This window comes from Populus trichocarpa, chromosome 6 (genome assembly GCF_000002775.5).
Source record: "Populus trichocarpa isolate Nisqually-1 chromosome 6, P.trichocarpa_v4.1, whole genome shotgun sequence".
Lineage (NCBI taxonomy): Eukaryota > Viridiplantae > Streptophyta > Magnoliopsida > Malpighiales > Salicaceae > Populus > Populus trichocarpa.
The window spans coordinates 9,189,184-9,261,034 of NC_037290.2; the positions used below are offsets into that span (position 1 = coordinate 9,189,184).

Consider the following 71,851-nt stretch of genomic DNA (forward strand, 5'->3'; position numbering starts at 1 on the left):
GTAAAGAGAAAAAAAAGTGAAAATATCTTAAAAGAAAAAAAAAATTAAAGGAAAAGAAATTAGTTGTCTGTGTATTGGGTACTGCTCTGTTATGCGCTATTCATGATACAATTATAGAAAATATTTTATTTGAAAATGATAATAGTGCTAACGATAAACATCAAGAGATAAATGAGTCGACTTGATATTTTGGCAAATATATTCCGTGCTTTTAACTCACCTTAAGGAATTTTACATTTGAATTTTTTTATATTATTGACCCACTGTGGAGCACGTGCCAATATACTAGCTATGTTATTATTATGTAATGATTATTTTGTAAAATATATTTTTAAAAAAATATATTGAGATAATATTTTTTTATTTTTTAAAATTAATTTTTTATATCATCACATAAAAATAATACCAAAACATCAAAAAATATTAATTTGAATTAAAGTGGGTCTGGCACATTGTTTTGAAACCCGGCTCGGCGGGTCAACCTGGGACCCGGGGTTGGAACCGAGCCGAGTTGAAGAAAAAATAAGGTAAGGAAAAACTCGGTGTGACCCGGCGGGGTGACCCGGCAAGACCCGATCAAAAAACCGGTTGTAACCCGTTGACTTTTGTTTTTTTTTTTACTAAAACGACGTCGTTTTGATTTAAAAAAAATTGACCCGATGACCCGGTCAAAATCCAAAACCCGGGCCTTGAACCGGGCCGAGTCTAAAAATTATGGTCTGGCTGCTGAGTCAGATCCAATTTCTCTAGGTCTGGTTGCCCAGCGAAACCTATTAACTTTTTTTTAATTAAAACACAAAAAAGACAATGATGCTACAGTATAGTCCATAATAAAAACACTCTATATTTATAATGTAATTCATAGTATAATAAATTTATATTTATAGTACATATATAATATTTTTCTCATGTGAAAGTATAGTATAATAAAATTCTCAATGAATATTGACTTCAAAATCAGAAAATCCAATAAGAGAATAAATATCTTTGACTATAAAAAACAACTTTTTAATTCTATGTAAATTCTTTCACAACATGCAAGGGGCAGTTTTGCTTTGTGTGCCCCCTGTATGGGAAATGGATATGCACCGTACAATTCTTATGTTTTGACCAATTCTATCTCCTTTGTCGAGTCTTGCATTTCAAAGTATAATTCTTATAGTCTAAAGTGCACTTGTCCTCGACGGGACAGCAGTTGAAAATAGATTTATGTTTTTTAAAAATTATTTTTTTATTTTTTTAATATATTAATGTTAAAAATAAAAAAATATTATTTTAATATATATTATTTTAAAAAAAAACACTTGAAAAAAAGAGAGCAAGTAACGCGCACTTCCGAGCGCTCAACAATAAGGCCGTATTTTTCTTATAAAAAGGACAGCCCGTGGATTTGACTCAAACTCAAGCGCACGCTTTTGCTCCTTTCATCGAGTGGTTAGGTACCCTTTCTCTTGCTTGCATTCCAACGTGCGCAACTCCCTTAAACCACGTGTAAACTACTTTTAAATACCACCAAAAACACACCATCACATGCTCTACTAAACACGCGCACTCTACCCACCAATCAAAGCCAGTGTGCATAACACGCGCTATTCACTTATGTAGGCATCCGTTTCCCCTCCTCCACGAAAGAAGTTGGTATTCCACGCACCGTCGCCCCGTCAAACTTCATGTATGCCCGCAGGGAAACAATGCCATGGGCGATCTAACCGTACATTTTCTGCACGTGTAATTCTATAAACCAATCAGTTTTTGTGCGATGGGAACCGGGTTTTTCCATCTCTCACAACTCACAAGCAGGATATAATAAAAAAGAAATAAGGGAAAATATCAGAGCACTCACCCAATAATATACAGGCTATCAATACAGTCCTCGAACAACCAACTCTATCATTTGGATCCCCCATCTATATACATTTCCACTATCAGTCTCAGATCTTAGTTCTAAAAAATTCGAGAAAATGATAAATATTCTTTTTTCCCCAAGTTTAAGGAGTAGAAATACTCATTTATTACTTTAAATTTGAAACAATCAGGGACAAACCAAAGCTTAAATGAAACAATTCTACTCTAGCCTCACCCGTGTTGTTGCACGTGTTAAGTGGCAGGAAAAATTAGGTATTTTAAAAAATAAAGATTAGGAAAGTAAATATATATGACCAGCTCATGCAATGTCTAAACACTGTTTCCAAGATTTATAAATAGAAGGATTTGATCGAGAAAAGTTATAAAGATATGTAACCTACTTAACAAAATCGAAAGTTGGGGGACTAATTTATGTTGGTGGTGAAATAAATAAACAGCAGAACAAACGCGGCGTCGTCTATTAGTACTGCTTGCTAGAGCGGAAGAGGCATAATAATCAGAGCAATAATATTCTTAGAGCATATATATAGAGCAAGGGTCACCCCTTTTTTATTATAAAAAGTAAAACCACACAGTTCCTACCTTAGGTCGTCGATTCACTTCAAAAATCTCAAGGAACTCTTCTTTCTCTAGAGGTCTCTGAGTTTTGGTTTAAGGAGAATAGTGATTAGTAATAATTTGGAAAGAAGAAAGATGCATTCAAATCACTTGCTTTTGGAGGAGCCTATAAGGATGGCTTCAATTCTGGAGCCTTCAAAATCTGTAAGCATCCCTTCATCCTCTTATTATTATTATTATTATTATTAGTTGAATGAATCATGGCATGATCTGTAGTTTCATTATTGATTTATATTGATTTTGAATTTTTTTTTTTTGCAGAGTTTCTTTCCAGCAATGACGAAGATTGTAGGCACACTAGGTCCAAAATCTCGATCTGTTGAGGTTATTTCTGGTTGCCTCAAGGCTGGGATGTCCGGTAATACCTAGCCTTATTTATTTATTTTTTATAAATTATTATTATTATTTAGTTTTTTTTTGTTAAAATGGATCTGATGGATTTGGGATTATTGGGGGCAGTGGCTAGGTTTGATTTTTCATGGGGTAACCCTGAGTATCACCAGGGGACTTTGGAGAATTTGAAGGCTGCTGTCAAGACCACCAAGAAGCTCTGTGCTGTACGTTTTTTTTTTTTTTTTTTTTTTATATATGTAAAAAACATATTTATTACGCTTATTGTAATAGTAATGTTGAAACATTTTGTGTTGTTCAGGTCATGCTCGACACGGTGGGACCTGAGTTGCAGGTTGTTAATAAAAGTGGCAACCCCATTTCTCTTCTGGCAGATGGTTTTGTTATTCTGACACCAGATCAAGAACAGGAAGCTTCATCTAAAGTTCTCCCCATCAATTTTGATGGACTATCTAAGGTTTGCTTTATATTCGTTTTCACCTTTTCTTTTTTGGCTATGATACTGCTGGAATAATAATTGTTCTGTTCTTATAGTTGATGGAACTGTGATTGGGTCAGGATACTAATGCAAATGGCCGTTTTAAAAAACCAGATGAAACTTAGTCCTCTTTGATGCTTTAGTGAGTTTGAAAGGTTTAATTCTGTCGAAATCTGGGTGGCCATGGGGCCAAACAAGAAGCTGGAACTTTGAATATATAAAAATGTTTTTCTACTATTTACAATTGAAATTGAATTTTTTTTTTGTCATCTGTTTATCTTATTTAAAATTAAGTGTGCGGGGTTTTCTTTTTTGATCAAAGGAATTGCGTGTTTATGTTATATATTTATTTTTTCCATACAATTTTTGTAACTATCAAATTGGTCTTGCAGGCAGTGAAGCATGGAGACACCATTTTTGTCGGCCAATACCTCTTCACTGGAAGTGAAACTACTTCTGTATGGCTGGAGGTAAGAGAAGTACATCTGTTGGTGGTCATTGATTATAGTCATCTGTCTAGTTCTTTCCTAGTGTAAATGTTATTTAATCCATTGTCTGAAGGGAAGTGGGATTCTTGCTTGCTTATTTATTGAATATTTCACAATGGTCTTAGCTTGTTTGGGTGATTTTATGAAGAATATGCCATCTCACACACAAGCATGTCTGGTTACAAAACTATGCTTGTACATGACTAGATGAGATTTTCCTGGAATTGAATTGAGCAGGTTTCTGAGGTGAAGGGCAATGATGTGGTCTGTGTTATAAAGAACTCAGCAACTTTGGCTGGATCTTTATTCACTTTGCATGCCTCCCAAATTCGTATTGAACTTCCTACTCTTTCAGATAAAGATAAGGAGGTCAGTCCTGGACCTAACTTCTTCAATTTAACAGTGGATGTCATGTAATATTTATCCCTTTTCTTTTATGAGTTTATTTGGTCTGCCTCATGTCTTTCTATCAAGTTTCATACCTGGTTTTTTTCCTGTTTTGATTCCAGGTTATAAGTACTTGGGGAGTTCAAAACAAAATTGACTTCCTCTCATTGTCGTATACCCGGCATGCAGAAGATGTACGCAATGTAAGTATTTTCATGATTCAATGCCCTTTTGTTGCATCCTGGCTTGTATAATCAGTCATCTTGCTGTATTTTGTAATGGAACTATTTTTTATAACTTCAGTAAGAGTCTTATTTGCACTGTAATGCAGGCCCGTGAGTACCTATCTAAGCTGGGTGATCTATATCAGACTCAAATTTTTGCCAAGATTGAGAATATAGAGGTTTTTAGCATATACCTTTATCTCATAACTCAACTGATTTTGTATTGGCCCAAACCAAACGTAATGCTAGTTTTGTGTACTTATTTAAATCTTTCTTTCTTTCAGGGTTTAACTCATTTTGATGAGATATTACAAGAAGCTGATGGTATTATCCTTTCCAGAGGAAATTTGGGCATAGATCTCCCACCAGAGAAGGTCAGTTCTAAGTTTAATGAAGCAGTCTTTCTACATATAGCATAAAGTTCTTGTGCTTTGGATTCATTGGCTATTTAAGGTCTAATATGTCTAGATCTGCATATGCTTGCCTTTTCTTGCAACTACTGTGTTTTATTATGATATATCTCAGGCACTCCATCTGAGAAGGTCAGTTTGGATAGCCTATACTTGTCTCTGTTGATGTCTTCTGCTATGTTTTACTTAACTCAGGCATTTTAATGATGTTATAGAAGATTGGTAAAGCTACAACATCTTCAATGCAGACAACGTATAATGAATAATCTGTTCCACATATCTAAAGTAGTATCATGTGTGTTTTCCAGATGAATAGAATGCCGATTATAGGTTATTAGATTTTGGAATTTTTTAGCTCACTAACAAATTCTTAGTTTGTTCTTCAAATTTGAAATCTTGTAATCATCTTCCATTTGTTAAAGCCAAGCTTTAAAAGCCATTCTTTAGCTTGGGAACAACTTGATGACCAAAGCTTTAGTTTTCCCCGTTCAATGGAAAGGACAACTGATTTAAAAGAAAAGGAGAACTTTGCAAGATGTCCAAAAAGTCTTTCTTTGACTGCCAATGAACGTGATTCAAAGAGGTTTCAAATTGTATCTCAGGGATGGCATGTCGTGCATCCTATGATATGCTACTTATAATAGTTACTTGTATGCTCCTTGCTATATATGCCAATTTGTTACACTGGCCTTCGTCGGGAATAAATGCCTTATACTTGGTTAGAGGGTAGTGCCAAGAAAATGGTGTTGGTAGAGACCCCCAACTAATTTACCTCTTTGCATTTGCAGGTGTTCTTATTTCAGAAGGCTGCCCTTTACAAGTGCAACATGGCTGGCAAGCCTGCAGTGGTCACTCGTGTTGTGGATAGTATGACTGACAACTTAAGACCAACTCGTGCAGAAGCAACTGATGTTGCTAATGCTGTGTTGGATGGTGGGTTATTATCTTGAAATGTTTCTTGCGTCTAAGACTGTTGGCTGATACCCAATCTTATGTTTCCATATTACATAATTTCCATGATATAAGTTAGTGGACCGAGTCTTTGTATTGATAACTATATTTTGTTATATTCACTGTATAGTTTTTATAGGATTGGCTATAACATGGAAAATTTGTGCCTTAGTTTTTTCTTTTTTAATTCCTTTTATATCTGTTGCAGGAAGTGATGCGATTCTTCTTGGTGCTGAGACTCTTCGTGGGCTGTACCCTATAGAAACCATTTCCACTGTTGGTAAAATCTGTGCTGAGGTAATTTTTTTTAAGACAGCTATCATATCTTGGTTAAATTCTGGATGCAAGTTGCAATTTAAGAAGTGAGAGGTTTTGAATGAGTGCCTCTCGTGGACAAAGTTCTATAATAGCTAGTATGCCTTGAGGCCAAAATCCAATTTCATCTTTTTTTAAGATATAATCTCTTTAGATGTATTTATTCTTTTGAATGGTATTTTATTGCTTTAAATTTCTGAACTATATGGTCTCTTTCCCTTATACTTCTTTGTTAATGGACTTTATAAAACATTATGGTGTTTGCACTTGCTGCTTAGAAGATGAGTTGATCCTGCTATGATTATTTAGTCTTTTTGCACAACAACTTGAATTATTTGCTTTGTTCCTCATGGAGTTCATTACTTTTCTAGACTTTCGTTCTGTGTTTGTTTGTGTGTTTGATTATTTTTTATGAACTCTTGTTGTGTGTATTTGATGCCTTGAATATATATTTTATCGGCTTAGATATTGTGAGGGCTTTAACTTCAAGACCTATTTTATTTGGAGTTCACATTTGTGATTTCTTGAAACTTGACATGCCCACCAGTGTTGTCAAAGGCTAAAGGCGCCAAGCTTGTAAAATGCCCGAGGCGCCAAGTGCTCGCATGAATGAACCAAGGCAATATGCTATAGATTAAAAAAAAACATGTATAATATTATATTATTTAAATCTAAAATATATATATCTTCTCAATTAAGATTAGATCATTAGAAAATCAAAAGAAAATATAAAATACCATAACATAGTTGTATCTGTGTTTCTCTTCAAGTGTTGTTCCTTGACTGTATGTCTCCTATTTTAATGGTTTTTTATTCTTTTTTGCCCTAATCTTTGTTTTTTACAAAAATACTCCTAAATTGTTTCTTGTAGTAAATTAAAAAATGGACAGATAGGTCTAAACATAAATCAGTTAAAAAGAAGAAAAATCCAACAAAAAAGAAGTATCTCAAGCAGGTGCTAGCTTCAACACTTGATGCCTGCTCATGAGGCGCTCACCTAGGCAGCGCTTCATTGAAATTCATTGCCTGAGGCTAATAAAGGAAGGTGTGCACCTCAGTGCCTCTTGACATCACTGATACCCACATAGCCTTGATCTGGTTTTATAGTAATGATGTTCTGCTCTATATATCAACACAAAATATTGAATAAGAGTATGCTTGCAACTCTTATCCTGTAATCTAATTATTTCTTTCAGTGCTTGAATCTTGATACTTGACCAAAGCAGAAAAAAATTATTCAGTTATTGTTCGATTTCTTACTTTGTTCCTTTTAGCTTTTTTTCATCCTCTGTAATGTCCAATCCAGGCAGAGAAGGTTTTCAATCAAGACTTGTATTTCAAGAAAACTGTCAAATATGTTGGAGAGCCAATGACCCACCTTGAATCCATTGCTTCATCTGCGGTATTGCTGCTTTCATAACCTTTTTTCTTTAATGACTTCATCGTGAGAACAGTCTGTAGGTTTTGTTGAAGCATTTCCATGTTTCCGATTGCATTTCTTATCGGTATTTTCCAATTAACTAGGTACGAGCAGCCATCAAGGTGAAGTCATCCGTCATTATATGCTTCACTTCTTCAGGAAGGGCTGCAAGGTATCTTTCTATTTATGCATCTTTGTTTTCTAGTGTGCTAATTGATTTAGCAAAGCATCAGTTTAGAATTTATATCAGATATAGAATTTCATATCATCTATTGAGTGTGAAATGCTTAATACATTACAATTGCAGATTGATTGCCAAGTATAGGCCAACAATGCCAGTTCTGTCTGTTGTCATCCCTCGACTTAAGACAAATCAATTGAAATGGAGCTTTAGTGGGGCCTTTGAGGTATGTTCTTGATTCAAATTTACTTTTTTCGCTTAACGAAGTTTGTTGGGGTTATATTTCTATGAAATGCTTTTCAACCCTCAATAATTTCCCCAAGTTCATTTCTGGACATGACAAGAAATCCCTGCAAATATGGCCACTCAATTCATGACTTGTAAAAAATTTGAAAGGGATGGTGGCTGCCTGATATCCTACTAAACATATGGATTGATTTCCTGAAACAACCTGTCAATAATTATAGCAATAGCCTGTCAGCTTCTTTCCCCCCCTCTCTGGCATGTTAAATGAAAAGTTGAATTTCACATTGCTTATGACATCTTGTACCAATTAAGCCTTGTGCACTTTGGTTTCTCTTATTAGCTTCAACTCATTTAGATGGATTTAAAGCACAGGATTGTTTTCCTTCTTTTGTCAGGACCAACTACAATCCTTCCTTATTTTAATTATATGGAGGAGATAGTATTCCCTTGATGTGATTCACTGTAGTAGCCATTTTGGAATATGAAATCAAGGATTTTTGTTTAACCACTTTGTGTTTTGTTCCATTGAGAAATGTCAATTGTGCTTTGCCTGTTTCGAACTGATTTGGAAAATCTAGAGTTTTATTATACTCTGCAATTTATTTATGTATTTTTCACTTGCATGCTCTTGACATTAAAGTTAACGAAACTTTGTTATCTTCGTATCAATGTCCAGGCAAGGCAATCGCTCATTGTCAGAGGTCTCTTTCCTATGCTTGCTGATCCGAGACATCCTGTAAGTACCTTTTTTCATTAATTCTGACTTGGTCACTTTGGTTTGCTTGAGGAGGAGAGGATATATTTGTCTTCATGTTCAGGTTTTGCTCCACGTGCATGATAAACATTTAATGTGTCTTTTGTAGATTGTAACTATAGTGGCTAGCATAGGTTGACTACTTATGGCGTGGCTAGGACTGATCATGTTATTGTGTTTGATCATCTATGTCACAATATAAGAGCTAGGATAATCTAATACGTTGTGAAACCACTCCTGGGGCCAGGGTGGGATTTCCATTCCCAGTCCTTGGTGTGAATAAATGAAACCAGATTAGGGTTTTACTTGTGGCATGTGCTGTTCCTGGCATAATCTTGTTATAACTTGGTATTGGCTCTGGATTGAGAGTACTACCACAGTATGTTGAACAGATAGATTCTAATGTGACCCCTGTCTAGGTTCAAACCTTGCAGACCCTAGTCCTTCATGTCATGTCATTAGAACAATGCAGTTCACAAACAGATTTGTCTTTTTGGGGGGGTAGCGTTCATTGAATAATGGTTTCCTACATGACTCCTGCAGGCGGAATCTACAAGTGCTACGAATGAGTCCATTCTAAAGGTTGCTCTTGATCACGGAAAAGCTTCCGGAGTAATAAAGTCGCATGACAGGGTAGTTATTTGCCAAAAAGTTGGGGATGCATCTGTGGTCAAGATTATTGAGCTTGAGGATTAAAATGTGTTAAGCCCCAAAAATTTTTGTGCTTTTTTTTCCTACTCTTAATTATGAAAGCAGGTGGTGAATTCAGCTCCTGGCACCTGTGAGCGGTATCCATCCCTCCAGGTTTTATGACCAGCAGCTTGTTTTGGTGTTTGAACGGTGACAATAACTTTTGTTCACACCTGAAATGAATGTCGTGGAAACTTATATCCATCTTTCCTACTTTTACTTTATTATCAAAGGCCATTTGCTTCCCGCATGAACAGCTGATTCTAGAAATTTATGTCCAAAATGAAATGCTATGCGTTTTGAGCTTGGCCTTTTGCTTTTCACTCCAGCGGATCTACGAATTATAGTTGTCCAAATATATATATATATATATATATATATATATAGCCATCGAATTCAACTTCATCCTGGATGCCACTGCGTCGAGTATTCGTGATGCTGCCGATGCCTTTGGGAGTCGTGTCCCAAAAATTTAGAAAGTAACCGTTCTGTTATCTCCCCTTCAATTACTGTGGCAAAGTTTAAGACCCGACAGCCAGAATGGAATCGATCCTTGTGCCCTCCTCCCTCTGTTCATGGAGGTGAACCAGCTTCTTCTGTAAAGAAATAACAATAACATATAAATTTTCATGGACGTCTGCGCCTGTCCCCTAAATAATGGATCTGACTTCTAATCAGGCGAATGTGGGTTTGAGTCTTCACCAGGCGTAACATTTACTTGCACCTTTAGATTAGATTAGCTTTCATAAACTCCCTTCCAAGGATGCAATGCAGGAAACCACTTCTCCTCGTATCCTTCATCAAAGCCTAAGCCTCAGGCAGGGTCTCAAGACCTCTTTCAAAATTAAACATTAATCTTGTAGGCTTTGCTAATAGGGACTGTAATTGCACAAGATTTTACCCATGGACCAGAAGTTGGAACTTTAGCTAATGTGGGACTCTTTCTTGCCCAGCAACTGGTCTATAATGCATGAAGCACGGCAGAGGGAATGGCCATGGGACCGCTCCTGCTAAGGAAGCTTTTCAAGTCTCTGGCCGCTCTCACTCCAGTGAAGCCAGAATTTTTTAAATGAGAAAATAAATTATTAACAAATATTTAATATTATATATTATGTATTATATAGAAAAATTAATTTAAAATATATATATTAACTCATATCAAACAAAATTAATTTAAAATAAAAAAACTTAAGTTATAATTATTATTTTTTTAATTTTTATATTTTAAAACCGTTTCATAATAATTTTATTATCAATCTCATTCATTCATTTATTTTTAGTTAAATGCTTTTCTTGGGAACGAACAATTTTACGCTAACATATTTGTCTATCCAATATTTTCTCATCAATAACACCGATCTGTAGCTTTATCCCCTAGCACTTTCAGAGTTTTAATTAGTAGGAATTGAACATGTAGCGAGAGTGGCACTCTCAAGTGATTAAGACATTATCTTGAGAGAAAAAAAGCATTCAAGAGAAAAACTCTCCGAGTTCCTGGTCTTATTCATATATTATTAATTTGTACAGAAATGGTAGCAAATTATATAGAATAAACCTAAAAGAACAACAAAAAAATGCCATTCCTATCTATCAAAACTATCTAGAATTAGTCTGTTATAGTACATTTCATCCAGCAATGGAAGAAGGATCACTCCGCTTGTTTGAAGGCAGTTGTTGCTGTTGATGTGTAGTATCAAGCAACTCAAGCTCTTTCTTCCTTACAGTCAGTACCATTCTCTCATTTTCAAGCCTTTTTCTCTCATTCTCTAGCTTAGCCCTCTCCATTTCCCTCTCTTTCTTGCTACTGAATCTCACCCACTTCAACCTTTGCTTTTCAAGCTCAAATGCCTGGCATTGGTAGTTCACTTGCTGCTCCTCTAATTGCATCAACTTCAGCTTCATCCACTGATTCTTCTCCCATGAACTCTTTGCTCCATCTCGGAGCACGTTCATTATTTCCCCATTCAATTGCTGCATCAGAGATGATGTTGCTGAAAACACTTCCTTTCTTGGCCTCTTCCGTGATGATTTCTCGTCATGGTCATCTTCATCTCCATGCCCATGCCCGTTTTGATGCCTTGAATTGCCTTCTACTGCCTCATCCTCATTCTCTTCATAATCCTCTTCATCATCGTCTCTTTCATCATCATCATCCTCCTCCTCCTCATCCTCCACGTAATCATCTTCATCTTCCTCGCTTTCGTCGTGGTCATCCTCTTCATTTCTTGCCAATTTTGCCATTTTTGACCCTTCTGTTTCGGTCCTCGAATTGGTTACAACTTGAGCGTTTTCAGTTGAATGAGAACACCTTTGGTATTGCTGTTGCTGTTGTGTTGCTTGTTGGTGCTGAGCATGAGATGGGTCTGTAGCCATCTCTGGTGAGTTATTAATACCAGAGGCAACCCCAGCATGGCCACAGCTATTATGATAAGCACACATTTCTCTGAAAAACAAGTGCTTGGAATTGAGCAATTTTCTCACTTCATCCTTCATTTTCGGTGACAAATCCATAGTATCAAGCAAGCTTTGATTCTCCACAACCCTGCAGGCAGTCCCCTTTCCAAGGATATCATTAACCCTCTTATACCTCTTGTTCAAGTCATTGAATTTATCCTCACATTGTTGTGGAGACACATAAAACCCTTTCTCCATCATTGCCCGAGAAACTGATTTCCATTTCCCTTTCTTCTGTGCCAGGCCACCGGGCTTTTTCTTGCCTATAGGATCACTCACTTCAGACCCAACCTCATCACCAATGTAAAAAACTGCCATTATAAGTAGCCTAACCATATTATCAGTCCACTTCATTCTTTGCCATGGAGAAATTTTCCTGTTTCCATCAGTGGTGCTGTCATCTCCAGTGAAAGAAGGCTCATCTTCATTACTCAATGGTGATAATTGTTTAGGCTTTGTGGAGGCAAAAGGATAGGCATGTTTGGCAGATTGCTGGGAGTGTTGATGGTGATCAGATTCATGGTGGGCATAAGCTACAATCTGGGGATGCTGCAAGTGGTGAGGGTTTTGTGGGTTTTGTTGTTGGTGTAGTGGCAATTCTAGTCCTAGTATTCCTGATCCCATGCCTGGAAATATCCCACCACCTAAATCATTGTGTTCCATCAACCTAACAAAAAATACTTAATTCCTAAAACTTACTTAATCACCTTATCCACTACCAATGAGAGAATTTTGTCATCAGCTACTTTTCTAAAACTCTCTATTGGGTTCAAGATTTTAGGAATAAACCCAGTTGAGATTCTAATGCGTCAGATACCCAACGTTGGGACGTTATAAGATACCAGAGCATCCAATTCTAAAGCATAATTGGATGGCAGAAATGAAGATGTTAAAAAAAGAAGAAAAGAAACAAAAGCATACCCAGTGGCAGCAGGAGAACTGAAGCTTGGAACAAAAACCACTAAAGATGATTGCTCAAAGCACCAGGGGCAGAAAGATTGAAGCTGAAACGTAATATCAGGTTCTGCAAAGCAACTTCTTTAATGCCCAGAAAAATTTGAGTGCCCATTCAGCCTTTGCAGGGAAATCATAATGGAAAGACAGGGAGAAGCTGAGAGAGAGAGAGGTGAGAAGACGGAAATGGCAAGAGAATAGAGAGTGAAAGTGAAGGATAAAAAGAGGGTGGAGACAGAATAAAATAAAGCAGAATACAGAGAGCGTAGCAGCCGGTTTTACTGCAACAGGTTTTGTTGTTGTGTTTGACAGAAAACTGCCCATGGTTTTGGCTGTAACACCGCCTTTTCTAAGGAAAAGATCCACAGGTATTTTTTTTTAATTATTATTATTTATTGAAAACTGGTTGGAAGTTAAAAACCCACCTGCAGCATGACATTATTAATCAAAATATGAAATACAAATACAAAGCATAAGAAAAGAAAAAGGTGGTGCAAGTACAGGCCTAGAGGGCCCTGTGGCCATTCAGCCTCAAATTCCATGTTGTAAATTTTTCAGATTATTTTTTAAAATATTTTTTATTTTAAAATATATATTTTTTTTATTTTTTAAAATTTATTTATTGATATTAATATAGAAGTTGCACATTAATCAAAATTAAATTTTATTTATTGAAAAAAATCAAAATTTTTAGAAAGCACCAGCGTCCTTTCTGAAAATTTATGGCAAAAAATTCATTTATAGTCTCCCAATTAGTAACACCATTCATTTGTGACTAGATAAATGATTTGTTGTTCTAGTTCTAGTTTCAATTTAATTTTTAATTTTAATCGGCCGTGAGAAAATGTAAATAATTGTAATCAATAATTAGTTTTAAGTTAGGGTTTTTCTAACATGTTCTCTAAGGACACATGCTGGTTGATTTGAAAATATTTCACTTTCATAATTGGGTGAATTCAGAAAAATTCTAATTCATGATATAATATTGTTTATTATGAAAATTAAAATATTTCATTTGCATCAGTTAACTTGTGCTATTAGGAAACTTTATAAAAACCCTACATATTATTCCAACTTTATTCATTCGTTACTAAATGAATACTTTGTTCATATATGATAACTAATACTTTGTTTTTTCTTATTTTCTTCAAAACTAAATTATCAGTTCAGTTACCAAAATAATTATTTTCAATGAGATGAAATTACTCTTCTCATTTTCTTATCCAAATAATAAAAGAGATACAATAATATATATATATATATATATATATATATATATATATATATATCCTAACTAACTTAAGACGTTAATTATATAGGAAAACCAATGACCAAATAATCATAAAATTAACTTTAAAATCCTATTCAGAAAATTAGAAAATCTCAACACTCTATTTTGAGTTGGTGCATGAATATCATATGACTAACTTGTCTAAAAACATTAAAAACACTTGACTAAAATTGTTTTTGTGAGAATATCAACCAGTTGATTTTTATGAGAATATCAACTAGTTGATCTTTAAATTTAATTTAAGAAACTCCATAATTTTTTTTTCAACTTCTCTTTAATGAAAAATCTATTTATCTCTACATGTTTTGAACGACCATGTACACCTGAATTATAAGAAATATTACATGCTATTTTATTGTCATAGTATTGTTGAATTGGTTGCCATGATGAAAAACCCAAATCCAATAATATAAGTTTTAACCATAATGCTTCACAAAGTCCAAGTGCCATGCCTCGGAACTCAACTTTTACACTTGAGGTAGCAACAACACCTTGTTTTTAGCTTCTCCATGTAACGAGATTGTCATATATAAAGGTGAAGTGACTAGAAGTATATAGTTTGTCATCTACCACTCTAGCCTAGTCAGCATTGGTATATGCATCTATGCTTTGACAATATGTATTTTTAGTGAATAAAATTCTATTGGAAAATCATTTCGCTAGCTTGCATAAGCTCTTGTTGTTGATACAGCTAGCGCTTTCTTTGCGCATTCATAACATTTGATTATTGTCTTGGAATATAAGAAACATATATAGTGGGAACAAAAAGAATATGTTTCCATATTTTTTTCTTCTAAGAATATAGTAAGTCACTTTAAAATTATCACATGGATAAATTTGTTTTATGTCTTTTTCTTTGTCTCTTCAATTAAATATATTTCTATATTTTTTGTATTTATCCCTTCTATCCTTGGACATTAGCAAAACACAACCTCTATCTTGTTTATTTCCCATCATTTGCATAAACACACACATACACACGTATCCTTACACGCTATGTTATTTCAAATTTGAGCTTGGAAATTGTTTTTTTGTTAGATTGCTATAAGGTTCTTGAGGTGTTAAAAGATCATCTCGACATTTTATTAATGCTTAGTTTTGCATTAAAAATCATTTTTACTAGTTGAAAAAATAAAAAAATATAAGGACCTAATATGATATTATAAATAAAATCAAGGGTTTTTATTTTTATTTGTACTCTTCAAATCTCGTCTTATGAAAAAATTTATATTCATAATTGTTTCAATTTTCAATTCAGTCTTTTGGTTTTTGCAATTTTTGTTTTTATATAAAATTTTATTTTATTTATTTTTTAGTTGTTGGTTTAAGAGGGGAAAGAAAGTCACTAAAAAATAAGAAAGGAAAGAGAAAGTTGATGATTGATGAAATTTCAATGTCGAAACAAGCCATTTTTAGTGGTAACATATTCCATTTAATGAAATGAGTTCCATTGAAGTTTTTTTTATCCTTTTCCTTGCCAACCAAAAAAGATTGGGATTGAGAAAGAATTTTGTTTTCATTTTGTTTTAGTATTTTTGGATAATTTTAGGGTATTCTAGGTTAGCAGATTGGTTTGTTAAGGTTATAAGGGTGTTTCTTAGATTTTTTTTTGTGAAAATAGATTGAAAAATATTTTTTTATTCAAAAAACCCGAGCTCAATTTTTCAACCACCATTATAGTGGTCAAAAAATGTATAAGCAGATGACGCGTTATCTAATTTATTTTAAAAAAATAATAATAATAAAAACAATTAAAACCCAGCATGCAGGCTGGCCTTGCAAAACCACACATGCTAGCTTTTTTTTTACTCTTTTGCTACGTGCACGGGGCTGAGATCCTTGGTCCATTTTTCTAGCCTTTTTTATGTTTTTTTTAAATATATTTTTTTTATTGAAATACACTGTGAAAAAAAAAACTCTTGTTGAATTTTTCCATGATTCTTAAATAATATTAAAATAAAAATTTTAAATTGTCATAAAATTACAATGATTGTTTAAAAGTTTGAAAATATTACTAATACTCCCTTTAGTATCTAAAATGCCTTTAGTGCTAGGGGGGTGGTTTTAAAAGTACTCTGGATATAAAAAGAGGGCTTTTGTAATATTTAATTAAACACGAGAGAGGATTTATATCAAGTTTTTTAAAAATTTAGATGATCCATGTAATTTTTTTAATATTTCATAGATATTTTTATAAATTATTCATTTTAACGATGACAAGTGATATTCATTTTAACGATGACAAGTGATCAAAAGCTTTACATGAATATTTGTATGGAATAATTATTTATTTTAATTATTTCATTACCTATATGGTAGTTTATATATATATCCTTTTCACTTTGTTCCTAAATTTTTGATGGATTTAAAAAAAAAACTTATATTTTTTAAAAATAATTATTTTTTAATATTGGGTTTACTAGGTATTATATTTTATAATTTGTTTCGATTTGCTTTATATAGAATTATCTTGGTCTCATGAATTTTACGGGTTAGCCATGTTAACTCAGGTAATTGTTTTTAATTAATTTTTTTTCTCAACTTCATACTTCAATATTGAATTGATTGTAAATTGAGCTTTATATTTTTTTTATGTGTTTTCTATGAGGTTATCACAGACTCATGAATTAAATCGCAAGTTTTGTTTGTTAGCTAGGTTGACTCGGTTTTTTTGTCTTTTTTATTTATTTTTTAATTTTATCCTTAAACATTGGATTGATTGAGAATTAAATTTTATAATTTTTTTCAATTTTATTTTATAGAATTATCTCAGTCACCTTACTCGAATTTGATAGGTTAACCTGAGTTTAATTTAGTATAAGTTGATTGAGAATTAGACTTCATAATCTTTTTTATTTTTTTTATATGGGGTTATTATGGTCTTATTACCAAGGTCGCAGGTTAGGTTGGTTGACTTGGAATTTTTTTAGTCCTTTTTTATTGAATTTTTTTCAATTGTATCCTTCAATACGGGGTTGATTGAGAATTAAGCTTCATAATTTGTTTATATTTGCATTCTATGAGGTTATCCTGGTCTCATGACTCGAGTCACAAGTTTAGTCGATTGACTCGGGTGCTTTTTTATGTCCTTGTTTTAATTGCTTTTTTAAAAAAAATTCATCCTTAAATATTTTGTTAATTGGTAATTGAGCTTCCTAATTTATCTTTATTTACTTTCTATGAGATTATCTCAGTTTCATAACTCAGATTTGATAGGTAAACCCTAGTTAACTCGGCTTATTTTTTAGAAATTTTATTCTCAATCTCATCGTTCAACATTAGGTTGGTTAAGAATTGAGTTTAATATTTTTTTTAATTGCTTTCTATAGAGTTATCAAGGTCTCATGACGTTGATAGTGAATTTGGTTAGTTAACCCGAGTTGATTCGAATTGATCTAATATGTTGTCGTTTCAATATTTTAAAAAATATCATCTTGATTCTTTTTAGTCAAACTATTTTTTTTAATTAATCGTCTAGGTTGTCTTTGAATTTACCAAGTCGACTAGATCATATTATATCAATCCCTATATAGTTTAAATTTTTTCTATTAAAAGACATATTAACAAAATTTAAATACTTTTTTATAACTAATTTTTTTATTCAACTCACCGTATAGCACTGACAATGATTTAACGTGTATATGTGTGTATGTCATTTGAAGCATTTATACTTTTTTTTTCTATTTGAAAACTCGAATTAATTATTTTATTTTTTTTCAATTGAGATACATGTATTCATAAGTTTTAAGGTAGGTTTAGAAATGTGATAATGGTTGTGGTTCAAAATATATTTTGTTTAAAAATATATTAAAATAATATTTTTATTATTTTTAAAAAATTATTTTTAATATTAAAACAAATTAAAAAAATTTAAATTTTAAAATAACATGATACAGAATAGCATTTCATCCATCAAATACCTCTGTTAATTTTATTATCGGAGTGTTGATATGACAGTTAATTTTTTTTATTTTTTTTGTCAAATAGGCCGGTTGATATTATTTGAATATTTTTTATTTATTTAATAAAATACTTGTACTTAATGATATTTTCTATTTGACTATTCGTACTCTCAAAATTTAATCAAGTACTTTCATAAACATATATTTCAAATCATCTCACATGTTAATTATCTCCGATACAAATGGGCCCATGTGTATAAAATAATATTTTTTTTCAATTTTCAAAATTTTTAATTTCTCATGAAGAAATTGAAATAATAAAAAAAAACTAATTAATTGATTGTTTAGGTAATTTTACAATTTTTACTCATTATTTAGGGTTTATTTTTAGGTAATGATAGAAGCTTAAATATAAATTAATATAATTAATTATTTATTTTATTATTTTTCGTTTTTTTTGTTATTTAAAAAAATCAGTATAAGCACTCAAATATAATAAACAATGAACGACTTCATCAATCCTCGTATAATTGAATAAGTCTTCATAAATTTACAATATATAATCCTTCCATGTATCCTTTTGTTAATTTTTTCCATCCAAAGTGACCAACTTATATATTTTAGTAAAAAATTATCCTTGAGTTATGTAAGGATATAATATAAAAATAATTCAAAATTGCTCAAAATATTTTAAGAAATAAAAATAAAATTATATTATTTTATAGAGAATGGATATTTTTATTATAAAAAATATAATTATGTCGAATTGAATGGAAAAAATAGATAAAATGATGTACATATATATTTGAGAATTAGATGTCATATAAAGATATAATAAACATAATTAGAAATGTAGGAACATATTGAAGATTTTTTATAATTATATAAGGATAAATTATATAATATGCCATTTTGTTTTTCAATTTCCAGTCCTTTTTGATAGAGAGATAACTATCATATTAGTATATTTATAACAAAAACCAACTCAAGCACTAGATTGATCAAATCTTGGGAGTACAAATACTATAAAAAAAATAGATATAATCAAACAAAACAATTATAAAATAATAGTAATTGATATGTTATTGCCCCTAAAAATAAAAATAAAAATAAAAATAATATCAACCTCGACCCACCTAATAGAGAGCTAACTGCCACTTTAGCATTCCGATAACAAAACTAAAGGAGATACTTTATTGATCAAAATTCACGAGTATAAGTACTCAAATGAAAGAAATAAAAAAAATACAAGTACTCAAATGAAAGAAATAACTCAGGGAATATCTAATTTTAAAAAAATAATTGGTGAAATAACATTGGTCGATTTTTTCACATTTTTAAAGCTTGATATTAATTAAATATTGCGCTTTATAAGCTTGATATTAATTAAAACTTGAATAAATTGAAGGCTAGATTGAACATACAATATTGTTTTTCTCCCATGAAAAAAATCATTGGCAACCATGTTTCTTTTAAAAAACTTGTTAAACACTTAGATTTTGCTTTTAAATCAACCAAAAATGGAGCCTATTCTAGTTACTAGGTATCTTTTGATATTTTTGTGGTGAAAATCCACTATTTTTATGTATATTATTGAAATCGGCTAATAATATATTTAAATGTACACACATATTCATGCAATAGAGTATAAATATGGTTGAGTTATGATAGATTACATGTTTCATTAAATTGTTGATAAGTTGATAAATTTAGTATTTTTTTAGAAATAAATTAATTTGCTATGAATTTGTATTTGATTTAATACAGTTAAGCATAAAAAATATTAATTGATAATGTATCATGAATTATATTTAATTTTTTATTAAATTTATTTTAACGTTAAATTTTCTATGAAATTTTTATTCAGGTTCTTACCACCTCGCACTACTTTGAATAGAATATAAATATCATACTTAATAAGAGTATTTTCAGACCAGCTAGCATTTCAATTGAGACTGAGTCCCTTTATGAGTGATTTTAAAAACATATCCTTCACATTGACCTAATATATTTAAATTTTTTTTAATAAATTTCTTTAAGCGCTAGTCCCAATATTCAAATCCAGGAAAATCAAAATAATAGAGCAAACCTTTGTAGCTACCAAGGCAGTCGAGTAGAAAAAAAGAAAGAAAGTTGAATGGTTTCATATGTCCAAATGATTCTAAAAAAAATCTAAAGTCTATGTGGAATCCATTGTTTCATCTATTGTTGACCTATATTCAATGTACAGTCGATTCACGTAGCGTTGATTTTTTTATTATTTTATTTTTTGTATTCATGTATTTTTTTTTAATTTAATCTTTTTATATTGAATTGATTCATAATTAAATTTGATAGCTTGTCTTTATAAACTTGATCTAGGCTTCTCGAGATCTTAGAAACACATTTCAATATTGACTTTGCGCTTATTTAGCCAATAACAGTATAAATTTTTGCTTATTGAAAAATGAAAAATAAAAGGACTAATATTGATATAGAGGGAAAAAAAACCTAAAGAATATTTTTACATTTTGTGTTTTAGTTTTAGCCAAATTTTCTATTGATTCCTTGAGTTTGACAATTATATGGTTTGGTCTAGTTTTTTGGTTTTTTATTTGTTTATGTTTTAGTCATTGAATTTAACAAGAGAGAAAGTTGTTAGAAAATAATAGAGGTGAGAGAAAATCATTAATTATCCACATTCCAACAACTAAAAAGCTCGTTCTTGTTTTTATTCTTCAATTAAGATATTTTTCACCTTTTATCTTTTTGAAAAAAATAGATTGAGTTTAGAAAAATAAAAAACTCTTCCATATTAGTTTTGTGTTTTTTAACCCAATTAGAAAGTTTTTAGATTGACAAGTAATTTTTTTTAAGAGTCTAGTAGTGTTTTTTTAGGTGTTTTTGGCTAAAAGGTTGAAAAAATAGATTTTTAAATTAAGAAAATTATTGTTTGATTTTTCAACCACCTCTTTGATGGTTAGTTTTGAAAAAACAGATGACACATCATTTGCTACAGCTAATAGTGCATTGCTTGCTCTTATTTTTTCTGAGTAGAAGCAAATGACATGTTGTTAGGTCATTGGTTTCGTTAAAAAGATTTAAATGGGTTAGGTGCGCGGGTCTATCTTAGCAAGCCCACATGTATGTCCATTTCTTTTTACGGGTCGGGACTAAGTGACCCTTTTATAACTTCATTTTCCCTTTTATTTAGTTTGAAATTAAATAAACCTGATTAATTAAATGTAGATGTGAGATGCCAGACCTAGCGAATATTCGGTTTTAATTTAGATTAATTAAAATAAAAAACATTTTGTTATATTTTTAATAAAATTTTATTTTATTTTTAATTTGTTTTTGAATAAGGTTTTAGCATTTTTTTCTAATATTAGTAGTTTTTTTTTGTTTAATCTTATTCGATCACTTTTTTGTGCATGCTTATTTTTATTATTGTTTGATTAAATAAAAAATCAGTTCAACAAAACAAAGTTATTAAATACAACTGAGTCCATGACCAATATTGCGAGATCAATATCTTGATCTACATTCATCTCTCAACTTTCAAATTCAGCTTTTAGTTAACATTAATAACTCGTTTTTAATTTATTTGAGCATATAATTCTCATTTTATTTCATTTGATGTATTCGTTAATTTTTTCTCATGACAAAAAACATGTTAGAAACATTTGTATATTCATTTTTTTCTTAAATCAATCATATGATATTGGCTGTGCGTGCAGCCTCTTTTGATATCATTGTGCAGTTTTTCACAGTGGTATTATAATTATCTTAATGAACTCTTTTTGGTGGTGGGACGATGTCCACGGCGGAGTAACAATGAGTCTCCAACTATCTTTTTTTTTCTCCTTCCAGGTATGATATTGATAATTTATTTTTTATGGTTAATAATTGATAATTTTTTAGTTGTGTTATTTAGTGTCAATATTTTTTTTTAATCATATTATTAAATTAACCAAGTTTATTAAATCCATAAAAGTCAAAACCTGGTTCTCATATTTTTCTTGTTTCTTTAAAAATGCCTAAATATTTTTTTATGTTAAAACAAATTTGATCCGGTACACGGTATATGATGGGCCACCTATATAATATTAATTGAGAATTCATGTTCTTGCGAGCTCGCCCTGATGCTTAATAAGTTTAGAGTAATGTTATCTTTTTTAATTTTTTTTGTTTTTGATTCGATGATAAAAGTATTTTCAGACTATCTAATTTTTTAATTGAGACTAAGTTCATTTTCAAGCCATTTTAAAGAACTTTTTTTCGTATTAATCTAATATATTTAATGAAATTTGATAAATCCCTTTAAATTTTGGTCTCAATATTCAAATTTAAAAAGGTCAAATAAGGAAGCAAACTTCCTTAATTGCCGTACCGGGCCAATACTTGGAGATTGTCACCAGCTCGACAGAATTAAACCCTTAATTATCAATCCCGTTGAAAGAGTGGTGTTCTTTTGACAGTTTTATGAAATGTAATTAACGTAATTGGATGAAGATGTTTAATTAAAACTATTAGATAACGTAATATTTAATTTTATTTAATTTAAAACCATAAATAGATTTATTGAGATTTTTAAGTTGTTTTTAGATATTTTTGAATTTAAAGTTACCATGGTTTGATTTTTTTAGTTTTTTTAAATTGCTATAATCTAAAGTGAGTTTTTGAGCCTTTTGCAGTTGAAAGCCCGACCTTCCAGCCACCTCAGGTGGCCGGAATCGAACCAAAAGACGATGCATTATATGTGAGTGCAGACGAAGTGTCTTTTGTGTTATAAAATAATCAACAAATAACATTCAATTAATTTAATCCTTGAAATAAAAAGAAGGAAGCGTTTCTAGCGCAGCAGGTAAAATGATTTTTTTAAAAAATTATTTTTAAAACACAAAAATAATTAAACTCGTAATCATTTTTTTATTCTTTTTTCAAGGTTTGTGGTGTGCAACTGCTTTTAAAAAAAATTCAATGAATAATATTAAAGTGATTTTTTTTTTCTAAACATCGCAAATATTAATAATCCATAAATTTTTTATATATTTTTATATTTCATAAAGAATGAAACACTTCTAGCAGGGAGGCATGGCCTCCTTTTTTATGGACCAGCATACTTGCACGTGTCTGGCTTGTTTTGTCTTTAATTTAGTTTTTTTAATTAACCAAGATAGATTAATTAAATTTTCATTTTTTAAAACATTATAATTATTATTAACCTACAAATTATTGATGTATTTTTATATTTTAGAAAAAACTAAAAGAATGAAACAGGAGGCCTGCTTTTTTTTATGGGACAGGTGGGCTTTGCATGTGTCATGTGTTCTGCCAGTTTTGCTCTTAATTTTTTTTAGTTTAAATCCATTGAGATAGATTAATTAAAATCTTCATGATTTTTTTTTAAAAAATTATTCTATCAATTTGTCATGATTTTTTTTTTGTTTTCCTTTACTAATATCACATCCTTTTTTTATTATTACATTAGCAAGGGCTCTTTTGAACAAAACTTCATGATTTTTTTTTTAAAAAATTATTCTATCAATTTCCTACATATGTTTATTTTTATTATTGTATGATTAAAAAAATAATTTCAAAAAATAAAATTGTTAAACACAAGAATATATATTTGATAAATTAACCTGAGTCGATTCAAAATATTATTATCTTAATATTTAAAAAATAATATTGTAATGTCATCTCCTTAAGTGAAATCAAGTTTTTATCGGGTCGAAGGAATTATGTTTTAACTTGTTTGGTTGATCAAGACATAAAAAATCAGTTTTATTATGATTTATTCTAAAACTTGGAGGAGACAAATATATAACCCAACAAGTCTTCAATTTTAATTAAAACTTCAAATATTTTTTTTATAGCAAAAATTAATTTTTGATTGGATATCTTAACATGTATATATGTTTCTCAATCTATTTTATTACTCTTATATATCAAATTTTGCTTTCACTAATAATTTTTTTAAGAAAATATCCTAGCATCACTGTATATTCTTTTTTACATTTTAATGTTTTTTATTCGATCTATAACGTGCGGCACCCTATTTGTTTTTACGTTTCAAAAACGTTTTTAAAAAATTTAAATTTATTTTTTTTATTTGCTTCAAATTAATATTTCTTTATGTTTTCATATCATTTTGATGTGTTGATGTCAAAAATAACTTTTAAAAAATAAAAAAAATATTATTTTGACATTTTTTCAAGTAAAAAACATTTTAAAAATTAATCGCAACAACACTTACAAACACGATCGGACCATTATATTACTACGAATACTTGTTAAAAAATTGGAAGGTAATATTTCAACTCATTTCATTATAATCTATTAAACAATTGATTAAATTATATTATATTACATCATATCAAAGATAATATTGTTGAATCTAGGGGCTGCTTTGTGATCTATGGAGGGTTTTTTTTTACGGTCTGAGTTTGAAAGAACAACTTTAATAATATGATTACTTTCCGACTACTCTCGAATGGTCCAAAAAAAGAAGTCTATAAGAGTCGTGGAAAGACCGTAGATATTGACCGCAGGTTGTTTTCGTGACAGCCCTCAAGTTTACTTTACTCTTCTTTCAAAGATTATGCAACCAATATTTATTTAATAGTGGAATGCTCGGAAACTAGACGTAGTTGACTTGTTATCCAATTGTTCCACGTCTACGCAAATTATTAACAGAAAAGCTAAAGGGTACGGGAGAAATTATTGTTCATCTACATCGGTTGCAATGCTGGATTAAAATAGTAGTCCAGATCGAATTGTTTTTTTTATTGAAATAATTAAAAATTAAGTTTTATAATTTTTTTATTTTATTTTATTTTTTTATAGGTTTAAAGTGATTTGTGAGTTTACTGCGTTAATTTAAATTGTCCTGATTTACAGATTTGATGGAGTATTTTTTTTATTTCTCTTTTTAATTGAACTTAATTTTATTATTATCTATTTTTTTATTATATAATTAAAAAAATATAGTTTTGAGAAATAGATTATGTTATTAAGTTTTATAAAGTCTATGGATTTGTTCATATGTTTGGTTGGTTGACATAGTTTGTAAGTCTGACAAATTTAACTTTTTTTTCAAGATTTTATTCATTAGATATTGGATTAATTAGTTTTATAATTGGTTTTCTTATGATTTAATTTATGTGTGAATCTATTTTTTTTTCTTTTTACTAGGAAGATCAATAGCCTTTAATTTATGTTCACAACTCTTTTATGATGTATTACTCATCTATTTTTGAATTTATTGGATCAAGCACATGCATCATCTTTTTATTTCTCATTTAACAATTTTTTTTATATTAAAAAAACACATTTGTAATGGTGACCCCTTCTTCTCTTATATTTGAAATTAAATTTGAATCTTGCTAACAGCGTAGCACTAGCATGATAACTAGTTAAAGTATTATACCAAAATTAATATTATATTTCAAAATATACTAAAAGACATTGAACTTTTCCGTTGTAATAAATAATATATATTTATTCATTTTGGTCATCAATTTGTTTTTCTCTTATATTAAATCCTTATGTGGACAAATTAATCACCAATTTTTTATTATTTATTCTGCAAAGCAAAAAATTTAAAACTGAGGACCAAAGTGTAGAACACGTGAAAACACATGGTCACTCTAAAATTTGAACAAAAATAGTCATTTCAGTCCTTTTATTTTTCTTTGACTACCTTTTTGGTCATTTTAGTTTTTATAATTTTATTTTTTCTCCCTAACTTCATTATATTCATTTTGGCTGGAAAATAAGTGAAGAGAGAGAAAATTATTAGTTAGGCTCGTTTCCAGTAATAAAAACATCAATCTTGGTGTTAATAAGTTCTATTTGGTGAAAGAATATATGTTATTTTGCTCTTATCTTGTTGAAAAAAATAGATATAGGTTGAGAAATATTCTTTTCCCTGTTTGATTTTATACTTTTGGGCCAATTTAGAGGTCTTTGACTTGATAAATTTATTTATTGAGGTGTTAAGTATGTTTATTAGATATTTTTAGGTCAAAATAACTTAAAAAATAGAGTTTTAGTTTTTTAAAAAATTTAAAGTTTAATTTTTCAGCCATCTTTTTAGCGGATGAAATTTAGGCAATCAGACAACACAACATTTGCTAATTTTTATAAAAAAATATATGATAGATAACATATCACCCACTTCTTAAAAAAATAAAAGAGAGTGAACCACTCAGGCCTAATCTTAAAGGCTCATGTACGTATAACCTTTTTTTGCTAGGCCATTCTCTTAGACATGTCCTCTTTGTGTTTTTTATTGGATTTAGATTTACATACACAAAAAAAAAGATTGACATGATATTTCAATTATTATTCAATTTTTCTATGGTTCTCTAATAATCTTTAGGTTTTTATGAGGTTGTTAGCAATTCATTTTTCAATTGTTATGTAGAAAAATAAGCTCATAAATATTCAATTTATAATTGGTTTTTAAATTTCTTAATAGTTTTTTTATGTAATTTTATTACGTTTATGTTTTTATTCAATCACATACAAAATAATTAGATTCTATTTGATTTTTTTTGTATTGAATTGCTTTTAATATCATGATGAATTTTTTTATGAATCATCTCTTGCAATTAAAAACATATCTTTGTTAAAATAATCAAAAGATGTATAGATTGGAGCATACATTTTCTCTGCTTACTTCAAATGGTTAAATTTTTTTTTAAAAAAACCTTTATTTTTATTCTCACTATCTTTTATTAAAAAATATGCTCCTAATAAAAAACGATGACATTGATTTGAAGAAGATTATGACTTTTTCCAATGATATAATTAATTACTTTATGGAGAATTATGTATCATCTTATATGTGAGATTTTCATGATAATTTGCTCAATAATATTAAAAAAGAATAAAATTTTTTTTTTCTTGATTTTTTTATTATAATTTTTTTTATATATTTTTTTCAGATTTAGCGTTCTTGTATTTTTATGCGGTTGTTGATAGATGATTGATTTATGATTTTCTTTTTAAATTTGAACTTGTTTTCATAATCATAATAATTTTTTATTTAAAATTTATATTTGAGATATTATTTGGTTAGACACCAGTTAATTCAACATTTTTTTTCGAATGAGTTTCTCGCTTTTTTTTTTTGTGTTAGCAATTATATAGTTAATTATCCAATGTGAACCTACTAAGCAATTGTTTTTTTTTTTTGTTTATGGTTATTATTAATATTCTATGAAAATCGAGTTCAAGTCATTATAGTAATCAAAAATGTTTTTCTTTGAATTTCTTTTACTTTTTGTTCAATGAACTATGATTCCTATAAAAAAAATTGCATTTTTTATTATTTTATTTAGTCTTTCTTACAATTTTTTTTTTATATAATCGTATAATTGTTAGAAAAACATATTTTAAAAAGTTTTCCATTTTAGCAAGTGAGCAATATATTATTCTTTTCTTTTATAATACATTTTCTTAGAAATATATAAAAATATATTTTTTTAATTATTGAAACTTGCATTAATGGTTTTGATGAGCTATTGTTTAAAAGTGAATAATTCCGATTAAAAAAAGCAAAGCAAATTAAGAAAATTAATGAGATAAAGGGGTTTTAATTGAAGAAAAACATTTTTTTTTATCCATATCTCAAATCATCTATATTTGTTTTTATTAATTCTAATTACTTTCTATTCTTATCATACTAAGAACCAAGGAAAAAATATGTTTTTCTTAAAAAAAAAACTATATTGATAAGAAAAGCAGGAAATATGCAAGAAAATTAATTTTTTTAATGGAGTTTTAAATTATTACTTTCTTAAGAGAAACAATTTTATTGTTGTATTATTGAAGGAAAAGTTTTGAAGAAACTTCTATGCGACTTGGTTATAAGTTTTAATATACATCCTTATCTCAATTAATCAATTTGATCTATAGTTAGCATTAAATAACATTTATTAAAATATATGATTTTTAATTTGTTTTATTTAAAAGTATGAAGCAAGTTTTTGACTGAAATGGATTTTTATATATGGTGAAAACGCGTTGCTAACTGCTGCATTTTTTTCACTTTGTAAAATAAATAAATAAATACATCCCAAGAGCGAGCATTTGACGAGTGTACTCTGTTCTTTATGGCTTTTGAGAACGAGAGGTGGAAAATCCATGCCATGGCCTCGAGAGGAATACACGCGACCAATAAAAAATAAAATAAAGACTCGACTACTCTAGTCAATAAAATAGCCTCATCGCTAGGGGTTAAAATTGATATTAATATATTAAAATGATTTTAAAATATTTAAAATTTAATTTAAAATAAAAAAATTAATTTTTTAAAAATATTTTTAAAACATAAAAATAAATGAACTGATCCCCTCTTCAGTGGCCACTTTTCATGCCTTTTATTTTTATTTTCCGTGGCTTTTATTTAGATTCTTCTCTCTTCCATTTTGGCTACCAAGGTAGAATTTAGCTTTTGTTAATTGAGTCTCTTTTTTTTTTTACTTCTTCGAAAGGCAATTGCACATAAAATTAAATAATAAGAATAGAATCATTTATTTTTTATCTTAACTCTTTACCTATTACCTACTTATTTTCAAATTTAGAAATTCAGGGTGTTAACAATCTGGACTCTTCCATTGAGCGCAATTTTTGTGTTTTTTATTTTATTTTTAGTAATGCTACTTCATAAAGCAAAAAGGTTAAAAAAAAAATACAAGGATCGAGAAATTAAATTAATTTTTTTTAAAAAAAAACTAAAGAAAGAAGGGAAGTTTTTGTACCTCGTAAACAAAATATTATTTATTATAATAGTATAATAACAAAATTATTCTGTAGCTATTAAATCTTTGAACCGGGCATTTGAGGCAAGACGATTTTTTCTTAATAATACAATTATTTTTTACAAATTTTTTAGAGTTAAAGTGATCATTTTATTTTTTATTGCATATTAACATCATTAATTTAAACCTAGAATAAAAAAACACAATGCCTATTACAAAGGTGCATTTTGGTCTTTTTAATTTTTTCAAAATAATTTAATTACTTTAATGCTATTAAAGACAAAATCAACATAATTCTTTCATTAGGGTTTCTTTTGTCATTTTATATTTGTTTTATTGTAGATTTAAATGTTACTCAAAAATAATTCTTATAATTGATATATATCAAATATTATTTTAAAAGACATGCTGGACAGCTCATGGGTCATCCTGAGTCATTCAGGTAGCACATGTGGGGCTGTCCAGCCACCAAATACTGCCTTTCAGGGTGGCGTTTGAAAGTTCATAGCACCCCCTTCATGATGCTATGACGCGTGGACCACAGACGTGCCTCTGATTTGGCGCCAACAACCATTTCTTTTTTTTCCTTATTCTTCTCACTTTCCTTCTCGAATTCATCATCAGTCCCTTTAAAATTTTAGATCAGCCCTTTCATTTTTTTCTTTACAGTTGGTTTATGTTTTTTTGATTACTACTTTTTTATTTTTATTTTGAACAAGCTATAAAATTACAAATATATTTTTTAGTTTCAACATTTTTATTTTTTAATCTTTTAAATATGATTATCATTATTTTGATTACTGTTTTTTTATAAGTTATAAAATTATATATTTTTTTAATTTTACCCCTTTTATTTTTTAATCTTTCAAATTTAGTCCTTATTATTTTGATTGCTATTTATTTTGTTTGGGATCATTTTTTAGATTACTTTTTGTTTACAATTTCATCCTCCAGGGTTTTTTTCCTATCAAATTTTGATTTTTGTTCTTTTTATTGCTATCTTTTTTTTGGCAAGTTTTCTAAATTAACTGATATTTTTTCACGATTTCATCCTTCAAAATTAAATTGGTGGGAAATTAAGCTTTTTAATTGAATCCGGGTCAAAAAGCTCATGGGTTGCGAGTTTTAGATATTAGACTAGATTTAATATGTTTGTCGAGGCTGGTTTCATTCCCCTTCTTTTTTAAAGCTAATCTTTTTTATATTATGTTTTACTTTTTTTTAGAGTTTTGATTAATTATTTTTTATGGTTTGTCATCTATGGTATTAGTCTTGAGTTCTTGACTAGAGTCGTCGATTTCAAATGTTAACATTAGGGGTGTTCATTTTCGGTTCGGTTCGGTTTTTATCAAAAAAAATAACCAAACCGATTTTTTTTTAAAAAAAACCGAAACCGGTTCAAACCGACCGGTTTTGGTTCGGTTCGGTTTGGTTTTGTAGAGCAAAAACCGGTTCAAACCGGTTTGGCTCGGTTCTTTTCGGTTCGGGTCCGGTTCGGTTTTTTTGGTTCCATGTTTAAAAAACCAAAACCGAACCGAACCGGTCGGTTTTTTCAAAATTTTAATCGGTTTAATCGGTTTTTTTTTCACGGTTCGATTTTTTCGGTTTTTTTTTCCGATTTTCTTGGTTTAATCGGTTTTTCGGTGTTTTTGAACACCCCTAGTTAACATGGACTAGCTTTTTTATGCTCTCTTTTTAAATTGATTTATTTCAATTTTATTTTTCAACATTTTATTTATTTGAAATTGGCCTTCCTACTTTTTTTTCTTTTCCTTTCAATTGAGTTATCTCGATTTTATGCCAATGGTCACCGAGTTTACGAGTTAACCTGAGTTGACTCAAATTTTATTTTTATTGTTATGGGGTAGTCTTGGGTTCACGACCAGAGTCACCCGTTTTAAAGTTTAACGTGGATTGATTTTTTTTCAATCATTTTTTAAATTGATTTATTTCAATTTCATTCTTTAACATTTGATTTATTGAAAATTGATCTTCATACTTTTTTTTTCATTTCCTTTCTATTAGGTTATCCCGATCATGTGCTCATGGTCGCATGGTTTGTTGGTTAACCTAAGTTGACTCATATTTTTCCTTCGCTTTTTTAAATTATATTTTTTTCATTTCCCCCCTTCAATATTAAGTTGTTCGATAACTGTGCTTCATAATTTTATTCAATTTGTCTTCGAATGCGGTCATCCTTGTATCATGATTGGATTATAGATTTTGTATTTTGACCTAGGTGGACTTGGATCGAGTTTTTTTTGGCCTTTTTTAATTATGTTTTTTTTTAATTTTTATTCTTCAATATTTTATTTGCTAGAGATTGATTTTCACATTTGATTTTTTTTGATCTATCATGTTCTCATTTGATTTATTAAGAATTGATCTTCAAACTTTTTTTCAAGCATTTTTTCTACGAGATTATTCCAATCTTATATCCATAGTCGATAAGTTTGTTAGTTAACCCGGTTTAACCAAGTTTCTTTTAATTTAGCCCTTTAATATTGAGTTGTTTCATAATTCAGATAGACTCAGATGAAGTTCTTTTTTTTTTTTAATCTTTTTTTGTTATTATTTTTTTTGTGAATTTATTTGCTATTATTATATATTTTTTAATCATATTATTTAAATTACTAATTAAACCAATTACCTTTATCTTAATATTTTTTACTTCATTTTTTTTTTGCACTGCAAACCACTGTTATTAAACCTGGCCCGGCCCGACGGGTCGATCTAGGACCCGGTCCGATCTGAGTTTAATAAAAGACCGGCTGTGGCAAAAACCCGGCCAAACCCGGGCGAACCCGGACGAGACCTGGTTTTTTTTCCTTCAAATGTGGGATTTGAAACCCATTAGTATATATATTCTATGTTCCCAAGAAAAAAGTCATGTTTTTTCAACGTGGGATAAAAAACCTTTTGGTTTAAATATTTCAACTTAAAAGGATAACATAGTATCTTTTCAATGTGGGATTTGAAGCCCTTTCGTATATATACTCTATGTTCCCAAGAAAAAAATCATGTTTTTTTAATGTAGGATAAAAAACCTTTTGGTTTAAATACTTCAACTTAAAAGAACAACATAATATCTTTTCAATATGAGATTTGAAGCCCTTTCATATATATACTTTATGTTCCCATGAAAAAAGTTATGTTTTTTCAATGTGAGATTTGAAACCCATTAGTATATATACTCTATGTTTCCAAGGAAAAAGTTATGTTTTTTTAATGTGGGATAAAAAACTTTTTTAGTTTAAATACTTTAACTTAAAAGCTTAGCATAATATCTTTTTAATGTGGAATAAAAAACTTTTTAAAATATTTTTTTAAACTTCATAATATGTATAATCTATATTTACATGGATTTTTTTATATGAAATATTAAAACTTTAATTTTTTTTTATTTTTTTAGGTTAATATGGGTTGATCCAGATTGACCCATAAAACTCAAGACCCGATCTTTTAACCAGGAAACCCCAAATCAGGTTTAATAAGTATGCTGCAAATAGAGGAGCGTAGGATACAAATCTTAGTAATTAATGAATTATTGGGAACTGTTGAATCCCACTTACTTATTTCAACGTTTTTTCTCTGACATTCATTTTTATCAAAATAGCATTACTTGTATTTTTTTAATTTTTTTTTGTATCCATGGATAGATTATTTAATGACATAACTTTATTTTTTTTAATTATCTGTAAAATTATTAGAAAATGATTTGTTAAGGGTCCATTAATTTAGCATTGCTGCCATTTTTTATTTTACATTTTGAAAAGAAACTTTTTAAAGATAAAAAAAAGAGCAGCAGAGGAACTAGCAAGCCTAAATAAACAAATATTCTAAAATAGTTTTTAAAACATAGAAAATAAGATAGAATGCGAAAAGAAAAAGAAAAAAAAAAGAGGACAATGTTCTGAACAAACCTAAATAAACAAGTTATTGCTTTTTTTTTAAAAAAAAAAAACAGAAAATGAGAAGAATACTATATAAAAATTTGGGCTAGGGGACACTACACAGTAACGGCTCTCGGGTTTCACATGCTACCTCAAAAAATTACAACCAAAAAGACAAAAAAATAAAAATAAAAATAATTTTTTTCTTTTTTTTAAGAAGAATAGGTAGAGAGAGCGAGAGGGGGTAATCTGTTCGCTTGTGCTCGAAAGAAAATTGCATGACTGGAGGGACCCGACCGCACTATTCCTCCTCTCCTATTGGTAGCTAAGGCCAAAGCTAACAAACCCTCGTCACCTCTACCTTCCATTTTCCGGCAAAAACTTACGATGAAACACTCTCAATAACTGACCACTTCCCTCTTTATCTTTCTCTGTGCCTTGAGTATGGGCGCCTCGTTATCGAACCTGACGGAGGGAGCGGGCATGGGTGGTCCTGGGCTGGGGGACATACCGGAGAGCTGCGTGGCTTGTGTTTTCATGTATTTGACGCCTCCTGAGATTTGCAATCTGGCTCGATTGAACCGTGCTTTTCGAGGAGCCGCTTCTTCCGATTCCGTTTGGGAAAACAAGTTGCCTTCTAATTATCAGGATCTGCTCCATATCCTTCCTCCTGATAGATACCTCAATTTCTCCAAAAAAGACATCTTTGCCCTCCTCTCTCGCCCTCTCCCTTTCGATGACGGCAATAAGGTCTGTCTCTCTAGCATTCTTCTTTTTGGATTTTCGAATTAAGGGTTTATTTATTAAAAAAATGACAAAATTGAACAGGAGGTGTGGCTTGATAGAGTGACGGGAAGGGTTTGTATGTCGATATCGGCCAAAGGGATGTCAATTACGGGAATTGAAGACCGCAGATATTGGACTTGGGTTCCTACTGAAGAATCAAGGTTTCTTTCTAACTTGGTTTATTTATTTATTTTAACAAGCAGCACCAGCACTAGTTTGTCCTCTGCAACTTTCATTCATGCTTGATTTGGTTGTTAATCAATTAGTTATTGATGCTCACGAAATGATCCATTGTTTTCAATTTCAAAATTAATCGTTGCTAATTCACTACCTGTCGAAGTTGATGCTATAACTTCTTACGGTAAATCAACCTCAAATTCAGCCAAATCTGTTCCAGGTATTGTTAATAACTTGGCCATTTCATTGTTGCTTTGTTGGAATTTAACAAGTTCAAAAGCTTTGCATGAAGTCAGCGATGATATTTGGATCAACCACTACTCTCTTCAGCTGGGGTTAGTTACTTTCGGTTGGTTGTGGGGGCATCTGCCCTTTGCTTCCCTGCGAGTTGTGGAGAGATGCATCTGCCTTCTCTTTGGCTCACTAACTAAACCCGGCCTGAAAATTAATATCACTTACTACTTTATCTGCTTCCTACGAGGACCATCTTTAATTGGTTTCCCATCAAGCTTTCTCATCCTAGTTATTTGTCTATTTTATTGTCCAATACTGGATTTGTATGTAATGTGTTTACAGCTTTTTTATTCTAGTTTTTAATGCTTGTTTCTGTAGTAGTTTACATTTCCCATATTAAATGTGAAATATCATTTGTTTTCTTTTCCTGTTTCTGGATGCTTTTCTCGATGATAGAAGTCTAGGCGGTAGAAATGTATATTCTGCTTATTCTGTCTGTGCAACAGTGATCAATCTTCTGCGAGGGTATATTCTCCACTTTCCTGTTCTGTCCATATGCTGGTCATAAATGTGACCTAACTGCCCTGTCATCCAAATAATTTGTGTAGTCATTTCCAATTGAAGAAGAAGTGCACTTGTTGACACAAGCAGAGGATGGACAATCCCTTGTGATAATTTCTGCCTGCCTTTGTTTAGATTATCTTTTCCAATTTTTATGCTAGATAATTGAAGCATGCCTGGTAGCACGAACAACTTGGACTCTCAAATACATCGTTACACATTTTTACTTGTCCTTTATGGGTTTTCTTGTATCAAAATGTCTCAAAATAATATGCTCCAGTTATCCTTTTATCAATTCAATGGTTGTAGTTTTTAGATGTCTGGAATTTATGTAGAGGTCTTCAGATGTCATTTTGACACCTTACTGAGCTCTTGTTTGGCTGGTTATGAGTCAGCAGTATATTGTTGTGTTACTGACTCCTTCAGTCAATATGTGTGTGTCTGTGGAATAAGAATATTCAAATGCTGGTAGCTCCTACATTGTTCTGCTCTATTTTTCACCAAGTGCTCTTGCAGATCTTGACAGTTTATCTTTTGTAGATTCCATGTGGTGGCCTATTTGCAACAAATATGGTGGTTTGAAGTGGATGGAGTTGTAAAGTTCCCTTTCCCTGCTGATATCTATACTCTATACTTCAGGCTTCACCTTGGAAGGTTTTCCAAACGACTGGGACGCCGTGTCTGCAATTTTGACCACACTCATGGTTGGGATATAAAGCCAGTACGGTTTGAGCTGTCTACCTCTGATGGCCAGCAAGCATCATGTGAGTTCTGTTTAGACGAGACTGAACAAGATGAAGCAAATGGCAACCAGAAGCGTGGATGCTGGATAGATTACAAGGTAGGTGAATTTATTGTGACAGGCTCAGAACCTGCTACTGAGGTCAAATTTTCCATGAAACAGATTGATTGCACACATTCCAAAGGTGGGCTTTGTGTAGATTCTGTATTTATTATCCCCAGTGATCTGAAAGACCGCAAAAGAAGAGGGATTTTGAAGTAGCAAATGCAACGGGGATGTTGCTTAATATTTTCAGTGATCCCAGAAGTTTCTACTTGGGCATATTTTTTTTGTCATACTGCTTATACTTCTGAAGGCATTTGATGTTTTAGAGGATATCGTCAGAAGTTGGTTTTCCAAGTAGGTGTGTTTCCTCAATGGCTATATAATTCTTGCTGCTGTACTTAATCCAGTTTTGTTGATTATATACCTGAGCACATAGGACTAATAGAAAATGCTTCGTTAATTATTTCACACCTAGTTTGATGCAAATGAGATATAATTCTTGAGTTTTGAAGGCGCATAAATTTCTTTTGCATTCTTGAGTTTAGCAGAAATATGATCGTTGCGGGACTAGTTCTCAGTTAAATGCAAATGATCTTTCAATTTGCCTGGCATTTTTATCAATAGTTGCAACCAGGATGATTGCATTACATTTCATTCTAAGAATTAATGCATTATTTGATTAAATTTGCGCCATTCCTAGAAATAATTATAAGTTGGCAGAGGGTAACTTGCCACCAGGTCAACTAACACAGATGAAAACGTGTTTTTTTTAAAAAATATCTTAGAAATCGTGATGAATCTATCTATGATTTTAAAAACCCGTCTTAAAAACAAAAATTAACCTATGCTCAGATATGTTTTTCATGAGTTTTAAAGGTAAAGATATGTTTTTCATGAGTTTTAAAGGTAAAAAAACATGTGACATGAACTTTCCATTGATGTTAATGATATTTTTCTCTCTATCAAAGCAATCCAGCAACCTTTATTTTTCTTTTCTCAACCAGAAAATAAAAAATAATAAAAATAAATTTTTATATCAAAATTAATTTGAAAAAAATATTAAGATACTGAAATTGTATAATTTGTATTATTTTTAAAGTGTGAGAACTAAAGTATATTTTTTCGAAATTTATGATATGCTATCCATGTTTGATGATTTTTTTATTATGATTCTTGTTCTTTTAATTTCACCATGGACTAATAAATAAATAAATTGTCTAAAATAAGATTTTAAGAATCAAAATAAATTATTAAAAAAATATAAAGGAGATCGATCCAAAGTATGAACAATGCCGGCTCTCCATTTAAAATCCCATGCCTTCCAGATTTTTACTTAATTGGCGGAAGAACTCCGATCTGGAGATGAGAAGCTGTGTTTCGGCATGAACAATTGGGTACATTGACTTTTATTTACTTAACTTCGGCAGTAGTTTCTAGTTTCTCCCATTTGTCTTTCGTTTTAATGATCACGTGTAATGGTAATGCTTGTACTTAATTCTTGATTTAATCATATGTTTTTATTTTATGCATGTGCATGCATGGTAAATTAAGGTTTTTGTGTGACTTTAATAAACGTTCAACTTAGTATAATCTTGTCTGTTTATTACGCGATTATCATCAAAAACACAATTTTTTTTTATCATTCCCTTTTAAATTTTGCATCATGGCTAATCCTCTTAAAACAAAAAAAAAATATCCTTGCATTATTTTTTGAATTTATAAATGCTTTGCTAATTATTGATGTCATTTTAACATCTTTATGTTTACATTTTAAAAAGAAAAAAGGCAAAAAAATATTTTTTTCTTATTGCATGCATCCAATTTTAGTTTTATAACAAGTTTATAAAATTAATTCATTGACACTTATAAAATACCTATTGAATTAACATTCCAAATCTTAAAAAAACTCGATCTTTGTTTTCATATTAATCATGTAAAAAAAGTGTTTTGCTTTTCACTTTTGATATTTAGAATAAATGAACTCGAGATGAGCTCTTTCCTTGGATATTAAGAGAAGTAGCACATTCTTTTAATTTTTCCAGACAATAAAATTTTTAGTCTGATAATATAACACCCCAAACCTTTTAATGCAATATATTCCTTTCAAATAATCATACATATGAAGAAATATGGTAATTTTTTTTATTTGATAGAATCTTTCCTATACGAAGGCCCTCTCAATCAACACACCAACACAAGATTTACTTTACGCATGCACATCAAACATGTAAAGGATTTTCCATTCAAATTAAAGGTTTTATTCAATTTTATAAAATTTCAGTAGAGTCTACTTTGTACAGGGCTCTACTGAAAGTTTTGTCCTACAATCAATACTTGCAAATATGACCGCAATCTAACCCATATTTGGTTTATACAACCAATACTCACAAACAGTTGAAGGCATGCCCTCCCCAACACATATTTCATCACTCATAATTGTTCACCACATTTATACACAAGTAAAGTTTATATTATTTTACGAGATATATAGATTCGATTATATATTTATACAATGAAACCGTAATAATTAATAACCCATCATTCTACTTCTTACAAAATTTAACATATACACCAAGTTTAACTACCTAACATAAAATGAAAAATTACAAAATGTTACCTAACACTAAACTATGTAGTCCTAACAACAATGTCATTGGTGCAATGATGGATAAGACGGACCTGAAATACATAATAGGAAAGACAACGATTAAATGCATGCAAGTATACCTTACACTTACATATTATATACTATAACTTAGATGTACAAGAACCTACAATAGTTCAATTTCATTTGAATTAATTCTTTTCAACAAAAACTACATCATTACACATTTAGTAAAACTATGTGCAGCTAGTAAAATTCTCAAACATAGTTTTCATCATTACATCTAGCTCATTTACAACATAATTAGGGCATGTCAAGGAGGCCAACTTAATTTTACACGATTAGTCCCCACCAAAACGACCAACATTAAATTATTCAAACTAGCCCTCGCTCATACAACCAACTTAATGACTCGAGTTATTTTTTCAAAACATATTTATGGCAACTGAACATTATTTTTCACGCAAAAAATAATAATTTCTCTGTGCGGGGTGCGAGTCCACACCTATTATGTATCTAAACTAAAAAATTAAAATATCCATATATGACTCGTCAAGTTTCATATACAAGAATTATTTATTATTTTATATGAAAATCAAAGTATGTATATTAATATATTATAAGAAAACAACTACTACAGAAGAAGGATTCACTGTAGCCTCCCTCATATTTTTCTAATTACCACTACAGTGTGATGACTTTTTTTTATCATTCACAAGAAAAATTGTTTGCCTTTGAACCAGGGGCATGTTTTGACTTTGCATACGGTGCATTAGGCATTACGAACTTTTTGGGGGTAGGTTTATCTATTCAATATATTTATAAACAGTAAAAGAACCAAAATACCTCTAGGATAAAAAAAACTAACACTATAGGGTACAAGTGTTGTTGTCTTTTTCTTTTTTAGCATATAGTAAGATTACATATATGACTTTAGGGATGAAAAAATTAAGTCATTGAAACAAGGGTATTGACATCTTTTTCTCTCTCTTTTTTTTTTTTGTAATTGTTGGTTTGGTTGAGGGTAGTAATGTAATTTATTATTTAATTTATAATTTTTAAATGCAAAAAGTTGCTAGCGTGTGCATCGCAAGGGCTAGCGTATGAGAGAGACCGCACACTTTAGACGGCGCACACAACGTCTCCTAGTGGTGAAAAATGAGCTTCTGCCATGTCATTTGGCTCTCCTTTGTGTTGTTCTTTATTGGGGGTACATGTCTACTAAAGTTGGCTAGTTTGTCGCCAGTGATTTTTTTTTTCCTTTCATTTCTCTTTTCTACCTTAGAAAATCAACTGCGGTCCTTATTGTTGTTAGTGTTTCAGATTTAGTCATTTAAATTTTGAATTTTGATCTTTGTCCTTTTCCCTTGTGTTAAATTTTTATTTATTTTCAATTTAATCCTTCAATTCTAATTTGTACATGTAATATTCTCAATTCAGTCTTTCTACTTTTGATTTTGATTTTATTATTTTATTTTTCTCTTTTATCAAATTTTTTATGGTTTTTAATTTTATTCCTCATATCAGGTTTTTTTTTTTTTTTTTTCAATAAGAATAATACTAACTTCAATTTGGTCATCTTTCTTTTAATTTTTAATTTTTTTTCTTTGTTCTTTTGTCAAAGTTTTTATGGTCTTTAATTTTATCCTTCAAATCAAGTTTATGTTTTTTATTATTTCAATAATAATAGTAGTAGTAGTAGTAGTAGTAGTAGTAGTAATAGTAGATCATTCTAAATTATAATTTAGAATAATAAATTCTAAATGAATATAAATCTGAATTCTATTCAAATAAAATAGAATAAAAAATCAAATATATAAAAATATTATATAAATTAAATTTATTAGATAAATCTAAATGTATTAGATGCAGTATATTAATTAAATATAATAGGTAATTAGATGTAGAATATTTGGTGTAGCTATTCATATATAGTATACAAATAGTGTGTGTCAGTACTAAGGCAAAAACAAAATATGGATATAGTCGAAAGGTAAAATTTATCTTTGCCAAAGAGAAGAAGCGATAATAGTAGTGGTGGTGGTTATAATAATAATAACAACAACAACAGCATTAGCAGCAACACCAACGATAACAACAACAAGAATTGTAATACTACTAATAATAGTAGTAGTGATAGTAGCCTTCAAATTAAGTTAATATTTTTTTGTTATTTCAATAATAATAGTAGCAGCAGCAGCAGTAGTAGTAGTACTACTACTACTACTACTAATAATAATAATAATAATAATAATAATAATAATAATGCTACTAATAGTGGTAATAATAATAGTTTATATTAATTATAATGATAATAATAGTAATAGTTGTGGTCGTGGTGGTTATAATAATAATAATAATAATAATAATAATATTAGTAGTAGTACTAGTTGTTGTTGTAGTGGCGATGATGGTGGTAGTAATATTGATAATAATGACGAGGATAATGATGATGATATTTTTAATAATAGTAAAATAACAAAAACACCCCATAGGATAGAAGAATCAACAAAACAAGAACAATGGTATTTCCATATTTCCATATTTTTTAAATAAATAGTCAAATTACATATACGCCCTTAAACCCAAGAAATATAAGTAATTGGGGTCACGAATATTAGGGTCATTTAGCTAAGGTTGTTTTTGTTAATTATATGTTTGATTGATGGTGATAAGGTAATTTAACATTTAAATAATATTTTTAATTTGAAAAAATATTGGCACATTGGGTCTATAACACACTTTGGGTAGTGCGGGTGGCGGCTCCCAGTGGTCAAAAATAGACTTTCGCCGTATAATTTTATTTCTCCTCTTCCATTATGGGTTGCTCGTGTTGTCTAAAAATAAACAATGTATTATTAGCCTTAATTAGCGTTTTTACACATTTATCATGACTATTTTTCATGTCATTTTTAACCCCATTTCAATATTTAAAAATTATTTTTTGTACAAAAAAATAGTCCAGTCCTTGTAGCGAAGCGCTGACACCGAGGCTAGTAATATACTAAAACCCTTTAGCATTTCACTATAGTAGTGAAATGCCAAGGCATTGTACACTTTAGTCCTTAAAAATACAAAACAATTTGAGAGCTATTTTTTTTTTTAATTTTCAACATATTGTTTTTCAATTTCATCCTCTAACATTAGGTTTACCAGGTATAGACTTCATAATTTGTTTTGATTTGCTTTATATGGAGTTATCTTGGTCTTCTTATCCGAGTTGACTTGGGTAATTATTTTTGTCCCTTTTTTATTTGATTTTATTTTCAATTTAATCCTTGAACATTGAGTTAATTGGAAATTGAGTTTTATAATTTTTTATAATTTTTATAATTTGCTTTATAGAGGGTTATCACAGTCTTATAACCCGAGTCGCGGGTTAAACCGGTTCACTTTAGTTTTATTTTTTAGTTGATCTTTTTTCAATCTTATTCTTCAATTTTAGGTTAACTAATTGGGTCTTTATGTGTGGTATTAGTTGCTTTTCAAAGTGCTTTTAACTCAGAAATGCATCAAAATAATGTTTTCTTTTAAAAAAATCATTTTGACATCAATATATCAAAACAAACCAAAAACATAAAAAAACTTTAAGCAAAATAAAATAAAATAAAAATTTAAAAATCATGAAACGCAGGTTGCACCGCAACCCCTGAGAATCATGCTTCCTAATCTTATGACCCGGGTCAAGAGTTTGTTTTGTTGACTTAGGTGTTGTTTTAGTCAATTTTTTTTTTAATTTCATCCTTCAACATTGTGTTGATTGTCAATTAAGCTTCATAATTTGTTTTGACATGTTTTTTATAGGGTTATCTCGGTCTTATGACTCAGGTTTAAAAGATTAACCTGGGTCGATGTAGCTCATTTTTTAGTTGAATTTAGTTTTTAATTTTATTTTTCAACATTGGATTGATTGATAATTTGATTTAATAATTTTTTTTAAAATTTACTTTCTATTGTATTATTAGGGTTTCATGATCCGGGTAGCATATTTGACAGGTTAACTCAAGTCAATCCGATTCGATTTAATATTTTGTTGTTTCAATACTTAAAAAAAATATCGTCTTGATTTTTTAGTTAAACTATATTTTCTCGGTAATTCGGGTTGTCTTTGGACTTGTTAAGTCGAATAAATCACATTAAATCAATCCCTATAAATTTAATTTTTTTTTTACTAAAAAAACCCCTTAACAACTACACAGCAACACTTAAATATTTTTTCATGCTGTGAAAAAACTTAATCGAACCCCAGCATAGCCTAGCAATTATTTAGTTTACACTAATGGCTCTTGTGATATATATATATATATATGGTTAAAAAACAATGGTTAAAATAGTCCTTTAACTCGCGCTTAATTTTAAATAACATTGCAAGAGAAAACAACTTACATTAATTTTATACTTAATTTACTAGTGTTATTTATCAAAACATAATATTTGTAAAGAACTAATAAATTGCTTGGGTTAATAGAAAAAAAAACCTTATTTATCAATTTAATTAAAATCAAACACTATAATAAAATTCAATTACAATATAAATTTGATTCTAAATAACCCGTAAGAATATCTAATAATATTTTAAAGAAGATTGTTGTTATTATTATAGTACTAGTTTTTTACCTATGCAGTGCTGCAGGGTAATTTTAAAAATCAAATTTTAATTTGTTTTGTTTTTAAAAAAATATTTGTTTGTGAGAAAAGCAATAATTTAAATTATAAAAAAGAAATATACTTCATTAGATGAATTTTCATTTTTTTTTACTAATATATATATATATATATATATATATATATATATATATATATATATATATATATATATATATATTATCTCTACAAAACATATATATTTTTTTATTAGAAGCATGATTTTTGAACAAAAAACTAAAGACCATTAAAATAAATATTCATTAAAATCTAAATCATTTTAATTAAGGAGGGAAAATGTATCTTTTTAATCAACACTCCCTCTCCTTGTTCATTTATTTCTTTTGTGTTTTGATGAAATTATTTTTTTTATGAGAATCATTGTTATTCAAAAAGAAACTTATTATGATATGAAGAACAAGTTTGATTAAAAACAGAAAAAATCATGATCCGATAATTTATACTCAATAAAAAAAAGAATAATTAATTTGAAAAAATATGTAAAAACCTTACAATATAATTTTTTTTATTTTCAATTAATATTCACAATACATATGTTGATGGCCATCAAAAAGTTTTTAGGTTCTTAACCCAAAAAACTATTTTTAAACTTGTTTTAACCTAATATCATATGAATAAATCTTAGAAACTCGAATAAACTTGTTCATAAACCTAGAACACCATAAAATGTAAATAAAAAATGAAATGTTTTTTTTTTAAATTTAGATTCTTATTTTTTTTCAACAACAAATTATTTGTTTTTTAAAAAATTAATGATTAATTCATACTCCAGAAACCTCAAGCTTACAATACAATAAAATGTAAATAAAAGTAAATTATGGTACAATTTATATAATCATCAAATTCAACGACGAAATAGTAAAAAATAATAGCTAGAAGACAAAAAATACTGTAGAATTAATAATGCCATCCTTTGTTGGTTTCTGTTTTAGATGTCAGTTTATAATTTTAATTGTTGTTACATATGAAGTCACGTGAAGATTGTATTTCATATTGCCGCCCAAATGGTATTTTTAGAAAATTTTGAAAACTTTTCTAGCTTTGAATTAGTTTTATTATATATATATATTTAGATTTTTTTAATATATTAGCATTAAAAATAAAATAAAATAAAATTTAATAAATAAATAAATTTATTTTAATATATTTATATATAAATAAAAAATATTTTTCAAAATAATAATACGGTAATAAGTTAATAACTTATTTTCCTCACATTAAACTTTTTTTTTTAATTAACATGAATGTTTGAGCCTCAGTCGGTTTACACACATTTTAATTAATCTTATATGAAATTATAACTTTCCAGTTTACGCTACATTAAACTGATATTCCTGAAAAAAAACAAAATTTGTTTGAGAAATTAGCTACGAGCATAAAGTTCATGGATTGGTCCCCACTCGGCGCCGCCCTAGTGCTGGGGATCTATAGTGAAGTGGCTCTATTTTTAGCTTAAAAGTTGTCTCCATATTAAATTTACACCTATAAATGTGTATCCACGAATCCAGGACCAGTAGAAAATAGATTCTCATTAATTTACAGACACACAGTTGTGGTGGATTTTCCCAGCAGTTTTTAAAGCTCACTAAGGACCCCTACGAATTTGAAATTGTTCTATAACCTTAGATGACCACCACCTTATCTTCTAGGTCCGCTGCCGGCCCCCCTCCCCTCCGTTTCTCTCCTCCACTGGGAACTTTAGGCGCTGAAACATGTTCTGCAGTTCGCTTGTATTATATCTGCTCAGGCCGACCAGTATGAGAAATCGACGAAGCATGAAATTAATTTATAGCTTGAGTTGTAGTGGTGGATGACTTATCAATTAAGCTTATATATTTTCCAATCTGATTATATATATATATATATATATATATATATATATATATATATATATATATATATATATATATATATATATATCTACTATATATGCAGCTGGGAACAAAGAAAAGAAGAGAAAAACCTCAAAGTAATTCAGAAATGGTCTGATCTTCATCAGAGGTTGGCTTGTTTTTTTATTTTCTAAATTTGCCCTGACACCAACAGATCTCCTAACAAGAGAATTTTGAAGCCCATTAGCCTCTTCGGCGGTGCATGCACATCTTCATGCATGCATGCATGCTCTCACTTGTCCTCCAATGATTATTAGACTAACTTGGTTATTGTCGTCAGGAGCTAGTTGAAAAACACTGGTCAGAGTTTGAAACTATGTATCACTAAGCAAGAGATTGGTCCGAGGTTAATCTGATGTACGTGGAAGATGGTCCTAGTGAATTACCATTTCTCTTAGTAGGCGTCTGGTTTTCCAACTCTTTGTGCTAGGAGAGCTAGAGACCCTTGGTTTTGGTCAATCAACGTATGCTGATATCGTCGTTGAAAATCAAAAAGGTTTTCCTTTCGGCCTAGAGTTGCTTCACAACTGTAAAGCTCATGGTAGCGGATGATGAGTGCATGCTGGAGCTCCTCGCAGCACAATTTCAAGTGTTAATTTCCATCTAATTGCCTACAGGTCATTGGGTCTAAGGGAGCAATTTTACAGCCCAGCCACGGGGTTAAGTGACAGTTGGGCTGGGGTTGAAACTTGAAAACACCACACAAGATATTTAAATTTAAACGGGTTAAATTCTAGATTTACTTTTTAGAAATCACTAATTCAAGTTCACAAACTTAAAGACCATTGAAGGCTTACATAGTCGTTAACTTCAGGTTTTGTAGGATTAGTCGTGGTATGCGCAAATTAACCAGGACACCAACATTAGCAATTAAAAAAATATATATTTAAATTTAACACGTTCTTATTGGTAATGGTGGGTTTGAAAACCATGTTCTGGGAAATTACCGGATAGTAATTTTGAATTCTTGAAGGTACTTTGAGTTGAATTTTCATGCCTCTCTTTTATAGCAAAAAAAAAAAAAAATGTATAGTGGTAATTAAAGGATTAATTAAATTACATGATCACCAGTTTGAATTTGGTTGTCTGGTTATGCAGCAGGAAAGAACATTTTCATAAATTTAATCAACTGTCAATCTCGGCGGGGATCTTCTCTAATTTGCCTTTAATTATCAAGCGCTACCTACCACAACAAACTTATATTTCACGAGAAAGCACCAGCTGGTTCATGAGCAATGACCATCCTTAATTTTACCTTTCATGTACCATGCAATCGATCCTATCCGATCCGATCCGGTTTTTTTTTTCTTTTCCAACACTCACCTAATTTAACTTTATATAGACTTGCTTTAAGGTTTGTTGGAGAATGTTCTAGAAATTATTTTTTTAATATTTTTTATTTTAAAATGTATTAAAATAATATTGTTTGTTTTTAAAATTAATATATTAAAGTGATTTAAAAATATAAAAAAATATAATTTTCTTTAAATTACGATTTGAAAGCACTCCCAAGCACACGCTCGTTATCGTAGCAGCTGAAGGTTGAGTGGCAGTCCCAAGTTGCAGCTTTATTCATGGACATAGTTTTTTTTTTTTGGCGAACTGTAGAGTACTACTAGCTAGTAAATTATTTCAATGCAGGCATCGAATGGTTCTGGAAAAGGCTCTTGCCTCTTGCACTACTTTCATGGAATTGGAAATGGGTTTTACTTTTGCTACTGTTTTTCTATTTAAGGAAAAAAAAATAATAAAAAAAAGCATGCACGGTGCGTGGATTATGAATATATCGAACCTTTTTCATTTTGTCATCTCAAATTTCATGATGGGTGTCCGGCCAGCTGCTATTAATGATATATGATGTGTTGTTATCAACAATTCAGAAAGAAAACACCTTTAATTAATGCACAAGATCAATATTCTTCAATGTCAAAGAGAGAGAAATGTGGAGCTAGGCATGCTGCAGTGACCTACCTAGCTCTGTCTCATATATCTCTTTCGCTCTTCTGGGCTCTATGTGTTCTCTCCTCCTCACTCCTCTCTACAGTCATCCCTTCACGTTTTGGTTTCTAAAACGATCATGTATTATGGAGTAGGACTACGGATCCTCTCTCTCTCTCTCTCTGGCCTCTACACAGTACAGACTCCCTCTTAGATCTGAGCCCCACATATTACAAATTCAAGCGCTAGCAATTCAACAAGCCAACCCTAGATACTGATAGGACCAACCCTTAGACCTCAGCCCCACTTCCAGTAGGAAGTGAACAAGCCAATACACACAGGGGAGAGAGAGAGAGAGAGAGAGAGCTTTCTTCTCTGTCACGTACTGCTGTACTGCAAGTTAATTAAGGTGCGAAAAGGGGGTGAAACAATAGGATGAGCCCAGCAACTTACTTTCTTTGACAGGGTGTGTGTCTTTTATTGGATGCAATTACAGATGGCAGGTTTTTCACGTACTGGAGTGGTTGTATGCCTCCTCTTTTTAGCACCGTGCATGCCTCGCCTCGCCTCGCCTCACAGGTAGATTCCTATATATGATCTGTGTATCATTTAATTTCATATAGTATATGGTTTCACCTATGACTCATATACGTCTACAGTGCTGCTTCCAATAGTTGATTTCTAATTAATATCTTGGACGAGTCTGATTGCATCTACGTAAACATCAACATCATCGAATCTAATATAAAAATATTACTTAAACTATAGTATGAGTTATTATATTAAATTAATTTTTTATATAATATTAGAACCCTGTTAATCAAACAATTACGAGTTCAAATCTTACTATACTCATTATCTCTTCAAATTAAAATTTAAGTAATAACATATATAATAGTGTGAACCTATGCAAGTTCTAAGCTCAAAGAGTTTTCATTTTAGGATTGTATTAGATAATAATATAAATTACATTCAAAGTTTTATTTTTGTTCATTATTATTATTATTATTAAATCTCTCTCCTTCCTCTGAAATTTAATGACATAAATATTAAATTCTCGTTAACTAATTCTGTGTGATTTTCCAGCTAAATGTATAAGTTTAGTAAAAATGGCAGTGAGATTCATGATGAAGATTAATATAAATATTGAAACTATAAATGAACATCTGAATAAAAATTTATAAAATACATTAAATATTTAATCTATCTCCTTCTTTTTTAGGTATGGGCTAAATTTTCTTTTATTTGTTAGGAACAAATTTTATGTTTTATATATATTTCAATATTTAATCTCTCTTAGTTTTTTTTTTCTTAAATCATGAAGAAACTAAGCTTTCTTTTTATTTTATTTTTGAGAAGGAAGATTTATATATTTTATATATTTATTTTATATGTGAATTGTTACTGAGAATTAATTAATGTCTATTTGTAGTTTTCAACACATCTCTTTATTAATATTCATTATTAACCTGTCGCCAATCGTACGTACTAATTGGCAGAAACAAACATGATCAATTAATAAAAGTTTAAGATGTATCATACTTACTTAAAAAGAGAGGCAGAACCCAAGAGAAAACCGGACGGACCACTAGTGTTTTTTTATCCTAATTAATATTAATAAATAATCGAATAGTTATTTAAGCACCCTCAACGTGTGTTTTTCTATATATATACATACATATATACGTGAGTCAATGTCACTAGATACCACCTGGTTTCCAAATCAAGAAATGGATTAATGCATGGAAAATCGGGGGCAATACAGGACCCTTAAACAAGTCGCCGGAAAAGTTTATACACATATTAGACAAGAACAAATCAAGTGTGTGTGTGTGTTCATGGCAGGGCGACGGGAGGAGATACAGGAGGAGATAAATACAACGGGGAAAGAAATTTATCCCACTATTTGATGTGCATGTCTGGGTGATTCCCGATATATATTAATCAATGAAAAGCTAATGCACAAAAAATTGTATATGAACGTTGAAATTTATGGTTAAGTACTAAAAATGTAATGCATGGATGAATAATTGTTTATTTTTGTGTTTTAAAAGTATTTTTAAAAGAATTTGAATTTTATTTATTTATTTATTTGTTTTAAACTAATATTTTTTATGTTTTTATATTATTTTGATGTAATTATATCAAAAATAATTTAAAAAAATAAAAAAATTATTTTAATAAATTTTAAAATAAAAAATACCAAACACGCTATCAATATTCAAACACATCCGAAGACCAAAGTTAACAAGGTTTATTTGAGCCTGGAATTTGAAAAGGTAGCGTATGGAATAATGTATATATAGATACATATACAGAAACAAGTAGAGGCGGTGGTAGAAGTGTAGTGAGTACTGATGATGATGATGAGGACGTCGAGCTGGGTAGGCGTGAGAAAGGGAAGGCATAGTGTCAGTCCATGAAGGAGCAAGCAGCTGTTCTCACTTCTCAGTCGGCGGGACCACATGCATGAATGGAATGGGGCTGGAGGCCTTTGATTCCTTTCCAATCTCTCTTTCATAAAATTTCAGGATTGCCACCCCACGCCATCTTCTTCTTGTGGCAACCGACAGCATGCCCTCTCTCTCTATATTAGACAGACACACACACCACCTTTGTTTGCATCCCCAAAAGTGAAGCAGAGACGAGCTAGCTACAACAACCTTTCAGTTTCTTCTCTTTGCTGCCCCCTAAAAGAGTAGCTAGAGAAAATTGACTCCTTCCCCCCCCACCCCCCCCCCCCCCCCCCCTTTGCCCACGCCTCCTCTCCTCTCCGCCACCCGATACATCAGTCGTCTTTCTTTCTTATCTCTCGCGCGTGGTCCTTAATTTACTGGCCAACAACAGGTATAACACAAACGTCGTTATATACAGATTAGAAAGAGTAGCTAGCTAGTAATCGTAATATGAATATGGATAATATGGATTGGAATGGCAACTTCAGAAGCTTTGTTTCTCGACCAGATCAGACTTCCTTTAACTTCCTCTACAACTATGCCTATGACCCGCAGTATCCAGGTACGTATGCACGTAATCATCAACCTTAATCATTAATCTTAGTGAAGAGATCTCCTCACCATTAAAGAATTCCATGCATTCACTCATCAACCCAATCATACAATCTGAATCTGCATTTATGTGTGTGTGTGTGTGATCACCTTGCTTTCAAATTGAAGCATGCATTGCATGGAAGCAAAAGCAATCATGCTTCAACCATTACTACCAAACTATACATCCATCATCATACCTCCTACTTATTATACTATCATATATTAATAATTAGCATGTGATTGTTTCCCATATATTCACACACACACACGTATGAAATGTTGTCTCGATATGTATCGATCTTTCAGGCATGGACATGAAGCACCCAGCAATATTAGCAGAAAATGCACCCAACAGATTCGTCCCAACCGCTCTGGACAAGATCACCAGCTATGAGAGTCAAGAGAAGAAGAAGCGATTGACAAGTGACCAGTTAGAGTCGTTGGAGAAGAGCTTTCAAGAAGAGATCAAGTTGGATCCTGATAGGAAAATGAAGCTGTCTCGTGAACTAGGGCTCCAGCCCAGGCAGATTGCTGTTTGGTTCCAGAATAGACGTGCTAGATGGAAAGCTAAACAGCTCGAGCGCTTATATGACAACCTTAAGCAGGAGTTTGATTCTGTGTCCAAAGAGAAACAGAAGCTTCAGGAAGAGGTTAATTGCTCATGTCATGTCATGTCATGAATGTGTTGTATTTTCTAACAGGAATATATATATCGACCTCTTCCTTTTTCTTCTCAGCACCCACCTAGCTAGTCCACGGACTCCATATTTAATTAGAACCTGAACCTCCCAACTTCTATGCTTGACAACCGAATTTAAACATACATATACATATACATACATACATATATATATATATATATAAATTAATGATTAATATTTGTAATTAAGTTGGTTATGCATGTCAGGTAATGAAGCTGAAAGCAGTGGTGAGAGAACAAGCCACGAGGAAGCAAGTCTCAACAGCAGGGTACACAGAGATATCAGGGGAAGAGACAGTAGAAAGCACATCAGTTGCTGCAGCAAGTCGCAAGCTACGAGGACACAGTCACCACCAGAACAACGCAGAACACTGCAACTATCTTCTCAATGTGGATGAATACAACCCAGTTTCATCTCCTTACTGGGCTCTTTTGCCATCTTATCCTTGATAATCACTTCATCACCTGCTCCATAACTCTTAAATATCGGGCTAGCTAGCTGTTATTATGATATATATATATGAAGGACATTGTTCATAAATATTATTCTTCTTAGGGGGTTAATTAATTTAGCTCATAATTTAACCTTTAATTATGACAATGTTAATTAATTAATTAATTTGCAGTTCATTTCCTGTTTAAGTTCTTTGCACCCTCATGATCATCTCTGATTATGGTTAAGTTAGCATATATATTATCCAGAACAATCGAGCTACATTGATATTTCCTGTTAAAAGGCATATCTCCTGCATATATATATATATATATATATATATATCACAGGTCAGGCTGGGCTCGTCCTTCCTAGCCAGCGCTGTGCTTTCAACATCTTCCGTACTATGCATATCCCTCTCAGTTCCTTCAATGACGAGATATGCTTCATGTGACCTACCCTTTTCCTAGTACCGTATGAGTCTCTGTTTGAATTAACGGAAATGGATAGAAAAGAACAACGTAATTTGTTTCCATAAACATAGCAATCTATTAAAAAAATCATTTTCCCAGTTCTATTAAAAAATATGGTTTTTATTATACAACAAGAAAGATCAATGTATAACAAAAACATTTGCACCTTGTTGTTGAAGACAAATCACCGATTAACCTCTCCCTCATTCCTCACACCCTATCAAGCATATATGTAGTTGAAGTTCAAAGGAAAATCGATTAAATATCCTATTTTTAAAGATTAATGTGAAATTGTTTTCGTTAAAAGGCTAAAATCAATGAAATATTGTATTTTAGAGATTAATAACAAAAGTTTTGGTTAAAAAAACCAAAATCAATGAAATCTTCTAGGGATTAAAATCAAATTTTTTTGTTGTTAAAAATAAATAGATAAAATCTCATATTTTTAGGATTAATGTCAAAATTTTTATTATTAAAAATAAATCGATAAAATCTTTTATTTTTAGAGATTAATGTCATAATTTATTTGCTAAAACCCCAAAATTGATGAAAATCTCCTATTTAGAGATTGATGTTTTTTTTTGTTAAAAAGCCAAAATCAACAAAAATTTTTATTTTTAGGAATTGATGTCAAAGTATTTTTGCTAAAGGGTCAAGATCAATAAAATCTTTTATTTTTAGGGATTAATATCAAATTTATTGACAAATATTCTACTTTTAGATACCAAAGTTGTTTTTTAAAATGAATTAAAATAAATCATGAATTAACTTAGAAATAAATTAATGTAGACAATTAATAGCACAGAAAAAATTTGAAAAAAACACATAACAAATGTTATCTTTTGAAATGATACAATAAGAGTGATATCTATATTTTTTTAAATATAATTAACCTCTTGGTTGAATTTTTAATACCTATGTTTATTTTAAAAATTTTAATTGTTAAATAGAAACTTTATTAATTTTTTATATTTTTCTTTAATTTAAAAGGTTTCAATCATTATGTTGGGTACCGGTAAAAAATAAAAAAAATTATTTACTTTTAAAATAATTTTAAAATGCAAAAACAATCCTACCTTAACTAAAAAAAAAGTTACAACTAAAAACCACGTGCCAAATTTCTACTAACTATATTTTTCTCATTGATTTTTGTGTGAAAATTAAATCAAAGAAACAAAATAAAAATTTCAAAAAATAAAATAAAAAACAAGAGATCTAAAATTAGATAAGAAAATTGAAAAGGATACGGGTCATTATTCTTGCTGCTACTCTTCAACGGAGACGACTGGTTTTTACTTCTTAGAGAGAGCAACGTTGTTTTGGTTTCTAGAGAGAGAAAAGAGAGACGAAGAAGGAGGGATGGAATTTATACATGGTCTCCTTGTAATCAGATGAAAAGTGAAAGATGATTTTTGTCCGAAAAAACTCATTAGGAGAAGTTTTTCGGCTAAGAGAAATTAATGGAAAAATCCAAAAAATATTTTAAAGATGTTTTCCAAGGCAAAGTCTTATGGTTAAAAAAAAGGAGGTTTTTTCTTTTTTCATTTATAAAAGGTAGTGAATTTAAATTCAAGGTTGTTAATTTCATTTCGTTTCATTTGGAATGACCGAAATATTTCGTATTAATTCAAAAAACAAAACAAAAAAAAATAATTTTCATCTCATTTCAAATCTCGGTCCGTTCCGGATTTTGCGGCTAAATTTCAGCCGGAATATTCCAGTTTTATTTCACATGTTCTGTTACGGTCTGGAAAAGCCGTTGAATCAAATTGAACCCAGTTCAATTTAATTAATTAAACCACCCAAGTATAAAAAGCTATTTTTCATTACTATTTTCAATAACAATGATATTAATAATAATATTGAAAATTATTATTACTATTTTCATTAACAGTGATATTAATTTTTTAAAATTAGATTTATCACTAATATATATGGTTTATATTCATGTTGTTTTTTTTTTCATGTTTATACTTTGTAGGAATTTGAGCAGAACAAGAGATGCTTTAGATCCCATTAGTCTTGATAACATTAACATAGCTTTATATTTAAAATATTTGTGTTAAAACATTTAACTTTCATAATATTTTGATATTTTGTTAAGTTGAATTACTTTAAATTAAAGATCTATTTAATCATGATTATTTAAAAATATTTTAAATTTTAAAATTATATTTGTCTGACATTGTGTTTGTATTGCATAATTTATAATTAATTTATCTTAAATTTGAATTATATTTGTTGAATTATATATATATATATATATATATATATATATATATATATATATATATATATATATATATATATAAACAGTACAACCCCGAAACGGCATAGCAAAACACTTCAAAACTGAAACATTTTATTTTAATTGAAAAAATAAAACACTTACCAAAACAGAATTGACAACCTTGATTTGAACACAAATATTATTTTCCATGTTAGTGTTTTTGTTTTTCTTAAAAAATAATAGAGTAATAATTCATTATTGAACATACTCTTAAAACCCCTCTTTTCTAGAGTTTTTTTTTTTTATTATTATTACTGATAATTTGCTATCTTTATTAGGAGTTCAAATATCATAAAATTATAAATATTAATCAACAAATCCAAATATTCAAGTTAAGATGAGTTTTGGCACGTGGATTTTAAGACTTCAAGTATTATAATGAAAAAAAGAAGAAGTGAAGATGAAGAAATTATTCAAGACAAATTATAATTAATAGAAAAAGAAAGAGGAAATGAGGTTGAAAGTGTACTACGTGGATAGTTATGTGAAAATTATTATAGAAAATTTATGAAAGGATTTTATATAAGGAAAATAGAAAGTTTTCTCCTGAATGGAAAATCATCGTCCAATTAAAAAAAAATGGAATAGTCTTATTTTTTTTAATGTATTTTTATAATAAAAAAAGAAAAGGTTATGAATAGTATTATATGGGTGTAGTTGTTTTTTAAAGTAATTTTTTTTAAAATATATTTTTTTAATTTTTAAAAATTATTTTTAATAACATTATATTAAAATGATTTAAAAATATAAAAAATTAATTTAAATATAAAATTTAAATTCAAACAGATACATAATTGTTTTGGGGGGGATAAAATAAAAAAATATTTTAATTTAAAAAAGAACAGTTAGAAAACGGTGGAGAAGAAGAAATAGAAAAGAGAGAGTAGAAATAGCAGTTGAAGTAACAAACAAATAAAAGGAAATCATTTGTGGAATGGAAACGTTTAAAGCTGACTCTTCATCATTTCCAAACTGATGACGGCACCTCACTATCACTAAAACAACCAAATTATTTTTATAGAAAATAAAAAGAAAAAAGAAAGAACTTTATCGAAACTGGATCCGAACCCGAATCCTACGGAAAAGAGTAGGAAGGCAGATCCATTTGCTTACCCTTCTAACCTCTAATCTAAAAATGGATGAGCAGCGGCGGCAGCAGCAGCAGCAAGTGAAAGTAGAAGAGGAGGATCGGAGCAGTAGCAGTGATAGCGGAGACTACACGTCGGAAGACGAAGGAACCGAAGATTACAGGCGCGGCGGCTACCATGCTGTTCGAATCGGAGACAGTTTCAAGAACGGACGATATGTCGTTCAGAGTAAGCTTGGTTGGGGTCATTTCTCCACCGTCTGGCTCGCTTGGGACACTCAAATTTCCGTACTCTCTTCTTTACCTTTTTATCAGTTTAGAAATTCAGCGACGATTGCTTTTTTTTATGGATCTGGGTTTATATTGCGTGTGTTTAATAAGACGGAGGCATGAATTTTTAGCCAACAACATCAGATCGTTTAAGTCTCAATATTCTATAATTCGACCTCCTGAATTGAATTGATAGTGTTTAAACTTGTTGTTGGGAGTAGTCAGCTATATGAATCACTTCTCACCATTTTGTTTTCTCGTTTGTAAAAACTGCCTAAACAATTTTTTATTTTGATTACCCTTATGAGCTTTTGTGGATCTTTTGTAATAATTTTTCTTTATCGGGTCTCTGATGATGTTTTTTACTTGGCCATAAAAATTGCAGCGATATGTAGCTCTCAAGGTACAAAAAAGTGCTCAGCACTACACCGAGGCAGCCATGGATGAGATAACCATCTTGCAGCAGATTGCAGATGGAGACCCTGATGATAAAAAATGCGTTGTAAAGCTTTTGGATCATTTTAAACATTCGGGTCCGAATGGTCAGCATGTTTGTATGGTTTTCGAGTACCTGGGGGATAATCTTTTGACCTTCATCAAATATTCTGATTACCGGGGACTGCCTATTCACAAGGTTAAGGAGATATGTTTCAATGTCTTAGTGGGTTTGGATTACTTACACAGACAGCTTTCTATCATTCACACTGATCTGAAGCCAGAGAACATATTGCTATTAACAATGATTGACCCATCAAAGGATCCTAGAAAATCTGGTGCTCCTCTTATTCTTCCGAATAGTAAGGATAAGTCTGCATTGGAGTCTGGGATTGCAAGATTAAATGGAGACTTGTCTAGGAATCAGAAGAAAAAGATTCGAAGAAAGGCTAAGCGAGCAGCTCAGGGGTGTGTGGAGAAGGAAGCGGATGCAGATCCTGAAACATCTGCTTTGGAAGAGTTGTCAGCTAATGCAAAATTAAATGAGGGTTCTACTGAGGAGCAGCCTACTAGTTCAGAAAATGCAAATAGATTTTCTGATGTTGATCGAACAAGGGGCACTGGATTGGGAAATCAGGGCACTAAGAGGGGGAGCCGTTCCAACAGGCAGAACTTGTTGGCCTCAGTTGACCTGAAGTGCAAGTTGGTGGACTTTGGGAATGCATGCTGGACGTACAAACAGTTTACGAATGACATTCAAACTAGGCAGTACCGTTGTCCAGAGGTGATCCTTGGATCCAAATATTCTACATCTGCAGATATGTGGTCCTTTGCTTGCATTTGTTTTGAGCTGGCAACTGGTGATGTACTTTTTGACCCTCACAGCGGTGACAACTTCGACAGGGATGAGGTAAGGATTTCTTTTAGAATTGTAATCATTCATGGTCTTTCTTGTAATATTTCTTGTAAGTATTTACTGCCCCTCTCTTAACACACACATGTGCCCATGCACACACATGTTCATTTCAAGTTTGTTAACAGATGGTTTCAAATCCTTGGATTGAATTCTGATCATATCTCATGCAACATATATTATATTTCAGAACAATATAAGTAGGACAACAGATAGTTTCAAGTCTTTGGATTGAATACTGATCATATCTCATGCAACATATATTATATTTCAGAACAACATAAGTAGGAAATTCAGCGTCGAGTGCAATATTCGAGTGCATGCTGTAATTGATGCTTTTTTAAGAGTATAGAGTTGTCAAAGTCCTGGATATAGGATATTTTCTGTATATTCTGCCCAGCAGATGTTTAAATTTATCAAAATATTTTTTAATCTCAATAGGATCCATTGGGATGCTCATGTTTTATATAAAAAAAAAAGAAGAGAAAAGCAAAGCAAAGAAAACAATAACAAAAGGGGTTCAGTATGTGTATGCAATGATGAGTGTTAACGAGAGATCATAGGTCATGAGAAATATAATTGCAAACCAGATATTCTGCTGGAATCTTTTGCTGGCTGAGAATAGAGATCTTGATTTAAGCCTTTGAACTCACCCCAGCTAAGCCTGGTTACATGTAATCAAACATTGTCCTAGTGGAGTGACAAGTTACCTGATTAATGCATGTATAAAAAAAGTCATTCAAACACGGTTTTGACGCACTGTTTTGAACATCATATAAATTTATGAAATTTTGTTTTCAACCTCAAGGGTTGTGGGCTCTCTGTATCATTTTTGTAATTTGTCATCATTTCTCTATGCTATGCATACTACCGATGAAGATTGTATAGAGTTGAAGTGATTTAAGTTATCTCCTTTGGGAAAATAGGTTCAGTTTCTCTTTCGTGGGCATGTCCATGTAGATTTAGTTTCCACAGTTATTTTGAGTCTGCCCCTGGGCATCATCCACCTTTATTAGGTTGATTGCTAGTATTGACTCTTATTACAGCACTTAGCTAATGCTGATGACAGAAATCTTTTAGCAGTGAAAGTATGTAACTGAGAAACTATAAAGGCCACTTTGAGGTGGGACAACTATTGGAGATTGGTAGATAGAAATAGAATGTGCTGGAAACAACAGTTAGAACCGCTTGGTCTTAGTGGTATTAGTGTATGGCTGAAAGGAATAGAGATAGAAGATCAAAGAATTCCCTATAGAAAAGGGATTAAAATAGACTAAAGAAAGAAGTCCGTAAGAAATAGTCAAAGAGAATGACAATTGAAAAGTTTGAATAGCAATTCTCAATTCAATTCACAATAATTCAGATTAAAACATAGAAAAGGTGCTCTTAATAGGCACCAAAACCCTAGTAGAATTCCTTTAAAAAAACCAAAGTAAATAGCAGCAATTAAGTCCTTTAAATTCAAACCTGAATCAAACACCTAAAATAAAACAAGGGGGAAATGGCCCAATCTGCTTTTGGTTTTTTGTCCAAGCAAATGCAAGCTTTTATATTCAATTGTTTTAAGGTGCTTATTGTTGTAGCACTTAATTCTTTGTACTCGTACCAAGTACTCATGTCTTACTCGCAGTCCCAAAATTTGTTTGATTTATTTACATCTCACATATTTTTTACTTTTAAGGATTAGGTATTTAGCCCAATTTTGATTTACATTGCATAAAGTCTGGCTTTGGTTTATCTTTTTCTTTTTTTCTTTTTTAAATATGACTTTCCATTGCTGAATATAGTTTTCAGTCTTGTATTCTATCTTTCTTTTCCATGTTATTATGTTTCACTTGTTAAGCGTCTTATTATAGGTATGCTTGCTATGAAGATTAAAAAATAATAAAGATAAATAGTTAGAGTAGGTAATAGGAGTGAAGAAGTACAATTTTAATGATGTTTGGTATGAGTTTAAAAGACTATTAGGTACATTTTTAATAATTTCAATTGAAAAATATGGTACAGTGTGTGTATTTATACTGAACTGTAATGGCAAGGTACAAGTATAAAATAGACTGTTATAAGTTTGAGGAAAGAAAAAACAGAGGAAATATCTTTCCCCTGGGATTTTCTTAAAGATACCCTGTTAATCTCAACAACAAATCCTCTTTGGTAATAACCGTTCTTCTTTTATGTCCAATGCCAGATTCCCATTACTTTTAAATGTATGGTGCATTTCATTTGGGAGAGTAGATCAAAGTAATTTTGGTCAATTGCTCTTCTTTCTAGCTGTCACTACATTAACCCAGTTAGAAAAAGCACGTCTTTCAGGATGATCTTCAGTTGCCTTGTGCTTTATATTTAAATTTCTTCCCATGTGTTCTGAGGATATCTATCACTTCCCTAAGCATGTGATCAAAGTAATTTTGGTCAATTGCTCTTCTTTCTAGTTGTCACTACATGCACCGCACCCAGTTAGAAAAATTGTCTCTCTGGATGATCTTCAGTAGCTTTGTGTTTTATATTTAAACTTCTTCCCATGTTCAGAGAACATGGAAGGATATCTAACACTTTCCTGAGCATGTGGAATTGGAAAGATATCACAGTTTTGTGGGGTTGAATGTGTTTTGTATTTGCTAAAAGAGCTATTTTAAATGTGCTATAATTTGGCTTCTTTGATTCCAGTCAGGCCTATTCGACCATTAATTTTATGCCCTTTTCTCAATCTGTTTCAGGACCACTTAGCATTGATGATGGAGCTTCTTGGAATGATGCCGCGGAAGGTGAAATTATTTCATTGCCACTGTATGACAAGTTTATGTCATGATGTTGTCACATCTAACTTCAATATATGGTTTACTGTTACCAGATTGCCTTAGGTGGCCGCTATTCCCGGGACTTCTTTAATAGATATGGTGATCTGCGGCACATACGAAGGTTGCGTTTCTGGCCCTTGAATAAGGTTCTCATGGAGAAGTATGAATTTAGTGAGAAAGATGCAAATGAAATGACAGAATTCTTGATTCCTATCCTTGATTTTGTCCCTGAGAAGCGGCCGACTGCAGCTCAGTGTCTTCTTCATCCATGGATTAATGCAGGCCCTAATGTTTTAGAACAGTCTGGTCAAAACCAAGCTTTAGAAAGTCTAAATTCAGAGAAAAAGAAGAGGGAGAAAGATGAGAGGGAGGCAATGGAGATTGGACTGGGGAATATAGCTATCAATGTAGAATCTAAAGGAGTTAAAGATCCTACTTCCAGTAATGTAAAGCTATCCCAAGCAACTACAAGCAGTTCATCTAGATAACAATCTGGCGTATGCAAATAGCAACTTGGTCCCTCTCAACCGTCCCTGTGGAGTTGTCTGCAATAGCAGCTGGCAATCTTGCAAGGCATAATTACTTCCTATGATGATTTTGCATCCATTTTTCAATCTTGATGGGCATTGGAATGTGGTTATGGGATTGGACGGAGCATTGGCTTGAGAAGAATACATCTCCAGAAAGAATTCTCTTTTGAGCACAACCGGAGGAGTGCATGTGCCTTCTTCAACCACTGAACACCATAGGCCAGCAACTATTGCTTCTTACGAACTCCTGCATGTGATGTTGTTAATTTATGCGATTCATGTACTCGATGGCTGACATCTTTGATACCACTACAACTATTAATACATTACTTAAATCCTTCACATTTTTTAAGCGAGGAGACTTGGCCATTTTATTTGTCATTCTTATTCACAAAAAAGAAAAAAGAAAAAAAAAAGATAACCTCTTGCTTCATCGTAAGCACTATTTTCTAAACTGTAATTTATGAAATTACAGGAAAAAAAGTGCTATAAAATGCAAATTTTAAGACGGTCAACATGACTTTATTTCAAGAAACTATGGGCTATGTTTATTTCTGGCTGTATATGTATCTCTGGAAATTGAGGAATTCACAACTTCTTTAGGGCATCCTATGTACGCCTTTGGTTGTTCTGGGTGGGAACTGCGGAAGCATCCTCTCTAGTTACTCTAGTAAAATTGACTTTTTTTTTTAATTTTTTTTTATCATGTATTTTGTAACTATCAAATAGGTGTTAGCATTTTCGGTTAGGTTTTTGATTAAAAACCAACCAAATTAAAATTTATAATTTTTAAATCATGAACCAAAACTGAATCAAGTAACCGGTTGACTAATTCGTCTCTTTTTTTTTTCCCTTCCAAAACTGGCTAAACATGTGTCAATTTAATTGGGCTTGGTTTCTTCTTAACTTGTTTAGGGTTTTTTTTGGAAGATAATTTTTTTTTTTTGCTATGGGCCTTCAGCTTTTTTTAGGGCTTCACATTACTATTTTTTTCACGTAATATTTTATTAACAATCCAACCACAGTTATCATTTTTTTTTAATGTTAATAAATCATTCCTTTTTTTATCCAACAAAGAATTAAAAAGGAAAAACCTAGTAACTTCATGTCGTTAGTTATTCAACTTTCTGTATTACATATTCAGTTTGGTATTTTCATCCCTAATGATAAGAAAATCACAAAAACCAATGCCTCATCACCATTTTGTCATCATTGCTGTAGCCATCGTCATCTTTCATCTTTCATCGTTTTTATATGAACTGTTCATCCATGTTAGATGACATTGGCAGAATTGTCTGAACAATCTCCATAATTAAGTATCCACCTCCCTAATGATAAGAAAATCACAAAAACCAATGCCTCATCACCATTTTGTCATCATTGCTGTAGCCATCGTCATCTTTCATCGTTTTTCTATGAACTGTTCATCCATGTCAGATGACATTTGCAGAATTGTCTGAACAATCTCCATAATTAAGTATCCACACGCAATTAATGGATGGAAATGAGTTACTGTAATGGTTTTTCTCGTAAGGTGCTAGAAGATGCGTCTGATTTACATCAAGTTATGATGGAGCTGTAGAATAAATATGTATTAAAAATGGATTCTTGTCAGTATTTCTGATAAGCAATAAAACTTACATTGATTCACATTTCCTTAACAAGAGTTCCATGCATATTATGAAAAGCGAAAACAAATCAGTATAGACTTAATTAAATTAACACAATCCTTGCTAAAAGTGATCATGCATGGCTGCGCGCTCCATGACTAGCAGGGCACGAAACATCAGCAATTACAAACCATAAAAGCAAAGCACAGACCATGCAATTTCAAAGCATGCTTTCTCCAAGCACTTAACAAGCCAAGTAAAATGAGAGGAACGACTGTGCACTTGAGGGTCTAGCTGCTGTGGTCAACCGTGTGACTTGTTCCGCCCCCGTCCCGGGTTCGACCCTCTATGTGCACGCCTGTCACCCCCGCGGTGCCTTACCTGGTCCTGGGCTTGCAGGATGTCCAGTGGGCCGTGGGGAATAGTCGTGGTGCGTGTAAGCTGGCCCAGACACCCCACGTAAATAAAAAAAAAAAAAATGAGAGGAACGATCGATGTATCAGACAAAATGCCCCTCCAAGCAGGGGCGGAACCAGGGAAGGCAAGCAGGGGCCGGCCTCTGCAAAATATTTTAGATTTTCTTATTATTTAGTGTTTAAATATAGGATAATATAATATTTTTTTATTTTAAATAAATAAGTTTTATAATAATAAATTATATTTTGAGTTTTGACCTTTTCTATTAGATAATTCCAGTTCTGCCCCTGCCACCAAACACCTCCTATGTTCTCTTTTTGTTGGTACGATGTGTTTTTATATTGGTGGACAATGAGATTTTTTTTTCCTTAAAAATTACAGTCTAACTATTTTATTATTATTATTTTAACTTTAAATTTTTTTTTTTATTTTTGTTCTTAATTTTTTTTAAAATATGTCTTTGATTTCATTATTCAATCCTAATTTATATATTTTTTTTCAATTTGATCCTTATTCTTTTGATTTTTAATTTTTTTTCTTGGTCTTTTTGTAAAAATTTTATTGGTTTTCAATTTCATCATTCAATACAAATTTATGGTATATTATGTTTTTCAATTTGGTCCTCATTCTTTTATTTTTTTAATCTTTTTGTTAAAGATTTTTTTTCTTTTCAATTTCATCCTCCAATCAAAAATTTATAGTTGTCTTCTAATTTGTTTATTTTGATTTTTTATCCTCATTCTTTTAAAAACAATTATTTTATTTTATTTTAGATCCTTTTGTGTGATTACTTTTTTCCCTGATTTCACCCTTCAACGTTTGCTTTGCTAGGGATTAGGCTTTGCAGTTTTTTTCATGTATAATACTTATGATCTAATGATTTGGGTCATGAGTTTGAAAAGTTAACGAGAGTTGATATCATTTGGTTTTTTTTTTGTTTCAAATTCATTGTTAGAAATTACTTTTTTTTAAATAAATTGGTTTTGTGTTTTTTTTTGTCGGATTATTCTGACCTTATGACCTGAGACGCATGTTTGACAGGTTAACCCAGGCTCTTTATTATCCAGGTTACATGTCTATCATGCTAACTCAGGTTTTTCATCCTTCCATATTAATTGACTAAAAATTGAACCATTGTTTTTCAGCTCTTGGAAAAAGATCTTTTTCCCAAGTTATTGTTATCATTTTTTTGTTCTTTTATTATCGTTGTCTGTTTTTTTAATCTGATTAAAATAAAACAAGTTTATTTGACTAGTCAGGCTATAATGCGAGTCGTATAATTTTCATCTTTTTTTTTAAATGCACTTGCTACACCTGAATATTGTTTTTTATGAAAAAAAAGATTTATAGTGTAACGTAGACTATCATAGTGTCTTAAAGAATTACATTTTACATTCTAAATTTTGTTACATAACTATCATATTGTTTAATTTAGGATATAAACTATAATTTTTTTAAAAATAAAAGGTAAATATAAAAGCAAAGAATTATAGGATCATCAATGCAATTTCCCCTTAATATCAATAATTAAGATGGTGGCTTATAAACCCCGATAGGTGTAGTTCAATTAGTTAGACTCTGGATTTGCTTCTTAGAGGTCACCAGTTCGAGTCTTACAAACCTCAAGGTCGCTGAAGGCTTGCATGGTTATTAATTTCAGGGTCCGTATGATTAGTCGAGGTGCGAGCAAACTGGTCCAGACATCCATTTTGATAAAAATAAAGAAAAGAGATGGCTGCTTATTTAGGTTTGGATTGGAGCCACACGACAAAATAGACTCACATGAGTTGCTGCAAGTGGTCTCTTAGAATTGAAAACATGCTTGCACGAGTAAATAATTGAAGATGTAAAATCGTCAATGAAACCTTGCATCTGAAATTAAATTACATACCACTCTAGATATTAGAGACAGCTGGCAACAATTACATACAAATCCATAAAATTCACGTTTCCAAGTTGACCACTCTTCCCCACGCAACAATCTTTACATTTCAGTCTCATATTTTTATTTTAATTATGAATAAAGTTAAAATTAGTTAAGAAATAATATTTAGATTTATATTTCTATTGGGAGTTGGGGCCTCAGACAACAATGCCTAATATGATAGTGAATATTAAAACCTATATTTTTATTAAAAAAAAAACCCACAATTTCATAATATATATTTTTTTAATTGAGTTTTCTTATGTTTTCATGCTTGTTCTATCAAGTACGTATATGCCGTAGCGGTCTATATAATGTTCTAATTAAGAAGGCCGGTATTTTGGAAACATATACAATTGATTAATATATTTTTTTAAATAAAGAAAATAAAATAAGAAAGTCAAAGCATAGAAACTTAAATAACATTTAAAAAAGACACAAACACCAAAATTAATATTATTAGAAAATGAATACGTACAAAATGGCAACACCACATACAGATTAGCCAGAATAGATGAATGCATTGGACAGAAAAGTTCCTCGGTCCACCCTCTTAGTTTTCAGCACTGCGATTTCTTAATTATGTTGTTCTTGGATTATAATTTATTTTTTTAATTAAATTGATTTTTATGTACTTCTAGATAATTGACTACAAATTATGCTGAAAATGAATATATATATATATATATATATATATATATATATATATATATATATATTATGAAGATGAGAACAAACATTTTGCTGAAAAAGAATAATGTGAGAAAGGCAAGAGTTATGAGATTCATTCAATTTAATAACATGAAACAAGAGAAGGAAATCACGTTGAAAGTCACATGACATCACGTGGATTGCATCTCTCATGATGTCGTTTTCTATTACATACTGCCACCGTTTTATTGTCCTCTCTCTCCTTGATCTCCAACATGGCAACATGCAAACTGCGACGATTGGCCAAGCTTTTTCAGGCCTGACATGAGAATTAATTTTGATATATTTTCCTCGCTGGTCAGCATTGGCTGGATGCAATTATTGCCAGGTTGTACTGTAGCCACGTGCCTCTATCTTGCACTTCCTACTTCTCTTCATAATCTTCACCTACTCATCTCCTCTTTAATTATTATATTATATGAGTATATACTATAAACTAATTCTGGTCTTCCTTTTACTTTTCACAGCCACATCGAGACTATTTATTTTAATAATTTATTTCAATTTTATTTTTTAATATTTAATTTATTGAATTTTAAAATTTATAATTTATTGTAATGTACTTTATACATGGATAACTCATATCACGAGTTTGGTAGGTTAATATAGTTGACTCGATATTTTTTAATTAATTTTTTTTTAATTTCATCATTCAATAGTGAATTGATTGATTGAAAATTAGACTTCATTATTTATTTTGAGTTGCTTTCTATGAAATTATCTCGTTTTATTACAGGTCGTGAGTTTGGCAGTTAGCCTAGTTGAATCGAGTTTTTTTAAATTTTTTTTAGTTGATATTTTTTTCAATTTCATCCTTTAGCAAGGAGTTGATTATGAATTAGGATTCATGATTTATTTTAATTTGCTTTCTATGATATCATCTTGATCTTATGACCAAGGTTACGTGTTTTACGAGTTAACCCAAATATACTTAGGTCGTTTTATAGTGCCCTGTTTATAGATTGTTTTTTTTTTCAATTTCAGCCTTTAACAATGGGTTTTTTGAAAATTGAAATTCATAATTTGTTTTGATTTATTTTCTATGGCATTATCACAGTCTCATGATCCAAGTCACGGGTTTGATAAATTAACTCGGGTTGACTCATGTCATTGTTTTTTATTTACTTTTTATGAGGTTATCCTTATTTCATTACCCGAGTCACGAGCTTGACAGGTTAAACTGAGGTCAATTATTTTTTTTATTTTTTAATTAATTTTTTTCAATTTCATTCTTTCAATATTAGATTGATTGAGAATTGAGCTTTATAATTTGTTTTGATGTTTTTTATATGGGGTTATCATGGTCTCATGATTCAGGGCGTGGATTTAACATGTTAACTTGGGCTAGTCTGAATCAATTCAATATGTTGCCGTTGTAATATTTTTTTTAAAGATGCTATCTTGTAAAATTATGTTTTTACCGATCATCTAGATTGTTTAATCGTATCAAGGCATTCATTAAAAAAAAAATCTGACCTGCAATATCTAAGATCTTCTCTTCATTAAAAATTGTTGAAAAGAGCCCCTCTGTGCACCATTTTTAATCTATGAATATCATTGGAAAGAAGAGTATAAGCTAGCTTAACTTTACCACTACTGAATTCCTGTCTAGGACTTGAACCCACTATATTAATTAATCCGTCTCTATAATAGAGTTAAAAAGGAATAAACCCCCATTTGTTAAATCCCGACAAGTTGATAGGAAATGACAAATAAATAAAATAAATAAAGGACTTTAATTGTAAAAAAACAATGGCATTGACAATTGCGGAAAGCATGAGTTAGCCCGTAGCTAACCCTAAAAAAAACACATGATTGGACACCAGCAATGGGATATGGTGGTGTTAGCCAGTAGCTAACACTCAAATCCCAGCTAGAAGTCAACAAATTTAAGCACACTTTTATTTCTCAAATGGACCGATCGGTCAACTAGGTGTTGGCCAACAATCCCCCCCGTTTTTTTTTCCCCGACCAATATTCTAAATGCATTTCTAGCACTCAATGCATGCTAGCATTGCCAACGATCATTGACTGCTGCAAAACTCCAAGAATCCCATAAACTCATGATTGCGTATCATTGTTATGCTCGTGTCAATACCAACACCTCCTGCGAAAGATATCATCAAGTTAACTACAATGTTGCTGATGAATTATTAGCCTTGTAGTCAAGGCGACTCGTAAAAACGATGGTATAGAAACAGGAGTTCATTGTGGTTCTTACCCATTGTGAGAGCACTAACGAAGATGACACCAGAGAGGATGAATACAATGAGCGAAGCTCTTCCTAGAATTTTAACGAGTTTTCTTACAAAAAACTGTCCCCAGAAGCCAGCCAAAACAGACACTCCCATGAGATACAATGCTGCAACAACAAATTATACATAGATATGAAATAATAAATCAGTAGATGGAGCACAGAACACAGTCTGCGCACTAAACTGATATCTGATAAAGTTGAAGGAGGAGAGATTAAGAATATTGATGGCTACGTACCGAAAGGTATTGGGAACCTCTTAAGGAGATAAAACTCCACCACAGACAGGGATGATGAGAACATCATAACGAATGTACTTGTTGCACTGGCAACCTGTTAAATGCAACAACGGGATTATTCCTTCAGCGCTCAAATTTCTTAAGAAAGAAGCATGGTCATTTGCAGAAAGTAACTTGAAAGAGAGTATGAAGAGTATATGAAGCTCAAGAATTCTTGGTTGCGTGGGCAACTTGAAAGAGAGATCATGCATGGCTGCTTGTTAAAACTAACAAGTAATAGATATTAAAAAAAGAGAAGAAAAAATCATCATACATGGGGGCTGACACCGATCTCGAGGAGCAGAGGTCCCAGAACGAATCCACCGCCTGATCCAAGAAGACCCCCAACGGTGCCTCCTATGATGCCACAGAGTGCGCAGAATAAAATGTGCATGGGAGTCCATTCAATAGAAGCCTCACAAATTGTTTCTGTGTTTCCTGTGCTAATCCTCTTCTTGTTTTCTCTGTATAATTTGACTGCTTCATATCCGAATACCCCAAATGCTATAGGAAACTACAGGAGAACAGAACGCACCCATTAGGACCATCACGAGTAAAACCTACCAATGATCGATGAAAGAAAAGAAGCCACAAGAATACATGTAAAGAGCAATATTGTTGCTTGTTATGAATACCTGTAGGCAGAAGAGGACCCAGTACCATGTACTGCAAACAGCTACATCATTCTGCAAAATCAATGACAATATAAGAACATGAAAATATATGAAAATATTCGGGACAGAGAGAGGGGAAGAGTAGGCTTGCCTTGATAACTTGAAGAAGGAGGAAAGAAGTCCAAACAAGGAACAGAATCAAAAGCCTTTTCCATTTCAGGTTGAAGCACAATATTTGCTACAAGATTAAGACAAAGTGGATTCAGAGACTGTTAAGTTAGAGGGTGGTAATTGCACAAAGATTATATGAAGGTGGAATTTGTTTACCATTTTTGATTTCTCTTCTCTAGGGATCAGTGGCTCATACTCTGTATCAATCAGAACTGCATGCCAAATAAATCACAAGAAATCAATGTTCAAAACTCAATAGGCAGTAGAATGTAATGATTTGCAAAATTTATGGGCAGATAAAAAAGAGAATCGATCAGTGTTAGTCTTACGTTCGCCACGGGAGTTAACTATAGTTTCTTGTTGGATGACCATTTCTTTCTGCAAAAATTAACATCACTTGATAACAATAAAGGAAATGCCTCGAATTATACATCTTGATAAAAGAAACTCTGTAAATTGTACCTTCAAAATTGTCTCTTCCTTCCACATTTCAATTCCCTTGAAGAAAGACCTAGAAGAGGTCCCTGGCCATAAAAAGAAATGAATCAAAACAATGAAAGAGAAATCAGTATCAACATGCATAGAAACAATGAGATTAAGTGTGATTCATTACAAAGAAAAAGGTCACAAGAGTATACCTATGAAGAGTATGATGATGAGGACAGTAATTAACCAGTAAGGAAAAACAACACTCAAGGAAACACCAAGGGTGATGCCAAGCAAAAGCATGGGCTGGAAGAGGAGAGCCAAGTCATAGTCTATGATGGGCACTTCTCTTGTTGGGTGGGGCACTCTTAGATTGTACCAAACAGATGATGCTGATGCCGCCATGATCATACCTGCACCAATTCCACAAAACCATTTTTTTTCAACATAAGATTAAAGACAAAAAGGAACTCAAAAGCTACTTTATCTTTTTCCACACAGAGCGACACTTTCTATGTCAATTCAAAACATATTCTCATAGAGCATAAGCTCACTTTGCTATTGCGTCGTGGCCGTATTTTTTAAAAAATATGATTTTTTTTTCATTTTTTTGATGCATTTAAGAAAATAAAAATAATATTTTTTTAATATATTTACAAATAAAAAAAAGCTTTTAAAGCAGCCGCAACTAATACTACCATAGTGATAGAGGGTCGACGTCAAATTTTATACTACAAGAAAAAAAATTCACTCTTAAACTTTAGAGATCTCCTTTTCACCTATCAAAAGGCGAATTTCTTAATTTAATACTGTTACCATACATTACTCTATCATATATTAGAGAAAGCCATTCATATAGATGCTATTGCCATCCACGCGCGCGCGCGCACACACAACACACACAAGAAGAATGAAAGTCAATTTTTTTTATTATAAAATAAAAATAAAATTGAAGATGTAAGAAGAAGAAGTAGACATATATATGAAGCATGTGAATTGAGGAAGTATGTTCATACATTTAGAAAGAGCAGCAGCAGACTTGGTATCAAATCCAACAATCAAAGTAAGCATGGGGACGAAAATGCCACCCCCTCCAACTCCACCAACCGTACCGCACGCCGATCCTAGAAGTCCTATCACTGTGGCCAGCACTGTTCTCCAACTAAACTCTAATTTCTGCACAAGAGATTATCAATTAAGAAAACAAAACCAAACACCCCTATGGCATCAAGATTCAATACAATTAACTCAGAGAGACTCACAGGCCAAACTTTGTCTGTGGTGGATAGGTAGGGGGAGGCGAAGATATCAGAATTAGGATTCGGTGAGGCTTTCTCATTTGGATGGGAGAGGAAGAACACAGAAAGGATAGCCACAGAGAAACCTGATAACAGATAAAGCACCAATCCTCTAGTGGCCATATATGTATAATATATATACAGTCTTGAATACACCTGCTCGCAGAGAATTAAGATAGAAGAAGAAGCTGTTTGTAGTCCTTGGTTGAAGGATACAAGAGCACCCCCTCCCAGATGATGGCTGCGGCTAGCGTCACTCGATAATTTTCTGCGCAAGGAGATAGCAAAGGAAGGAAGGAATGAATGGATATAAAGGAGAGGAGAGAAGAAAGGAATGATTTATAAAACTTGCACAAGTAAACGTCAGAGAGAGAGAGAGAGTTTGGTCTGAACAATCATTAAGAGGAGATGACGAGAATCTCGTCGTTTAAGGAGATAAATCATACATTAGCTGGGCAAGTGGCGACCTCATTGCCACAACAGACGGGCTCCTCCTAAATTACGTTTACACGTGTAACTATCCTAGTGGATCTATCAATATTAATTACCGGAAAAGGACATTATTTTCCCCAAGGAGCAAACCTTTCTCCTTTGATTTGATTTGATTTATTGGCGTCCATAAATACACTGCTCCAACGTAAAATCATAATACAAATTAAAATATCGAAAAATAAAATATTGCTTCCGAATTCCGATGAGAGGTTCGTGGATGATTGGTGCCGGGCTAGAAGCTGTACGACAAGTGGAGGCCTGATAGGTGGAATGGAATCCATACTGTTTGGAGTTATATTTGTGGCCTTGGACCTGACCTGTATCTGTTCGCGTTTCAAATCGGACACGTCTCTCCTGATGTCGTAAGTAAACCACGATAATCAATCTAACTAAATTAATTCCTCCATAAATTAAATATTATAAATATTAATTAATTTTTTTGGTGTTAAAATATATAATGTGAATAATTTTGGCCAAACAACACTATTGTTTTTTAAAATAAAGGATATTATGAAGTAAGTCGCTGGATTGAGATTTTGTTCGTCTTTTATTTGTTTTTATTCAAATCTCACTATGCGTACTTGCAACTTTATATCAAATTTAAAATGGTCCAATATTTTGTTCAGTGCAAATAAATTCTAATTTTATTTATATTTTTTAAATAGATAAAACAATTTATATTGGAAAGAGTTATATATGCTGTAAATATTTTATAATAATAAAAGATTATTCTCTTTTTTTATATATAGCTATAGGACATCATAATATTAATTATAAGAGATTGTAATCTTCAATTTTTTTCGCTAAAAAACACCAATATCCTTTTATATAAATAGCCTCTAATAGAAAGAAAAAAAATAAAAAAAAGAATTTTCTTGAATCACTAGATATTAACACGTGTACAAGCACTCATTGGAAGGCATAAAACAACAACGCATGAAGAAGTGAAATGATAAGACTGACAACTCGAAAGACTCTATCCCAATCACCCCTCATCTATTCAAAAAAATCTCGATCTGTTTTCTGTAATTTCTACTTAAATTTTGGCTAAAATGTTCCGGCTGAATAATTTTTTTTTAAATATCTTAAATATACTGATTTTATGGGAAGTCTCTTGTTATATGATGACAATTAGAGTTTAGAAAGTTCTTATAAAGTTATTGATAATATTTTTATAATTATATTAAAATTTGTAATTTTTTTTTCCAAAGATTTTTTTTTTATTAAATTAAAATTTTTTAAATTTAATCTTTTCCTAATAGATTTATCGAGAATTGAGTTTCATAATTTGTTGTGTTTTATTTTATTTGGTATTATTATGGTCTCATGATCCGGGTTACGAATTTAAAAGGTTGATCCGAGTTGATATAATATATTATCGTCTTAATATTTTCTTAAATAATATAACATCTAATTTTTTTAAAATCAAATTATAATTTTTTTTAATAATTTAAATTATTTTATTTGGTATTATTATGTTCTCATGACCCGAGTTATGAATTTAAAAGATTAACCCGGATTAATCTAATATATTATCGTTTCAGTAATTTTTAAAATAATATATCATTTTAATTTTTTTAAATTAAATTATAATTTTATTGGTTATTTAAATTATTTTTGTAATTTTAAGACATATTATTTTAATTCATATATATATATATATATATATATATATATATATATATATATTAGATGTTACATGGTATGCGTTGTCTTATCCACCACTGTCACGACAGGTCTCTGATGCCATGAATTCATTTGTCGGACCCACCTTGTCCACCGGATCTAAACAGTAGATTCTTAGTTGTGCCAGAGTTATTTAGAAGCAAAGCTAACAACAGCCACAAACGTGAACACCAATTCAATAAATTCTTACAAAAACAAAAAAAAAAAAAACTACGGAATTAAGCTTGAATAATATCAGGTCTAACCATGTGGTCCGTATATAGTTGTCACTAATAAGTCCAAATCACAGCGGTCCCAATTTGTAAGACATTATTCATATGGGACAATACAAACATCTCTTTATCTTCCAGTCTCCTTCACAAGCTGTTAACCAAAATTTGGTGCAATATATCCTCCGAGTTTCTGATCAATTTATTTGAACACTCGATTTAATTTTAAAATTCGTGAAATTAGTTAAAATATGTGCAAGTTGATCTGGATATCCATGTTAATAAAAAAAAACAATTAATTTTAATGGTGTTCTATGACTGAAACTATCATCTATATATGAGCATTTTAGTAAAATGACGAGGGTACTGTAGTATTTTCTGCTGAAAAAGTATGATGTAACTCATCTATCTTCTCATTTTCTTATGAGATCTTTTTTTTCAGATGTTGTTAAAGAAAAGAGTGAACGTTTTATTAGACATTTGACTGCACAGTTCAACTAAAGACTTTGT

General features: G+C 30.9%; 6 protein-coding genes across 9 annotated transcripts; 4 read left to right on the top strand and 2 right to left on the bottom strand.

Annotated features, from left to right (window-relative positions):
* Positions 1-2,374: 2,374 nt before the first annotated feature.
* On the top strand, positions 2,375-9,583 carry LOC18100084 (pyruvate kinase 1, cytosolic). Its single transcript, XM_006381269.3, has 16 exons — positions 2,375-2,628; positions 2,746-2,842; positions 2,944-3,041; positions 3,137-3,292; positions 3,706-3,783; positions 4,039-4,170; positions 4,311-4,391; positions 4,520-4,591; positions 4,697-4,786; positions 5,611-5,755; positions 5,982-6,070; positions 7,395-7,490; positions 7,613-7,680; positions 7,816-7,915; positions 8,612-8,671; positions 9,233-9,583. The coding sequence occupies exons 1-16, from the start codon at positions 2,560-2,562 to the stop codon at positions 9,383-9,385; spliced, it is 1,584 nt and encodes a 527-aa protein (XP_006381331.1). The 5' UTR covers positions 2,375-2,559; the 3' UTR covers positions 9,386-9,583.
* Positions 9,584-10,848: 1,265 nt separating this feature from the next.
* LOC18100085 (uncharacterized) lies at positions 10,849-13,080 on the bottom strand. 3 transcript variants are annotated; one of them, XM_024602503.2, is made up of 2 exons: positions 12,755-13,080; positions 10,849-12,459 (listed from the first exon to the last, which is right to left on the bottom strand). In XM_024602503.2, exon 2 carries the CDS (start codon positions 12,455-12,457, stop codon positions 11,006-11,008), a length of 1,452 nt encoding a protein of 483 aa, XP_024458271.2. In that variant the 5' UTR covers positions 12,458-12,459; positions 12,755-13,080; the 3' UTR covers positions 10,849-11,005. The 3 variants fall into 3 exon arrangements, with proteins under 3 accessions (XP_024458271.2, XP_024458270.2, XP_052310195.1); XM_024602502.2 differs by having other exon boundaries at positions 10,849-12,513; positions 12,755-13,079; XM_052454235.1 differs by having other exon boundaries at positions 10,849-12,521; positions 12,755-13,079.
* A 19,777-nt stretch (positions 13,081-32,857) lies between these two features.
* On the top strand, positions 32,858-35,640 carry LOC18100086 (F-box protein PP2-A15). Its single transcript, XM_006381271.3, has 3 exons — positions 32,858-33,377; positions 33,456-33,574; positions 34,926-35,640. Exons 1-3 carry the CDS (start codon positions 33,072-33,074, stop codon positions 35,386-35,388), a joined length of 888 nt encoding a protein of 295 aa, XP_006381333.1. The 5' UTR covers positions 32,858-33,071; the 3' UTR covers positions 35,389-35,640.
* A 13,147-nt stretch (positions 35,641-48,787) lies between these two features.
* LOC18100087 (putative homeobox-leucine zipper protein ATHB-51) lies at positions 48,788-50,664 on the top strand. Its single transcript, XM_006381272.3, has 3 exons — positions 48,788-49,290; positions 49,629-49,972; positions 50,230-50,664. Exons 1-3 carry the CDS (start codon positions 49,179-49,181, stop codon positions 50,470-50,472), a joined length of 699 nt encoding a protein of 232 aa, XP_006381334.1. The 5' UTR covers positions 48,788-49,178; the 3' UTR covers positions 50,473-50,664.
* A 3,487-nt stretch (positions 50,665-54,151) lies between these two features.
* LOC18100088 (uncharacterized) lies at positions 54,152-59,603 on the top strand. 2 transcript variants are annotated; one of them, XM_006381273.3, is made up of 4 exons: positions 54,152-54,593; positions 54,961-55,920; positions 58,641-58,688; positions 58,775-59,603. In XM_006381273.3, exons 1-4 carry the CDS (start codon positions 54,354-54,356, stop codon positions 59,207-59,209), a joined length of 1,683 nt encoding a protein of 560 aa, XP_006381335.3. In that variant the 5' UTR covers positions 54,152-54,353; the 3' UTR covers positions 59,210-59,603. The 2 variants fall into 2 exon arrangements, with proteins under 2 accessions (XP_006381335.3, XP_052309822.1); XM_052453862.1 differs by having other exon boundaries at positions 54,152-54,534.
* A 6,027-nt stretch (positions 59,604-65,630) lies between these two features.
* LOC18100089 (sulfite exporter TauE/SafE family protein 4) lies at positions 65,631-69,353 on the bottom strand. The gene is made up of 12 exons (XM_006381274.3): positions 68,919-69,353; positions 68,673-68,832; positions 67,869-68,069; positions 67,693-67,754; positions 67,560-67,608; positions 67,387-67,442; positions 67,211-67,297; positions 67,081-67,131; positions 66,720-66,959; positions 66,407-66,500; positions 66,135-66,275; positions 65,631-66,020 (listed from the first exon to the last, which is right to left on the bottom strand). The coding sequence occupies exons 1-12, from the start codon at positions 69,075-69,077 to the stop codon at positions 65,938-65,940; spliced, it is 1,383 nt and encodes a 460-aa protein (XP_006381336.1). The 5' UTR covers positions 69,078-69,353; the 3' UTR covers positions 65,631-65,937.
* Between the last annotated feature and the right edge of the window lie 2,498 nt (positions 69,354-71,851).

Bases quoted from the DNA above. Each gene is read 5' to 3' on its own strand.
- LOC18100088 (XM_006381273.3), top strand. From the start codon at position 54,354: ATGGATGAGCAGCGGCGGCAGCAGCAGCAGCAAGTGAAAGTAGAAGAG. The intron at 55,921-58,640 runs GTAAGGATTTCT...AATCTGTTTCAG, and splicing joins ACAACTTCGACAGGGATGAG to GACCACTTAGCATTGATGAT. The intron at 58,689-58,774 runs GTGAAATTATTT...TACTGTTACCAG, and splicing joins TTGGAATGATGCCGCGGAAG to ATTGCCTTAGGTGGCCGCTA.
- LOC18100087 (XM_006381272.3), top strand. From the start codon at position 49,179: ATGAATATGGATAATATGGATTGGAATGGCAACTTCAGAAGCTTTGTT. The intron at 49,291-49,628 runs GTACGTATGCAC...TCGATCTTTCAG, and splicing joins CTATGACCCGCAGTATCCAG to GCATGGACATGAAGCACCCA. The intron at 49,973-50,229 runs GTTAATTGCTCA...TATGCATGTCAG, and splicing joins AACAGAAGCTTCAGGAAGAG to GTAATGAAGCTGAAAGCAGT.
- LOC18100089 (XM_006381274.3), bottom strand. From the start codon at position 69,077: ATGGCCACTAGAGGATTGGTGCTTTATCTGTTATCAGGTTTCTCTGTG. The intron at 67,298-67,386 runs GTAAACAAATTC...TTAATCTTGTAG, and splicing joins GAGAAGAGAAATCAAAAATG to CAAATATTGTGCTTCAACCT. The intron at 66,960-67,080 runs GTATTCATAACA...GTTCTCCTGTAG, and splicing joins GGGTCCTCTTCTGCCTACAG to TTTCCTATAGCATTTGGGGT.
- LOC18100085 (XM_024602502.2), bottom strand. From the start codon at position 12,496: ATGGAACACAATGATTTAGGTGGTGGGATATTTCCAGGCATGGGATCA.
- LOC18100086 (XM_006381271.3), top strand. From the start codon at position 33,072: ATGGGCGCCTCGTTATCGAACCTGACGGAGGGAGCGGGCATGGGTGGT. The intron at 33,378-33,455 runs GTCTGTCTCTCT...AAAATTGAACAG, and splicing joins CTTTCGATGACGGCAATAAG to GAGGTGTGGCTTGATAGAGT. The intron at 33,575-34,925 runs GTTTCTTTCTAA...TATCTTTTGTAG, and splicing joins GTTCCTACTGAAGAATCAAG to ATTCCATGTGGTGGCCTATT.
- LOC18100084 (XM_006381269.3), top strand. From the start codon at position 2,560: ATGCATTCAAATCACTTGCTTTTGGAGGAGCCTATAAGGATGGCTTCA. The intron at 3,293-3,705 runs GTTTGCTTTATA...TTGGTCTTGCAG, and splicing joins ATTTTGATGGACTATCTAAG to GCAGTGAAGCATGGAGACAC. The intron at 7,916-8,611 runs GTATGTTCTTGA...ATCAATGTCCAG, and splicing joins GCTTTAGTGGGGCCTTTGAG to GCAAGGCAATCGCTCATTGT.